The 72,089-nt window shown below is 35.6% G+C and overlaps 3 protein-coding genes and 2 long non-coding RNA genes across 5 annotated transcripts; all 5 read right to left on the bottom strand.

Annotated features, from left to right (window-relative positions):
* Positions 1-28,810: 28,810 nt before the first annotated feature.
* Positions 28,811-34,422, bottom strand: LOC149539780 (uncharacterized). Its single transcript, XR_016355942.1, has 2 exons — positions 34,037-34,422; positions 28,811-29,181 (listed from the first exon to the last, which is right to left on the bottom strand). It is a non-coding gene; the product is annotated as an uncharacterized LOC149539780 (long non-coding RNA).
* A 611-nt stretch (positions 34,423-35,033) lies between these two features.
* On the bottom strand, positions 35,034-41,781 carry LOC149539779 (uncharacterized). Its single transcript, XR_016355941.1, has 2 exons — positions 41,247-41,781; positions 35,034-35,501 (listed from the first exon to the last, which is right to left on the bottom strand). It is a non-coding gene; the product is annotated as an uncharacterized LOC149539779 (long non-coding RNA).
* Positions 41,782-45,835: 4,054 nt separating this feature from the next.
* LOC149539778 (uncharacterized) lies at positions 45,836-47,854 on the bottom strand. The gene is made up of 4 exons (XM_089799344.1): positions 47,724-47,854; positions 47,239-47,638; positions 46,729-47,134; positions 45,836-46,593 (listed from the first exon to the last, which is right to left on the bottom strand). Exons 2-4 carry the CDS (start codon positions 47,530-47,532, stop codon positions 46,397-46,399), a joined length of 897 nt encoding a protein of 298 aa, XP_089655470.1. The 5' UTR covers positions 47,533-47,638; positions 47,724-47,854; the 3' UTR covers positions 45,836-46,396.
* On the bottom strand, positions 47,674-49,675 carry LOC149539777 (uncharacterized). Its single transcript, XM_089802610.1, has 3 exons — positions 49,313-49,675; positions 47,994-49,119; positions 47,674-47,876 (listed from the first exon to the last, which is right to left on the bottom strand). The coding sequence occupies exons 2-3, from the start codon at positions 48,205-48,207 to the stop codon at positions 47,674-47,676; spliced, it is 417 nt and encodes a 138-aa protein (XP_089658736.1). The 5' UTR covers positions 48,208-49,119; positions 49,313-49,675.
* Positions 49,676-67,345: 17,670 nt separating this feature from the next.
* LOC149539776 (stearoyl-[acyl-carrier-protein] 9-desaturase, chloroplastic-like) lies at positions 67,346-69,713 on the bottom strand. The gene is made up of 3 exons (XM_089800973.1): positions 69,302-69,713; positions 68,344-68,845; positions 67,346-68,109 (listed from the first exon to the last, which is right to left on the bottom strand). The coding sequence occupies exons 1-3, from the start codon at positions 69,478-69,480 to the stop codon at positions 67,549-67,551; spliced, it is 1,242 nt and encodes a 413-aa protein (XP_089657099.1). The 5' UTR covers positions 69,481-69,713; the 3' UTR covers positions 67,346-67,548.
* Between the last annotated feature and the right edge of the window lie 2,376 nt (positions 69,714-72,089).

Here is a 72,089-nt window from a genome sequence, read left to right as displayed (position 1 = left end):
TGGGCATGTACAGTCATTACATGCTCATATATATTTGTTCCAATGGTTATAACTATATTTCAAATGGTTATCGCAATGTACAACTATTTTTGCAACCAAATTGCAAAGTTGTTAGCATTTTTACAATTTTGCTTGACAACATTTTGCAATTTTTGACAGTTTTGACAACTAACCTCCTAGACACCTAGAACTTGGCCAAATGACCTTAAGGACCATTAAAACCATCTAAGGAACATAAAAATCCAATTTTCATTTCAAAAAAATAAAAATTTCTCATTTTTGACCCAATGGTAAAATTGGCACTCTTGTTTTATAATGGCACCTAAAGCCCAATTTACCTTACATTTTGGTCTTCTTACAACATTTCCTATTAGCATACCAAACCTAACACTAGGACCACTGTCCATTTTCTTTGGTGTCCTGCACCATGCTCCTTATGCCAAGTAAACTCAAATCCCTTACGTTGGCAAATCCTCCACTCTATGTCCTACTTTGAGTAAATATGCCTTAATTAGCCATGTTGCATCTTCCACAGGCTAGTTTCTCCACTTGACAAGATATTGGTAGAAGATCTTTCTTCTGGTCTTCCTCAATACCTTGGTGTCTAGGATGCATTCCACTTCTGGTTGTGGTTTCTTAGGAAGCTCTATAGGTACTTCCATACATTGGATCTGACCTGTATCACAAACATCAAATCCCTTATAGGGATAAAGATTAGAAATAGTAAAAGTATTAGACAAACCAATGTCAGTAGGTAATTCTAGCTTATAGGCATTTGTGCCACATCTTTGCAAAACTTTGAAAGGTCCTATTTTCCTCATCATCAACTTAGTGTATTTTCCCTTGGGTAACCTTTCTGCCTTGACATGAATCATAACCAGATCTCCTTACTTGAACTGAACATCCCTTCTAGTTTTATCAACCCTCTCTTTGTACTTTTCAAAGGCCTTCTCCAAACTATCTTTGAACTCTTGATGCAACTCTTTCATAATTGCTGCAAAATCCTCTGCTTGGGCACTCCTTCTTTCCAATTTTCTGACATCCCTTGACTCCAATACACCCCTGGGATGTGTCCCATATACAATCTAAAATGGGCTAAGACCAGTGCTCCTATTCACTGAATCATTGCCTGGGTTAGGATTGAATCCCATGTAACACCATAGTCTTTTGTAAGACATCTTAATAGGTTCCCCAGGGACCTATTTATGACCTCTGTTTGCACATCTAATTGTGGCTGGTATGCAGATGAGTATGCCAAATTACTCCCCAACTTTTTCCACAATGTTCTCCAAAAATGTCCTAAGAACTTAGGATCTCTATCAGAAATTATGGACAATGGAAATCCATGTAACCTTACAACTTCCTTAAAGAATATGCCTGCAACATGTGAAGCATCATGAGTCACCTTGCAAGGAATAAAATGGCCAATCTTGGAAAATCTATCCACTACAACAAAAATATTGTCATAACCTTGCCTTGTCTTGGGCAATCCAAGTACAAATTCCATGCTGATGGAATCCCATGGTTTGTTTGGGATAGGTAGTGGTGTATATAGACCTGCATTTGATGTTGTTCCCTTGGCCTTTTGGCATACCATGCACTTTTCAACAAACTTCTTGACCTCTATCTGCATTTTAGGCCAGTAATAGAATCTTTTGACTAGTTCTAAGGTCTTTGTGTAGACCAAAATGTCCTCCTAAACCCCCACAATGCTTCTCCTTTATTATGTTGTCCCTAATGGAACCTTTAGGGACACATAATTGGCTACCTTTGAAGAGTAATCCTTCCTGCAACATAAAATCTGCAAACTCATTATGATACCTGTCATCCATCTTCTTGTATACATGATATGCTTCAGCAAAATCTGCATCTTCCTCATACACGTCCTTCATAGCATTGATCCCCATGCTTTCCAACCTAATTTCTTGGATGGTCAGATTTCTCCAACTAAGGGCATCTGCTACTTTGTTAGCAACTCCTTTCTTATGCTTGATGATTAAATTTTATGTTTGGATGTACTCCACCCACTTGGCATGCCTATGGTTTAGTTTATCCTGCCTATTTAGAAAGCTCAAAGCATGGTTATCCTTATAAAGCAAAAATTCTTTAGGCAACAAATAATGCCTCCATTTTCTTAAGGATTGAACCAATGCATACATATCTAAATCATATGTTGAATATTTTTGCTTTGCCTCATTCAACTTTTCACTAAAGAAGGCTACTAGTTTACCTTCTTGGCTTAGGACTCCTCCTATGGCCCTATTCCTTGCATCACACTCAATGGAGAACATCTCGTTAAAGTCAGGCGAAACAAGGATAGGTGCCTCTACAACCTTCTTCTTCAAATACTCAAAGGACTGATCTACATCTCTAGTCCATGCAAACTTACATTTTCTTCCTCTGTTGATTGTATCAATCATAGGGGCACACACATTACTGAAACCTTTAATGAATTTTCTATAAAATTTTGCTAAACCATGAAATCATTTTACCTCACTTGCATTCCTTGGGGTAGGCCATTTGAGAATGGCTTCCACTTTTTTTGGATCCATCTTGAGGTTGCCCTTGGAGATGACAAAACCTAGGAACACCAATTCCTCCTTCATGAAGTCACATTTGTCCAAGTTGATCCTTAGTTGTTTCTCCTTGAGTTTTTCATTCATGAGTCTCATGAATGTACTTGGGGCATTTGAAAGGCCAAAGGGCATCACCATCCATTCATAGAGTCCTTCATTAGTTTTAAAGGTTTTTTTCCATTCATCTCCTTCCCTTATTCTGATTTGATGGTATCCACTTTTCAAATCAATCTTAGAATAGTATTTTGCTCCTCCTAAGTGATCCATTAAGTCCTCCATCCTAGGCATTGGAAACCTATATCTTATGGTTATCTTGTTTATAGCCCTGGAGTCAATACATAACCTCCATGTACCCTCCTTCTTAAGGGCCATCAATGCAAGGACTGCACAAGGGTTGATACTTCTTCTTATGAACCCCTTTGCAAACAATTCTTCTACCTGTCTTGCTAACTCCTTATTTTGCTCTAGTGTTAACCTATATGCAGGTTTGTTAGGCAATGTAGAACTAGGTATAAACTCAATGCAATGACTTACCTCTCTAAAAGGTGGCAAGGTATCTATGGTACAGTCTAAAATGACTTCTTTGTACTTGTCTAATAACTACCTTACTTCCTTAGATTCCAAATTCCTTTCATCTGATCTACCTTCCTTCCCTTTGTCTCCAAGTTTTGGCTTCACTACTATGGAAAAGCAAGGGGTATTCTTCACCTTGAGGATCTTCAAAAACTCCTTCTCTCCAATCACCATCACACTAGATGCATGTTGTCTCTCCTTCCCATCTTCTGGCAATGGTCTCATAGTGTACTCCTTCCCATTTTTGGAGATGATGTAGACATTGCTCCTTCCATCAAGCTTACAATTGACATCATATTGCCATGGCCTACCTAACAACAAATGACAAGCATCCATCTCTGTAACATCATAGACAATTTTGTTTCTATACTCCCCTATTTGAAATTCAACACTAACTTGTTCATTAACTATGACCTGTTGTTCCTTATTTAGCCATGAAACTTTGTAGGGGTTAGGATGAGGCAACCTCTTCAATCCAAGCTTCTCTACCATTTCTACTAATGCTATGTTATCAATTGGACCGGAATCAATAATAACCTTGCAAACCTTACCTTTTAACTTGCAAAGAGTTATGAATAATGTATTTCTTTGGGGGGATTCTTGCTCTATCACAGTCTTCAGCAGGGTCCTATTAAACATTAAAGACTCTCCTCTCTCTGGATCAGCATTTCCTCTTGCCCCTTGGTCACTTTGTGCATCGTCCTCTTGAACCAAATGAACTCTCCTATCTCCTTCTTGGCTGCTATTGCCCATTTTCTCAAGACATCTTGAAGACCTATGCCCTGTCTAATTGCAAGTAAAACATCTACCTGTGAAGACCCCTAGAGTCCTCCCTCCAAATCGGCCTCTTCCATTAGACCTTCTTCCTCTAAATCCTCCTCTTGAATTTGCTTCTCCGTCTGATTTTTCTTGACTATTGCTAGGCTCACCTTGTGATCTGTTTGATGAACCTTTGCCCCCAAATCTTCCTCCACCTCTATTATTTCCTCCTTTCCCTCTACCATGAGAATCATTTTTCCTCTTGTGTTTCTCCTCAATCTTGAGGGCCATTTGATAACATTGATGGACAATCCTAGGATTGAACAAAATCAGTTCATCCTTGATGGAATACTTGAACCCATTCAACTATCTTGTCAACTTTTGTTTCTCATTCTCAGGAACTTGAGCCCTTAGAGTGAGTTTATGAAACTTCTCTGTATATGCCCCCACATCCAAGTCCTTTTGCCTCAGACTTTGCAACTTTTGATGCATTAGGACGTCATAGTCCTCTGGTATAAATTGCTTCTTGATCTTTGCGTTCATCCTTTTCTTCTTCTATCCTCTCATTTTAAAGAAAATTCCACCAACTAAGGGTAGATCCTTTCATGTTGGACTTAGCAAATTTCACCCTTTGATTCTCAAGCAAATTATCACATTAAAAGTGATTTTCAAGTGCTTCAATCTAGTCTATGCATTCCTCTGGATTTAATTTGCCACTGAACATGGGTAGGTCTGATCTTTGATCCTTTCTTCCTACCCTTTCTAGGGCCTCCAACATGGAAATCTTATCTATAGGCATTGTCTCTCTCTCTCCTACCTTGGTTCTCTTTCTTCAGTTCCTTCTTCTTTTCCTTCAGAATCCTCCACAACTCCTCTAGCCATCTTGCCCTTCAACTTGTCCTATTCTCTTTTCATACTTCTATTCTCCTCCCTTACTGCCCTACTCTCTGCCATTTGTTCCTTGGCCAACTCCACATTAGTGATTCTAAGAGGTATCTCCCTCTCTCCATCTTCATTTTCAGACATCTTGTTATCTCAATAGGTTCTTAGTGGCTTTGATACCACTTGATACAGAGCTTATAGCCTTATTTCACCAAATGCTTCTTAAGTGCCTAGTAGCACCCAACCCACTGCAAGATGCCAACTAGACTACCAGCCTTTACCCAATGCTAACCTCTATCTATCCAAGTGGAATCCACTTTTCTAATTTCTTTCCCCCTCTCTAAGGCTCCTAGAAAACTTGGGTCAATTTTAGGCTTTAGGGACACTAGCCCTCAACTAGGCCAAATAAGGCAAAATGTGAAACCAAGGTTCCAAACTCCAAACTTATGCTAGGATCAACATGACTAGGTTTGTACAATAGACATTCATGCACTTTTAGGGTCTTATCACCCCCAAAAGAGCAATTTCTCAAAATCAGGCCTAGAAATCCTAGTAGGTCTTTTTTCAGTTTTCTATGGCTAACTTTCAAACTTTCCAAATGAGGTATCAAACAAATTACCTTTTCAAATACCCTTTTTCAATTTCTCTCAGGCTCAAAAGGATCAAGTCCTGACTCTATTCTAGCATGTCCAAACTCCACCTTAGCCTGCAGACCTAATAGGCTTAATTAGGCTAGGTTTCCAAAGCAAGTGTTTGAAAATGGGTGCATAGATTCAACTCAACCCCATGGATCTCTTCCTCTCCTTCCTAAAATTCCATTTCACCCTTTACTTTGTTTCATATAAATAGTTTGGAAGTTTTTATGCCACTTCTCATTCACTTTCAGGTTGAACACATGAGGATATTCAGCATAGGGTCTGCTAGAAAAATTAGCAAACCGTCTCCTCTGGGCCTGAAACTCTGCCATATGAAAAAAAACTCCCCTAAATTGCACCCTTTAAGTGGCATCAAATTCCAACCATGGGATTGCAAGTTAGAGGCACATGTTTGCCAAAAACTCAAAATTCAGGCTTAAACAGGTAGCCCTCACCAAAAATGCAATAACTTACACAAATGAAATGATAAAACCTTCAAACCAAATGCAAATGAAAGCTACTTCACATATCTATCCAACCATATCAATTGATGACATGTTTAAATCTGTAAATGTCCATACAACACCAAAACACAGTCAAAATGGCAGAAAATCAAGTTTTTATTGCTGCAAATATTCTCCAATCCATACATCCACCACCCTCCTGGGCATGTACGGTCATTACATGCTCATATATCTTTATTCCAATAGTTATAACCATATTTTAAATGGTTATCCCAACATGCAACTATCTTTGCAACAAATTGCAAAATTGTAAGCATTTTTGCGATTTTGCTTGACAACATTTTGCAATTTTTGACAATTTTGACAACTAACCTCCTAGACACCTAGAACTTGGTCAAATGACCTTAAGGACCATTAAACCATCTAAGGAACATAAAAATCCAATTTGAATTTCAAAAACACAAAAATTGCTCATTTTTGACCCAATGGTAAAATTGGCACTCTTGGTTTATAATGGCACCTAAAGCCCAATTTACCTTACATTTTGGTCTTCTTACAACATTTCCTATTAGCATACCAAACCTAACACTAGGACCACTATCCATTTGCTTTGGTGCTCCGCAGGTTTTAATGGTCCTTAAGGTCATTTGGCCAAGTTCTAGGTGTCTAGGAGGATAGTTGTGAAATTTGTCAAAAATTGCAAAATGTTGTCAAGCAAAATTGCAAAAATGCTGACAACTTTGCAATTTGGTTGCAAAAATAGTTGCACGTTTGGATAACCATTTGAAATATAGTTATAACCATTAGAACAAAGATATATGAGCATGTAATGACCGTACATGCCTAGGAGGGTGGTGGATGCACGGATTGGAGAACATTTGCAACAATAAAAAACTTGATTTTCTACCGATTTGACTGTGTTTTGGTCTTCTTACAACATTTCCTATTAGCATACCAAACCTAACACTAGGACCACTATCCATTTGCTTTGGTTCCCTACACCATACTTGAGAAGTCAAGCGAACTTCTCCCAATACTCATTGACCAACATATCCCCTTGTCTTGAATGTGGCAACTTTGTCAAATTCTACTCATATAAAAATTGTTTTGTACATCTATTCAAGAAAATCCCAACAAATTGTTCCCGATTGACTTGGGTTATTTTCATCTTTAACACCTTGAATACTTTCCCACCACATAGCCACCTCTCTAAACAACTCGTAAGTTTCCCAAGTTGTCTAAAACTTATCAGAGTAGTTATGGGTTTTGAAATGTTTTTTTTCAAAATTTATTAACAACTCCTATGCAACATCCTAGATGTTGAAAGAGTCCATTGGCTAACTGATTTTGTTTTTCCCTTAAATGTAGGGATTCAAAGAACTCTCCTTGTTACTCACTTTAAAGGGCTTGTTCTATTGTATGGGGAACTTCCCTAGTTTGGGACTCTTGTTCCTCTTATATTTTTTTACCACCCTCGAACTCTCTACTCTAGCTTTAAGATTTCGTTTTGGATGGCACTCATCATCTAAAGGATTTGATCTAATTTGACCAAGCAGTGTTGGTGTTATTGAATACTTTGATGGTGTTCATTGAATTGTCCATCTTTTAGATTAAGTTACATGGATGTAATTTAATAGATTTAGTGTTTATATCTAACCTTAGGAACACTTGTATCAATTAGTAAAGAGAGAATACTTAGCTAAAAAATTCCACTACAAGATTTCCTTTATTGCTCAATCTAGAAAATTTACATATTTATTTAATACATGCTAAATTTATTGAGTGCTTGTTTTACAATTCACTTTCATCAATGTCCAGGTCCTCCTACCCATTAAATTCAAAAGGTATAAGGTAGTATCCTAAAATAGGATTGAAATTGTATCATCTTAAATCAGAAGCACTTCAATATAATGATGGTTTAGCACCCATTTAATGTGGTTTCATCATAAATAACATTTAATTTGCATTTTCTTATTTTTCCTTATCTCTCCTTATTTCTCCTAGATGGAATTGGGTAGGATCTAATGGATCCAACTTGATGTTCGTATTCTATGGCACAAATCTTGAGGTAGGACTTATCCCCTTGGTGTCCTTTCTCATCTTCCAATCACAAAAAATTCCTCTTCTACATTGAAATTAGACTTTTCTCTCAAAATCAACACTTGTTCTAGGACCCTAGGGAATCTTGGAGTTTTTTGGGCCCTAAGACATAGATGTATTACATCCCTAACCCAGGATAAGGATGTAGTGTGACCCTGTCCTAGGACTTATTTTGGGTTCTCTTATTGACCCTTATGTCGAGGTTGATCTGAGGCACCATTTTCTTGCATGGTCGGTCTACAGGAGAAAGTTTATTCTATATTTTTTATAAGCACACTCCATTGCCTCATTTTCCATATACATGATTCATCCATATCCATCATTCATACACATATGAGCTCTCCAAACATGCACATTCAAGCATTCAAGTATTCAAGTCATCTCCAAGTGCATTTAAGGAGATCCTTTTTGAAACTCATTAGAGAGGAGATCTATTGCATTCAAGGAGCTTCAAAGGAGTACATTTGGGGGCTTCATTATCTATCTTCCATGTTCATGTCACAACCTCTCAAGATCCAACCTCCTGCATTGGTGATAGTGGAGTTTATCATCAAGAGAGGGTTCTAATACTCGTCTTTCTTCTACACTCACATCTTCCTCATCCAATCAACTTGGTAAAGTGAGCTTATTGCATTTGATTGAGAAATATTACTCTTCTATGATGAATTTTTTCATTTACTTTACATTTCCAACATTGCAATTATTATTTAAATTTCATGGTTAATTCCTAAACTAGGGTTTGACCAAGGCAAACCCCCCATCAAAAAAAAAAACCATTTTTCTTGTAGGTTACAAATCTTAAAAAGCAGAATGAAGAGCATATTTGGATATCCATTTCTCCAAATTTTAGAGATCCATAATCATTTTTGTGATTAGGCATAAAACAACATGGATGCATTTCAAACCATGTCCTTGCAGATTGATCCTATATTGGATTGACACTGTCTCTACAAGTAGACTCTATCCTGAAGCCAAACAATTTTGGGGGTTTGTAGATCTTGTAGTTTGAGGTTTAGAATTAGGTTCACTTGCTATTGGAAGCAATATAGAGGGCAGATATTCATATCCAATATTCCATCCACTTTTCAAGGTTAGTCTTTTTGTTTTCTTTATTCATTTAAGAAAAGTTACTTTCTAAATCCATAGTTCTTGATTCCATATCATAGCTTATTACTATATTAGGGTTTTAAGGATCTTATATTCTTTTTCTAGTGTTATAGTCATTTTATATTTGTTTGCATTAGTGCTCCTTCATCATTTGGATTACATTAATCTACTTAGATCTAATAACCTTAGACTAGTTGGAATCAAAAGGATCAATCTCCTTAATTTCCCTTTGAGGTGTAAGGTCAACGCCCAAAATCAAATGTGGAGTAATTGAGACCTTTTCTAATTGCTTCACATTTCACCTTATACATTGTGAATCTGCTTACGACAACTCTTCATTTTGTGGTGTTAGATTCCCATTGCATTCCATAATGTGTTCTCCTTCATTATACATTTTGGTGAACCCAACATTGTGACCCTTTCTAGCAGTTTGATTCTTTAAAATTGGTTTTTTATGTAGGTTGCATTATTTAATTAAATACATCTCTTGTGATCTCTCTTTACATGTATGTATTTACTTTTCTTTAGATTACATTGTGTGTTTTCCTTTAGATCTAGTTCATACCTCAAGGTTAGATTCCCTTTGTGTGAACTTCCTCTTGCCTTGCTTTATGTATGAGATTTGTTACCTTAAATCCCTACCTATAGAATTCCCATTAGAAGGAGCCATAGACTCATGATTTCCTTTGATCCATAAGCTTCTTCCCTCCTCTTTAGAAAACTTTGATGAAAACTTGGTTTCACATGATTCTAGTCCTTATATGGAGAATAACTTTTCCCATTCATCTTATGATGAAGAAGAGGCTTTAAGAGTTCCTATTTCCCAAATCCATAAGATTGAAAAGAAGAAAAATTAGCTTATTCAAAAGAATCATATTACATATACTATTGTTTCTCTTGAAGCTATTGAGAAAGTGATCCATAATGATGAGAATGGTGTTAATCTTTTACATGCTCTTGCTCACCTTATCCATTCACATGTTAAGCCTTTTACCCAAATTGCATATGAATTAGGTGTGGTTCCACCTTATTGAATCTTCCTTGCCTATTTCCACTCCTATATATACCTATGTTCTACCTATTGTGACTACATCTATTCAACCATCAAATCCTACTTGTGTGAGTCTTCCTATTCCTTCTCTTTATGTCAGTGTTCCACCTACTTCATTGCCTACCTCAAAACATCTATACCATAGTGCTCCTTACACTTATACTAATCTTCCTGCTACTATGGTTCCAAGTGTCCCACCTATACCACCTATTCTTGTAAATAAATAAACTTTTCCTAGTGTATCAAATATTCCAATGCTAACTATTTCTTCCAATGATTCCACCATCATTAGCCATGCTCAAACCATCTCTTCATTACAGAAACAACTTGCCTCCTTAATCCAAATTCAATGTGCCTACATGTGACATGGGTAGCCCTTTGTCCTTAGACATTATCCACGTTGTTGCCCCTCAACAAGCTGATATGCCTCACCTTCGTACTTATAATCGTAAGGGTGATCCTGTGAGTTATCTTAAGACTTTTCAAGTCCTATGTAGTGATTATGCCCATGACCATCAGATTTTAGCTAAGTTGTTTACCCCCACTTTTTGTGACAAGGCCTCACAATGGTATTTCTCCTTGCCATCTGATTCCATTGATTCCTTTTGTAAACTTGCTAATGCTTTTATCCAACTATTTCAAAATAATATTGGTCCTCAAGTGTCCTTAACTAATTTAATGCATTGTAAACAAGTTCCTAAGGAAAAAGTGAGTGATTTTATTGGTAAATTTAAGCATTTGCATGCTCAAACTACTTATCATGTTCCTGCTATTGATATTTAACATATGTTTATTGACAATTTACAAAGTGACATTAGAGATAAGGTTATGCTTACTCAATTTACCTCTTTTTCACAACTTTGTGCAATGCTTCATCATTATCAGTTACAAGTGAATCGATTTGAGAGCTTCACTCCAATGGCTCTTGCACCAGTTGATAAGAGTGATTTCACACCTAAAAATATTAAATTTCAAAAATCTAGCAACTATGTCTAGATAAATAAAGCAACGAATATAGTAGATGAACATGTAGTTCTTGTATCAAAAAGTGTCGCTACTTCCTTTGTTTTTCTGATGAATCATAAGTTTTCTTATGGAAAGGTTAGTAAGTGCTAATGTTATTACACTTCATCCTGTTCAAAATCTCATTTTTTCTACCATATCAAATCCACACTTTGATTCCAAAGCCTTATGTCAATATCATCATCAACTTGGCCAGGATATTGAGAAGTGTTTTACCTTGAAACATAAGATTCAAACATTTTTCATTCCAATGCTTTGTCTGTTGATAATCATGATAATGGTAAAAAGTCTATGGAATCTCCTAACCAAAACTTTCAAATCTACACTAAACCTTTGCCTCAACACACTACCAATATGATTGTTCAACCCTTTTCATCCTCTACTATGCACATTGTATATGATCACGAGATGGAAGAAGATAACCATATTGTCAATATTGTGGAGCGTATACCTCAACCTCTACCTCAAGTCCAACCTAATCCTAAACCTATCCTTAAGCATGGTAGAGAGCTCACTATTACATTTGATGATTTTGAAACTATTAATGATCTTGATGGTCCTCTTTACATTGCTACTAGGGTTGCTAAGTCACCTTCTTATGGTTGCCTTGTTGATCCTACTTCGATGGTTAATCTCACTATCAAAGAACTTCTTTTTACCAAACATTTGTACCATGATTTTTATGATTCCACTAATAATTGGATTCAAACTTGATGTGATTTCTTATATAGACCTCATGGTTTAATTTCTATGCCTATTGAATTTTGTGGTAAAGTGATGGATGCTACCTTTATTGTCGTCCCTACTTCTAACCAATTTCGAGTGAGTCAATTTGAGAGCACCACTCCAATGGCTCCTACACCAATTGAAGAGTGATTTCACACCTAAAAATAATAAATTTCAAAAACCTAGCAACTATGTCAAGATAAATAAAGCAACGAATACAGTAGATGAACATGTAGTTGTTGTATCCAAAAATGTTGCTACTTCCTCTGTTTTCTGATGAATCATAAGTTCACTCCTCTTTCTGAGTCTTTGCAATCTGTTATGGAAAGGTTAGTAAGTACTAATGTTACTACACTTCCTCCTATTCAAAATCTGGTTTTGTCTACCATAGCAAATCCACATTTTGATTCCAAAGTTGTATGTCAATATCATCATCAACTTGGCCATGATACTAAGAAGTGTTTTACTTTGAAACATAAGATTCAAAAATTGATTGATTCTAATGCTTTGTGTGTTGATAATCATGATAGTGGTAAAAAAATCTATGGCACCTCCTAACCAAAACTTTCAAATCTACACTAAACCTTTACCTCAACACACTACCAATACAATTGTTCAACCCTTTCATACTCTATTATGCACATTGTATATGATCACAAGATGGAAGAAGATAACCATATTGTCAATATTGTGGAGTGTATATGTCAACCTCCAACTCAAGTCCAACCTAATCCTAAACCTATCCTTAAGCATGGTAGAGAGCTTACTATTACATTTGATGATTTTGCAACTATTAATGTTCTTGATGGTCCTATTTACATTGCTACTAGAGTTGCTAAGTCACCTTCTTATGGTTGCCCTGTTGATCCTACTTCCATGGTTAATGTCACTATCGAAGAACGTCTTTTTACCAAATATTTGTACCATGATTTTTATGATTCCACTAATACTTGGATTCAAACTTGATGTGGTTTCTTATATAGACCTCATGGTTTAATTTCTATGTATGTTGAATTTTGTGGTAAAGTGATGGATGCTACCTTTATTGACGTCCCTACTTCCAACCAATTCCAAGTGACATTTGGTTTACCTTGCTTGACTTCCATGCAAATCATTGATTCTCCTATCCATAAATGCATCAAATTTCCTCATGATCGTGAGATTAAGATGATCAATTATAGTCTTTAGCATCCTTCTAGGCCTACAAATTGTGCTACGCTTGACTTCATTTGGCCTTTTTTTCCTACTACACTTTGTACTTGTCATGATGTCCTTTTCAATCATGTCAAGCTTATAAACATATAAAGATTGATGAGTTAAGTATACCTAAGGATCTTATGCATGATCTTTTTCCTACATCTCTTTCTTCAAATTCTTCATTTCTAATGAGACACCACCTCCTACATCAAATGCTCTATCTACTGTAGTTTCTCCTCTTGTAACCCAACTTTTTGTGGTTCCTTCTATTCTTCCCTCCCAAGGTATCACTAACCCTCTGTCTATTGATCCTTCTTCTCAACCAATTTCTAGCAAGACAAAACAAAATTGACATGCCCATGATCATCTAAAAAAGCATCAAGCTCAAGCTAAAGCTTGTTTGCATGCTTCTAATTCTTCTTCTCCTTCCTTTGACCAGCTTATGTTTGCAAAGAAAGTCAATAATAATCATGAGATAGATAAACAAGATATTCACATTTTGGATTCTATTTCTATTAATTTTTATGAAGAAGATACGTTAGATGATCATGCTAATAATGATGATGAATATGGCACTATTGATCTTGATAATGATTTTCCTAACATGCTTTCAAAACAACTTTTCATTACATCTAGTCTTGAGCATATTGACTCTCAAGACGATTCTTACTCAGAACTAGCTATGGTTCCCACTGTGTTGGACACTACACCTCTTGTAAGTTTCCCTCCTTCTCTAAGTGATACAAACTAAGATAGGGGAGATAGGCGACACACTTGATTGGTTGCTCTAACATCATAGATTTTGTGTGTTTGTCTCTTGTGATGTGCTTCCTTTGTGTTGTGCTAGATATATATATTTTTAGATTTATTTAAATGACTTGTGTTACTCAGTGGCACAAGGTGATAAAGGAATTGAATGTCATATCATTCTTCTATTTATATATCAACTATTCTATATGTTGTTATATGTTATGTTGTACATGTGTCATTGTTTGTAAATGTATCCTTGTGTTTGTCTTCTTGGATTCATGACATGGTAGCACTGATTTTTTTTGGTCTCCTTGATGATAGTCCAAAAAGACTCTTCTTCCTAACTCTTACATGTCTTTCTTCCATTGTGTTGTAGTTCTACTTCCTTTGTGGAATGATGAAATTTAATTTGCAATAATATTCATATATTATCTCATGATCATACTAACCCTAAACTTAGTAGACCCCTTTTGTGCTCTCTATATGCTATATGTGTATTTCCCTTGACTTGTCTTCTCTTGGGGGTATTTCATAGTGGTAATGTCTCTAAGTGGATGTATGTATACTTTGTTAAAGTCATTGCTCCTGTTAAAGTGTTAGCAATGAGTTTAATGTGGGGGCATATGCTCTGCTTAGTTTTTGCACACATGCACTTACTTGATAGCCTAGACATACACTTGTGAATCCCTTTATGGATTATGCACAATCATAAAGAATGGATTCTCCTTGTAAATCTTTGATCCCTTAACGATGTGGATATCCTTAGGATTGGGTTCCTCTTTCTTCTTCACTTTCCATATGCTAAATATCATACACGGGTAATGCATTCAAATTCAATAAGATGAATCCCATACATGAGTAACACATTCAAATTCAAATATGCTAAAATCATACAAGGGTAACACATCCAAAAATTCAAATATGTTAAATCCCATAGATGGGTAATGTATTAAGATCCAACATGTTAAGTCACATATACAAGTAATGCATTTTTAACTTTATTTTTGCAAGGTTCACAGTGAGATGTACACTTCTCATTAGGCAAGCTAATCATACATTTGTGCTTTTTCTTTCCTCTGTCAATGATTTCTCTCTTATTATGATCTTGAAGTTAGCAAAGACCCAAACCATTGGGGGCTCAATGGATTCTTTGTCTCCTTGATTGTGATAAGATTGTCTCATGCTTTACTTTCCCAAGAGTTTGGGTTCATCCCACATTCTTACTAAAGTGGGGGCTAAATGTGTAGTCTTAAATTGGAAGCACTTTTATTTAATAACAGTTTAGCACCCATTTAATGTGATTGCATGTGATTTAGGACCTATCCCCTTGGTTTCCTCCTATTTCATATTTTAATCAGAAAAATTCCATTTCCACACGGAAACAAGGCTTTTCTCAAAATCTACATTGAATCTCTCAAAAGCAGTGCCTATTTTGGGATCCCGAGGGAATCCCAAAGTTTTCTAGGACTTGATATAGGGATGTATTATGTCCTTGACCTAATATAAGGATGTAGTGCATCCCTATCCTAGGACTAAGATGCAATGCGTCATTCCCTCAGCCCATATGTCAAGGTTGATCTGAGGCATCATTTTCTTGCCCAATTGCCCATTAGGAGAAAGTTTATTCTAAATCTTTTATAAGAACACTCCATTGCCTCATTTTCCATATACATGATCCATCCATATCCATCATTCATACACATATGAACTCTCCATCCGCACACATTCAAGCATTCAAGTCATCTTCAAGTGCATTCAAGGAAATCCATTTTGCAACACATTGGAGAGGAGATCTATTGCATTCAAGGAGCTTCAAAGGAGTGCATTTGGGGGCTTCATTATTTATCTTCCATTTTCATGCCACAACCTTTTGAGATCTAGCCTCCTCCATTGGTCATAATGGAGCTTGTCATCAAGAGAGGGTTCCAATACTCGTCCTTCTTCTACACTCGCATCTTCTTGATCCAATCAACTTGGTAAAGTGAGCTTATTGCATTTTAATGATAAATCCTACACTTATAAGGTGAATTTGTTCATTTACTTTACATTTCCAACATTGCAATTATTATTTCAATTCCATGGTCAATTCCTAAACTAGGGTTTGATCAAGGCAAACCCATCATCAACAAAACAAAACCATTTTTCTTGTAGGTTACAGATTTCAAAAAGCATAACGAAGTACAAATTTGGATATCCATTTTGCCAAACTTCAGAGATCCAAAATAAATTTTGTGATTAGGCACAGAAGAGCGGGGACGCATTTCATCCATGTCCTCATAGATTGACCCTATCTTAGATTAACACTTTCCCTACAAGTCAACTCTATCCTAGAGCCAAACAATTTATGGGTTTATTAGATCTTGTAGTTTTAGGTTTAGATTGAGGTCTACTCATTATTGGGAGCAATATAAAGGGTAAAAATTCAAATCCAATATTCCATCCAATTTTCAAGGCTAATGCTTTTATTTTATTTATTCATTTCAACAAAACTACTTTCTAGATCCATAGTCTTTAATTGCATATCATAACTTCTTACTACATTAAGGTTTTAAGGATCTTGTATTCTTTCTCTAGTTCTATAATCATCAGATCTTTGTTACATTAGTGCCCTTTCATCATATGAATTGCATTAATCTACTTAGATCTACAAACCTTAGAGTTAGAATTAAAAGGATCAATATACTTAACTTCTCTGAGGTATAAGGTCAACCCCCAAAATGGAATGTGGAGTAATTAAAACCTTTTCTAATTGCTTCACATTTCACCTTGTACAACAACAATATTTTTAACCGCAAGGTGCACCACTTTTCAAAGAAGAGTTTCTAGTTTTGATTGATATTTCAATTTTGACTTGAGTTTCCTTTGTTTTCTTAATCATAGGAGACCATTCGCGCCTCTCTTTATGAAGACAATGTATATAGTCAACTGAAGTTTCATCATCTCTTAGGGGAAAATAACATGAATAGGCATGTGTCATCTAGGTCATTCAAAGGAAGATTATACTGTTGTCTAAGAACTTCCACAATGTATGTCAAATCCACATATTATACAGTACCAACAAATAGGTTCCAATTTACTAGGTGCATGGTTACAAGCTCTAAGTGTTGGAATCATTGTTGTCATTACACCAAAAGCTCGATCTGACAATGAACATCACAATAGCCAAAGACAAGGATCCACAGGAAGCAGTTAAGCACAATTCACAAATCCATCAGTCTATGTTGAATAGAACCTTCACCTAGAGGGGATGGAGGCACCAACCTCCCAAAAATCCCCCCCTAGCATGACCTAAGGGATTTGTGTTAGAGTAATAATATATTGCCTTATTAATTAAATCATTTTGATTTAATTATTAAGTCACTTATTATCTCTAGTTTACTTAAGCTAAACTTTAGGTATATAATAATTAATTCTTTTATTAATTATTTCATGCAACCTAGGTTTTACCCAATTAGGGTTTTGATCTCATTTTATAAGGATTGATCTCTTTGTAATTTTATTTTATTCATTTTTTATTATAGCAATTTTTCTTTTTGCTCATCAAGAATGTCTTGTCTATGGATCTGGCAATTCCTGCCTCTATAGCTTTTTGTCTCTCTCTCTTTTTGTGACAGGTGTTTGAATGCAGGTGATTCTTGGGAGCTGTGAGGTTGATATTTCATCAACTTCAACATGGTATTAGAGCTCCAAATCTTCATGCCCCTATTTTGTTTATGAGAAGTTTGGCTTGGCTTTGAGATCTATGTTTTTTCTTTCAAAGGGTTTCATTTTTTCAGAGGATTTTTGTATTGAATTTGGGGGGTCATTGATTTTTGGTGCACTTTTAGCAAAAACAGACATCGCCATTGAGCATAGAGAGCCCAAAAACACCTACTTTCATATACAATTGTCTAATTTGGACACAATTAGAATTTGAGGCTAAAAATTATTGCTCCCAGATTTAACACGTTTACCGATGCAGTGATTTTCTAGATTTATTTGACACGTTCCCTGATGCATTGATTTTTCAAAATTTGTGCACAAACTGATACTTTTCTTTTGAAATTGATTTTTTTGGCACATTTCCTGAGGCAGCAATTTTTTAAATTTTACATGCAAATCAAGCTTTTTCGAAAATAGAGAATTTTTGGCACATTTCCTGATGTGGTGATTTTGTGATTTTTGACATGAAAATTGAGATTTTTTGGGCACACAAATCAAGATAATTTTGGTGTAGAACTGGCACACTTCTCGATGCAATTTATTCTACTATTATGCACACTTTTGAGACATTTTAGCATAAATCCCGAGGCAATAAGTTTTTATTTTCTTATTTTTCTAGCACTTTTCTACCCACATGTGGTTTTTTGGCCATAACTTGCTCATCCAAACTCTGATTTTCAATCCAAAAGAAGCGTCGGAAAGTTGATTTTGAGCCCATCATGATGGTGTAGTTTAATTTGATTTTTGAAGCTATTTAGTGGCCTTTTTTGGGTATCAAAGTCATAAATTATATTTTGCACTTCGAGAGATATTTGGAGACATTTTATTTTCCTGATTTTGCTCTAGGCACATCCTATTCAATTTTTTGTTTTTCTGCATTTTGATGGACATCTTGGTTATTTCAGGTCTGGGGATCGATTTTGTTATTTCAGATAATTTTTCATGGGTTATACTATCTATTGTATCAGCCTTATGTCTCTTTTGATCTTTGTTGACATCTTTTTGTAATATTTTTGCAAACGCATTAAGATAAAGTGCCACTCTATTGTATTTCAAAATCTTGCACATATTTGTGTTTTGTTGTACTTGCACTACATTATAAAGTGCCTTGGGAGGTTTCATGATGGTCATATTTTTCATCTTTCTTTGTCAAGTGAGTGTTCCTTCCATGACATTAGCCTCATGATGTGTCGGTGACACGTGTCAATATAGATGTTTGTACTTCTTTTGTACTCTCAATGTTCCTGGTTCTTCTTTTTGCAGGAGATATTGCATTCAATTTCAATGTTCATGTCTTACCTCTCAGCATTATAAGGGGGTTATGTTGGTTCTATTGCTTTCTTGGTTTGATAGAGTAAGCTATGTATTTAGTATTTGATCCTATGTACTAGGCGATTGCAGTGGCTAGATACCTATGCATTTCAGTGAGATGGATCATTTACCATATAAACATTCTTTCATTTCTATTTTTGAAGGCCATAAAGATACCTTCCATCTTTGATTGATTAGTTCTTTAGACTTAGTCTTCTCTACCTGGTCATGTTCTATATAGTGGAGGTTCTTCAAATAAGCAGTTTGGAAGTGTTTACAACTTCATACTTTAGTGGTGTTCTTCATTATCATTCTTTTGTTCCTATCTTCTGGAACGTTTTATTTCCATCTCTTTTTGGAGTGGGGTTTTTCCCATGTGGTTTTCTCTATTTCTCCTCTTTACAGGGATTTGGTTGTGCTTGGGTACCTCATCAGGCCTTGTTGCCAGGACCCAATTTGCTTTCAACAGTAGTTTCTAAGTTTTTAGCCACTCCCTAAGTTTATCTTAAGGGGGGGTGTTAGAGTAATAAGATATTGCCTTATCAATTAAAATATTTTGATTTAATTATTAAGTCAGTTATTATCTTTAGTTTACTTAAGCTAAAATTTAGTCATATAATAATTAATTCCTTTATTAATTATTATCATGGAACCTAGGTTTTACCCTATTAAGGTTTTGATCTCCTTTTATAAGGATTGATCTCTTTGTAATTTTATTTCATTCACTTTTGATTATAGCAATCTTTCTTTTTTCTCATCAAGAATGTCTTGTCTACAGATCTAGCAATTCCTGCCTCCATAGCTTTTTGCCTCTCTTTTTGTGACAGGTGTTTGCATGTAGGTGATTCTTGGGAGCTGTGGGGTTGATCTTTCATCAACTTCAACAATTTGAATCTGTAACCTAGCAATCTAATACCACTTTGTTGGAATCACTGTTGTCTTCACACCAAAAGCTCGAGTTATCAATGAACATCACAATAGCTAGAGACAATGATTCACAGGAGATGATTAAGCACATGTCACAAATCCATTGGTCTATGTTGAATGATACCTTCACCTATAGGGGACAAAGGCACCAACCTCCCAACACGAAGGTCTACAATTAAACCAGGTAACTCTTACACCATAAGTAACATGTAAAGTTGTACCCAATTTAGTTCTAAATATATACCAATCAATTCATAGGAAACAAAACTTTTCTATTAGCTAACTTTAAAATAGAAAGTATTACTCATGTGATGTCTCTCCAAGGATCTCACACTAAGGCTTTGTTGCCTGTGAATGGTGACAACAATATAATTGCCTTTAGCCATGGTTCGGATGTTGTGTGTCTTTCTCCGACCGTAGATGGTTCACGCTCGGTAGATGGGGGCAAGTCTCCTATGTCCTCTATGGCATATGGTTCCACCTCAAAGGGCCTTAACGTTAGGGTTTTTTTAGTGATCTAGTGTTCAAGCCATTTACGATTGCTTGCCCACTTGCACCTACCTCATTGTCGATGGGGAGATGTATTTCCTTTGTAGATGTCTTCTCACAAGGGGATCACCCCTCTAATCTATCAACTTATGTGTTATCACATTTGATTAGATGGTTTGTCAATTGCATTTTCATTTGTGCAGGCCATTATTGGTGATTTAGGTCATAGTCATCCCTAGTCGAGGGTTGTTGGTTCTAAAATTCTTAAGATATGGTTTTAAAAATAAGTTGGTGGAGACATAGCTTTTCCCTATCTCTAAGTCTATTGCTATCTTGTTGAAGGCTAATACAATAGTTGAAATTGGCCAAGCTACCTTGAATTTGTCTTCTCACAAATAGATCTACAAATTAAGAGGTTTTTGGTCTAGTCTCTTGAAGTTACACCCTTGGATCTCTCAATAGTGGGAGCCTATTATTCCTATAATGTCCACATTTTCCCTTTAGCAAAGGGGTTTTTTGTTGTTGAATTTGATAATAGTATGGACAAAAATGTAACCTTGTTTGATCATTTATTTAGCTGACTTGACCACTTCATGCTAATGGTCAAGCCTTAGCACCCATACTTCAACCCTTCTTTGGAAACTTTAAACAAAACACATCTGGGTTAGACTCCCTTACCTCCCCCTTCATCTTTCTATGGATTCTCTTCTTAAGGAAGTGGGTGATGACCTCGAGGACTTTTTGATGGTGGATGAGGATTCCTCTCATATTTACCACTCAAGATTTGTTAGTATTTTTATGGATTTAGATGTCTCTAAGGGGATTCCTCGAGAGATTAAACTTGTATCTTGTAAAGGAAGTTGGATTCAACCTTTGGATTATGAAGGGATTCCCTTCAGGTATAAGAGGTGTTTTAGAATTGGTCATGTAGCAACCAAGTGTGATCCAAAGAAATCTAAGAGGGCCATCTCTTTTTAGAAGAATGTTTTTGTTCAACATTATACAATTTTTAAGAGCTCCTCCCGGAGGAGTTTCTCTTAGGTGGCTGTGGATGTGGATCTTGTGCCTTCTCCTAATGCCAAAAAGTGAAAGGTCTCTGGTATTGATTTGAGTAAGGTTATTGGTTCTTATTCAATTTGTGTCTTACTCTGATTGTGATAGGGATCCTATAGTTGAGTGTGTAGTTGGAGATGTATCTCTGGCAATTGTTGGTTGCGTCTCTCAAGCAAATGCTTGTTTTGTTGACATTGTTGTTGGCGTTGTCTTTGGGGATGTTGTTGGACTCGTTCCTAGACTGGATGTTGGTTTTATCTTTAGTTTTGCTCTATGTTTCTTTTTAATGGTAGTTGGGTCCTTTGAGTTGGATTCTTTGGCTTGGCAAAGTGCACTTGCAATGGTGGAAGAGAATTGGATTATGGTAAAAGGTAAACATTTTGAGAGATCTTTACCCTCTTTTCATGTGGTCTTTTAATCCCACAAGAAAGGAGATAATGGAAAATCTTCTTCTTTTTTTGTTTGCATGTTCTTCTTCTCATTTTTTGTTAGTCCAAGGTTAAGGGAGCCTGCAGTTAAAATTGTCTTATTAGTCATACACCATCTAATGTTGTGGGCTTTCTTTGAATATCTTTTATGACCTTATAAAAGGTTCTAGGTCCCTTCAAGATTTGTTTTCACTTAAACAAAAACTTTAAAATAGAAAGTAATTGTTTTCCTTTCAATAAATATGAAACACTTGCAATAACTTATCTAATCAACTTCAATGTAAAGGAAATTCAATATCTAAGAGAAATTGCCTTAATGTGACAATAGAATAACCAATAGTGTAAAACTAATTCATCTCAAAAGGAAATTTACTTAAAAATTAAATAACCAACCATATGCATAAGATATCAAAAAGATGTAAAAGGAAGGAGTGATTGTTCTCTTTCTTTTCTAGTATATGTTCTTGATGTCTTCTTGAGAGATTCATTAGAGGTTTTAGCTCCCATCCATTGTATTTTTGGTCTCCAACACAACTTCCTTTCAATAGTGGTTGAATTCACTCAAGAGGTGCGAAAAATAGGACAAGTCTTATCATTTCCATATGAGTCTTTGTTGCTTAGAACCTACAAAAATCTTCGTTATTCACACCCTTTAGACTCCTCGCCTATGAGAATGACCTCCCATGACTAGACATGTACTTTTGGCTCTTGTGACTAATGGTTGCTATATCATTGCATAGCAAGCCCTATAATTTGTGCTAATAGTATCACCACCTTACTTGTATAACTAAGCTCTTCCTCGACCTTAGTGGAACTTACAGTCCAACCTTGCCAAAAGCAATCTAGTGACCTTAGAGTGATGACTCATTGCCAAAGAACTTATGTGTACCATCCTAAATTGGAAGCACTTCAATTTAGTGATTGTTTAGCTCCTCTTTAGTATGTTTATATTGTGCACTTGCACTTTGCACACACTTGGTTCAATTTTCCTCTCTCTTTCCTTAGTGAAATTGGCGTAGGATTGGACACATCCTCCTTCAAATCCCACTCTTTCTTGTGCACAAGTCAAGGTAGGACCTATGTGTCCTACCCTTTTCTCACTTTAACCTTATTTTGGTTCTTAAATCATTATTTCATGCTTACATGTTAACAAATCTTGACCAAACTGCACATTTGAGATCTTTAGGAATCCCTTGTAATTGGTGCCTCAAGTTGAAGTCAAGATCAACTTAAACTCGAGGCATTAATTTCACAATAAATTATCCTTGTTTCAAATTTGGCAACTTCCTACCCAGTTTAGTTGGCTCTTTTGGGGTTTCATCTTTGAATCGCTATAAAACACCCTCATTTGCTTCATTTGGTAATTGGAGGCATGAATGACATTGCACACGGGTAAGAGCACTCTTTGGTCGAGATCCCAATTTGACATAGATAAATTGGAAGATGAATTGCAAAGGGCTTTGTAATTCATCCATTGAAGCAAAAGGAGTTCAACATTCAATCAAGCAAGCAATTCAAACAAGCATTCAAATCATTATGGAGTCGCAAATGGATTATGAAGATGACTAAAGTAATTCAGCTTTTGGGGACTTGGTATAATTTATGTCATTTTCATAGCTATGCTTTGTTCCTTCATATTCATAGATTGGCATGCACTCAAGCACACATTGATTGCATTTACATGTTAGGGTTTCACTCTCTAGGGATAGATCTTGGCATTTTACATTACATTTACACAACTCCTTTCATTCTAGATCACACACTATGTTTCTCTTAATGGCTATCCATGGAGGTGGAAATCACCAAAACAAGGGGTTGGCTAAGGCACACCCCTATATAGCCACCCACACACACTTTTCACATCTGTAGGATTCAAAAGACAATTTTGGGCACATATCTGAGTTCCCTTTTTGGAGCACTTTCACGCTCTATATTTCATTCTAAGTTTTGACATATTGGGTTGAGGTCATCCCCTACCCTGACATTTTCAGTGTCAATTTTATTATAAATCTAGAGTCCAAATTACATATTTACATATTCATGTGCCAATTTTAAGCCCAAGTAGAGGTTGAGGTCGACCTCGACCCTGACCCTCTAGGTCATCTTGTACTTGTTGAAAAATAGAGACCTGCCTAATTCAGATTTGTTAATTTCAAAAGATTCCTAGTGGAAGTTGGGTCATTTTCGGCTTGGATCAGCAGTAAATCAATTATTTGGGATCTTTCCTCCACTTATGTTAAGGTGCATGCATTCAACCCTACCATTATTCTTATCCCTCCCTTTTCTAGATTTGATTTAAACATATCTCATATTACACATCACATCTATCTCACATTTGGTAATCAACAAAAAGGGTTATTTGAACTCACAAAGTTGAGGTCTTGTGCTTTTTTCCTTTCCTTCTTACTAGCACTTGTCATTTCCACTTTGTGAGCAAGGACTCCCCTCTTGCTTGACTCCAAACGTATGGGTGCATCTCATTTCATCTATTACAATATAGTACTCATGGTTCATGGTTCATGACCAACTTTATGGGGTGTCCCTTCCAAACTTCTACTATTATTCACATTTTTTTAGGGTTTATTAGTTGGGTAAGATTCATTACCTACATACATATGTTTCAACATGACATTCTAACAAATGCATAAAACAACATAGTTTTACTAGCCTTGAGAACCATTAGGTATTAAAAGTAATTATTTAATGTTGCATTTTTAACTAATCAACGAACTTGGTTACTAATGGATAATATTAGGCAAATGAAGCAACCAAAGCAAGTTAAGTTGTTGATTAATTAAAGGCTCGATGTTATGGTTAGGAGTTTCATCTTAAATATATCAAATGTATATTGAATCAATCTAATTGCAAAACAATGCATAATGTATGGTTGATATGAAGGATATGAAAGTTAATACACAAAACCATAATTCACTTTAGGATATTCAATGTAGTGGTGATATAAATTTTCATACACAATTTCAAACATTAAGATACATAGGTTAAGTCATAGAGAAGCAGAGTATATGATATACAACGCCATACTGGCTTGTGGAAACATGAATAGTTTGTAAATGATATGATGTAGGGATCTATATCGACATATATGATCTTTCAAGAAGTTGAGCATTCATTATAGCATACAATTCCATCTTATTGTGATTGTTTTGGATGGCATTATTTTGTAGAGCATATTTTCTATTATCGCATGGCTTTAAAGTTAGTTGATTAATTTTAATGCATCCAAAAGCTTATTAAGAATTGAATCAATGGAGTAATGATATACGATGATATCCCTTTATCTTTATATGTGATGAAATGGACAATAGTGGTTGCTAAGTTTATATGATAATGATCAAAAAATACTTCCATGCAATTCAAACCATGCATAACAAATTTATTCCAATTGATAAAAAAGAATAAGCCTTGATTTCAGTTACATAGCACTTATTTAGCATGAAATTGCAATGGAACAATTGCTTTCCTACAAAACAAAGAAGAATGGAACATAAGTCGTGGATCAAACTCCTTTCCATGATAGATACTAAGATGTATGCTCTATTTTAAATTCAGCTCCAATGGTTGCTAAAGAAAATCAATAGTAATTGAAACTACTTGTAAATCATTGGTATCATATAGTAATGAAGACCTTTTTGCACAATCAATGCTATCCTCCATGAGAAGTAACCTTTCTAATCAGAGTTGTGTGATTAATGAAAAAGTGTTTCATCCAATAATGGAGCGGTCCAAGAAGCCAATTTCATACAAGGTAACTCCTTGCCTTATCTCTTCCACCTTCAAGCAATTAAATATGAGTGTTGATTGTGAAGAAAGGAATTAAATTGAGCTATGAATTGATGTTATGAAAGTTCATTTGCTTTCTAAAGAAATTATATACATGTATACCCCACGCACTCGTACACATCATATGCAAATGTTCTCATTAATACTTAGTGTCAATTCTCATTGAGTACTCATGAGAAGGAGTTACCTTCTTGTATGAAATCAGTTGTGTGATTAATCATAAGGAGTTGCCTTATCTCTTCCACCTTTGAGCAATAAAATATGCGTCAATCGTGAAGAAAGGAATTAAATTGAGCTATGAATTGATGTTATGATATTCATTTACTTTCTAAAGATATTATATGCATGTATGCCCCATGCACACGTACACATCATATGCAAATGTTCTCGTGAATACTTAGTGTCAATTCTCACTAAGAACTCATGAGGAGCTACCTTCTTCTTGTATGAAATTGGCTGTGTGATTAATGAAAAGGTGTTTCATCCAAGAATGGAGTGGTACAAGAAGCCAATTTCATACAAGGTAACTCCTTACCTTATCTCTTCCACCTTCGGGCAATAAAATATGTGTGTTGATTGTGAAGAAAGGAATCAATCGAGCTATGAATTGGTGTTATGATATTCATTTGCTTTCTAAAGATATTATATACATGTATGCCCCATGCACACGTACATGTCATATGCAAATGTTCTCACGAATACTTATTGTCAATTCTCATGAATAGTTACTTGTCATTTAGTTTCACTTAGATTCCAATGCACACAACTCCCTCTCGAGACAGGTTAATTAAGCAAAAGAAATTTCGCCCCTTCAAACAAAAGTGAAACCAGGTTCAAATATCGAAATGTAGAACAACAAAGCCTAATAAACTTACACAGAAGTAATACACATGGAATTTGAAACAGTAATAAATGAAAGAGAAAGCAAACATACAAAACACAACATTTCACCTAGGTTAACCCTTTTGGGTAAAAACACCAATCTAGTAACATTCTTCAACCCTCTTTCTTATTATTCACAATAAAATTGAAAAACTCTAAATGCTAACGGATATGCAGCAACAGTTTACACTAACATGGGCACCAAAATTATGGGCCAAAACACCAAATCAAAAGATTTTACTTTGGATTGGGCACTTTGCTTTTGGGATGTCCACTCCCAAAACCTCATATCGAAGAAAAAATTGTAAAACATGGGAAGTATACAACATACATCCAACGATGACACCTGTGACATTTACATTTATAAAGCAGATAAAAAGGGGTCATTTAGAGAAAGCCCTTGAGGGGTTGAGAAAAATCCAATTACATTTATAAAGCAGATAGAAATGGAACATTTAGAGAAAGCCCTTTAGAGGTTGAGAAAAATCCAATTACATTTATAAAGCAGATAGAAAAGGATCATTTAGAGAAGACCCTTGAGGGGTTGAGAAAAATTCAATCAACATTGGATGTACTCGAAACTGTACAGTACAAATGAGTTACAACAGATGTTACTGAATGCATAGAAAAATGTCACATAGGTGGCACAAAGAGAGAAAGAAACAAGGTGGTGATAAAAGGTATGAAAGTGCCAGTTATTAATGCAAATGAAATAAGTGTTGTAGTACAAATACTTCTGGAGGATGAAGCAAATTTGAGAGTTGAAATAGGTTCTAAGTAGACCCCATATATAATATAGTAGAAGTGAAAAAAGTCTCATATTGGAAGAGGCAAGAGAAATAGGGAGGTTACTGAAGAGATGTCTAGGGGAACTCATGATCCATAATATTAGCTGTGCTGATTTGTATGTAAGTGTACCAGTACAACAGAAGGGGGTACATGTTGAGGAGGAGGGCCTCGTCAGAGTGGAAGAAGAGATTATTTAATGGAGAGAATGCAGCAATAACGTGTCCAGGAAATTGAAGATGTCAAGGATATGGTACAATTTAGTGCACAAGCATAAGAGTCTAAGGTGTACCCTAGAATAGTACAATGAATAGAAATTACAGATATTGAACCTCCACGTGTCTGCAAATGAGGAAGTAGGTGAAGAGGAAGAGATGAATGTATAGATTTATTTGCAGAAGAATGTACATGTGGAAGCTACTTTGTTTAAGACCAAAATAAAAAGAGTGCTACAAGATCAGTTTTGGATTTCAACAGCGAATGTTGTCATGCAAGGTGTAGAAGAGAAGGGCCTGGAAGTGGTGAGTGGAGAAATTTGGCGGAGGTGGATGGACAGTGGTGGATCAAATCCTGCTAGAGAAGAGGAGTGGATATGTATTTAGTGGAGGAAGACATCAATTTACAATATCTGATTAAATTTCAAAAAAAAGATGAAAGAGGAGAAATAATTATAGGTCAGGCTATAGTGAAAAAGTTCACAAAAAAAGATAAAAGTTCGAAGAAAAAATGAACTTGGCAAAAAAACTTATTCAAGTAAATGTTGGAAAAGGCAAAAGAAATGTTCTAATGTACTCGACACAATAATAGAGCATGCTGACAAATATGCTCATTCCAAAAGGATGGTCATTGTCCATTGAACTACTCAGCACCATGTTCATAAAAATTCTTATACTTGTATTTCTAATGCAAGGGCGTCCAGGTCACAAACAATCTTACTACCACCCAAAAACAAATAATAAATAATAATCTTTAATTTAGAATTAATAATATTTAATATAATGCATTCATCTAAAGTTTAATTACTTTTTATAACTTTTAATTTGCATCCGACATGATCTTCTCTATTTATTATTGTTCTAAAACTAGCCTTAGGAGCTCATGGCCTTGATAGCGGAAAGGGAGTTACCAAAGCCATTATAACACATTTTCATGATGAGGGTAAAAATCAACGTTACCGGAGGACGCATTACCAGAACTAAAACCCAGTCCATGTCCTGGGGACGCAGGGCTGTGCCCATTTCACCAAAATTCACTGGAAATGTCCAGCGGACACCAAAGACTGATGCCAGGGTCGTCTGGATGTCTGACCATTCCATATCCTCTGACTGTCCTGAGAACAGCCCAATGTCCCCAGCATCAATCCTCACTTTAAGGAAAAAGTCTTAGTTCAACAAAAAAATTATTTTTAAATATTTATGTGGACCCCTGCCTCCCAACATCCAATAAGCGAGATTACCACTTTGTCTCCAGCATTCAATCATCGAAAGAATCATAGAAAGTAATTTTGAGCATTTTTTAGCTCTACAATACCAGTCTATGTCCCATGGAAAGACAACAGTTTGGATTCTCAATGGTCACGAACACTATAGGTATTCCAAATTCCCATTTTACTGTGTATTTTACAACTTCAGTACTAGACTTTAGTTTAATAGCTTTTGGGAAGGTTTAAACTCTGATTGAAGACAATGTTATTGCAGACTCTGTATGATTCCTTCTGTAGAGGGTTATGATTCATTTACATATAATCCTTTTGCTAATAAATAAACAAGTATTCAAAGTAACAGATCAAGTGGAAGTGTGCAAGAAAGTGACTTCAATGAATAAGTTAATCAGCTTGTCGATTTCTTTTCCCTAATATTGGGAAAAGAGTGCAAATATGGCTCGAGCAAACAAACTGCAGTACAAATTTGACATTGGATCTCCCAAGAAAAATTAGTATCATCGACCAACAATAACCTGCTGCAAAGGAGCAACCAAAACTAGTCAGCTTGATAATCTTTTCAGCTGTCATAGTTAAGAAACATCTACCAAACTCTGCATCCAGTTGCAAAGTTGAATTTCAGGAAACAAATGATGTTAGATTTGCACTTAAAGTGATTAACTGTTTTTCATATCAGCAGAAATCCGCAGGTCTAATTTGTTTTGAAGATCTTATGAATCATATACTATGCATGCTTTATCATGTGAATATTTAGAAATTCCCTGTATATATTAAATTTTCCCTATATATTTTTATAGCTGTCCCCTTTGCTGTCCCTTGATTGTACCTAAAATTGGCTTGAAAAATCGAGGGCGTGGAACTGCATCTCCCTGTCATAGAAACTCATGGTGACATAGCTAAAAATAGCCAATGGAGTGGGAGTCAAGGACAGGAAAAGTCATCTAAAAGATTCTATTCCATTTATATTCTAGTTGCTGCATGAATAGAGGATGTTTTTGGAGGAAACGTGGCAATTTCTTTTTGGAGATTAATTCAGAAGCGGCAGTTTAATGTCCCCAATTAGGTATATGTAAGAATTCCTTCAATTTCTTATACTTGCATTATCTGATCTCTGCAATTAAACTAGGTTATGGGGATCACAATATCGTAATGGAGAGATTCTGTAATGTTGACTACATTGTTATCATGAAAGAGTTGGATTTCCCCTCAATGTTTTATTTAATCACAAAGTGTTAAAGAGTTCAATCAATTCATGAAAATTGTATAAACTTCAATTACGCAGAGTGATCAATGCATAGTGGACTCTTGAAGATAAACGTGACAGACAAGTATATTGATCAAGTTGCTGTTTTCTGATTCAAGGATTATTTCTTCTCTCTGTCTATGCAATCTGATCTTATATCCCTTTGAACTTCCGGAACTGATTGGATAATTATTCTGTAAGTTTCCTTACACAATTAAATGATATCAATGCACCACTATTCGATTTAAGTATTAAGCATTTAATGGCACCTCTGGGGATGAGGAAAGTACGAACCTCAGTTGTTTGTAGAGGACTTTCCTAGTCACAATCCAATATAATATATGGAATATTAGCTGGTATTTCAATTTAGTGTATAATGGATATCTTCTTTCTTTTAAGGCGTGGTCACAATCTGCTGCCTGTGCAAAAGGAAAGGCTCATCCTGTATTATATCCTTTTGCCTGCCAAGTTAATGGTGATGTGATCACTGTTCCTTAGTGTCGGTCATTGTCTCAGCATTGATCTGTCTTGGAACCATCAACTCTTTCCTCAACTTCTATTCGCTGAGTATTACTGAGTCCAACCAGATAATGCCACCAATGATAGTTGTAGTTATTGCTAAGTATATCTACATTTTTGCTGAATGGTGTGTGAATGAGAATCACCAAAATGCACACGACTAGTTCCCATTATGAGTTTTAGATATGCTGGCATTATCATTCATATGCACCCGTCACCATTTTGTCTTTGATAATATTAATATCAATAATTATGATTCCCAAAATATCTGTAGAAGTATCATTTTCTGGAGGTCTCTTCTTATTTTCATAATGATGGAATTAGAGTTTTAGTCACTAAATGAGTCTGATCTTAATTTCTTGGGCTCTTGTTTGTATTCATCTCCTAATTGGTGATCATCCCTGGAAGCTTGAATCTCTCTCTTCTCAATCATAGACAGTGCACTATATTTCTCCCATGGGATGCTAAGTTAACATGACGCCTTTGGTTTTGATCAACTTTTCTAACACTAGATATATTTAAAATGTTGTCTTTTTTAATTCCCTCCTGCACCTTCATTCTGAGAGATTGCTTCATTTTTATACCTTGAACATAGATACTATGTCTCTTAAAGACACTTCCATTGACTTCTCATAACCAGCATTATATCTAATCACTATCCTTTAATGGATGTAGTAATTAATTATAAATGAATCAGTTTGGGATATAAGTCATCAAGGTAAAAATTATATTTATCATTTATGTTTCATTTACTTTGTTATTCATTGCATTTATATTATTTTTATTTTTATTTATTATTATTAATATCACTATTACTTATTATATCTTTGATCGTTCATTCATTTAATCTATTATTTATTTATTATATTAATCATACATATTTTATTTAATATTAATACATTATATAAATGATGTATTATATTATATTGTAATAATATATCACATTCCTTTATTAATATATAATACTATATTATTCTATATCAATAAATATATTGAATTCATTGTTTATTATTTCAAAAATATATTTAATTTAATAATTACTTATATTATAACTTATTATAATTATTAATTTATTTTAATTATTTATTATTAAGTCCTATCTGAACAAGGGGACATTACACTTGCCCTTCCCAAAATTGCTTGCCCTCAAACAATGCGAATCTGAATGTACATGATGTCCTATTATGCAACTTTGAATTCTAATTGAAAGATCCTGAAATGGGTATTTCAACTTGATGTTAGAGTTTTTAATATTTTAAGAATATTTTCCAAAAGATAAAACTTATCTTGATTTTTTGTAGTACTTCGCCCTTGATAAGTGTTGCTTGACTCTAAGATATAGAATCTCAAGGATACCCTCTTCCAATAATGGTGACATTCTCCAAGATTGCCCTCTCCCAAGAATAGTGGTGCTTACTAAGAACACCCATTGCCAAAAATGACAATGCTCACTAAGAACACCCTCTACCAAGCATGGCAACACTCACCAAGAATGCCCTCTGCTAAGAATGGCGACACTCACCAAGAGCGCCCTTTGCCTAGAATGGGGACACTCACAAAGAGCGCCCTCTACCAAGAATGAGGATGTTCATAAGAACACCCTCTATGGCCGACATTCCCTAAGAATGCCCTATGTGGCCGACATTCAAGAATGCCCTTTGTGACCAACATTCACAAAAATGTCCTCTTGTGGCCGACAATCAAGAATGTCCTCTATGGCTGACATTAATTGTAACAAACAATTTTTCATAACAAAATAGGACGATTGATAAAGAGTTTCTCCCAACAAATAATTGAATTCCTTTTCATGGGATATTAACTGCTTTCAACGGTTAATTGAAATAATTTAAATAACGATTAACAGAAATAACTATAATAACGATTAACTGAAATAACTGTAACATTGATCATTAGAAATAACTATAATAACAATTAACTGAAATAATTGTAACATTGATCATCAGAAGTAACTATAATAACGATTAATTGAAATAACTGTATCAATGATCAACTGTAATAACTGGATCAACGATTAACTATCTTTTCCTACATACAAGTAAAGTAAATGCTTAATATGAAAGGAAGAACACACAAGTAATATTCATTGAGTCTTTGGTTGGTTGTGCAAGCCTCAGCTTTCAGTGAGAGGAGAAGCATTGACTTAGGGTTGTATCCCCACACAATCTATTGAACTAGAAAGGCCCTCCCTACCCCGGAATCGAGCTTGGAATACTTTTAGTCCAACGACCTAAGCATTCTGGTGTTTAGAATGTTCGCACAATTATGGACGGACATGTATGAATAACTGGCTCCACTAACATCAAGAGATCATAGATGGCACACATGCCTTTAAACGACCTTGGCCAAGGTTTTCTGATGGGTTCAATGACCCAATCACCACCACTCGACTTGAAAACAAGGGAACAACAATATGGACAAGCATGCACTAATAAATAATTTATTTAGATTTATTGTATCGTATCTAACTTTATTTACATGTCAATGCAGATTCCATCTCACCTCTTCACCTTTTCCAAGGCTATACAACCACTGAGTCCTAGGTGCTTGGATTCTCAGAGCAATCGGCTCTGTCCGTTGATTCTCAATTGATTCATGAATAATATGTGTTTCCAACTTATCACAATCTATGATTTGAAAGAATATGTTCTTTAAGACTTGCAAAAATATCATTTGATTCTAATTTCCAGTGGCGTATTTAAATCATGATTTCATAACATCATAAATAACTCTTTCTCAAAGAGGTTCCAACCGATGATAAGAAGAATATAACTACAGTTTTACTGTTTTGGTAATCGGAAATCAGTAACAATTGATAAAGAAATATACAGCAATGCTTGGAACACAATTGATTACATAACCTGATACAATCTGGAAAAAAATAGGAGTCTAGCTAGATGCTATGATTCAACCCTTCCACGAATGATCTTCAAGCGCAAAATCCTGTGCAAAATATATCACGTTTTCAGCAAAGAAGACTATTACAATGCAGAAAATGATTGGCAATGCTATGGATGCAGAGATTTTGAATGGTATTTGCAAAGTATCAGGTGGTAGATGGAAGTCGGAAATGAGAGAGGAAGTCGTGAATGAGATTTTGTATGCCCTCCGTCTCTCTCGACCTCATGATATATTAGAATTTAAAGGACTCTTTGGCTTCCAAGAAGCTGTAACGTAAGAGGGCGAGTCTTGGCTCTTGGACACCAATTATATATGCCAAGTGTCATTCGGTTTTCTAGCAAAAAGAATGAAATAAAGATGGAAAAAGATTTAAAGGTTATAAATCAAAAATAATTATGGGTTATATCTATCTACATAAACGTAGATATGATTATGAGGTGACATCATACTATTATAAAAGAATTAATAATATTATGGTGTCACTTTATTCTTATATCTATGTGTACATACATAGTAGGTGTTTATAATAATTATGTGATGGAAAGATCAATCAAAATCCTTTGAGGTATGTATTATATTTTAATTAAATTATTTTATGTTGTAAAATATTTATTTAATAGCTCATGCAGGTCCTTCAATTGTATCTTGAAGTTCAAGTCGCTAGGTCCTTGCCAAGCAATTTAAGATCATACCTGTCAATCTGATGATTGGACTAAGATAGTATCCCATTTCGTTGATCCCGTTTAGCAGTGCTTCCCCCCTTCATCTTCTCCTGCGATCACCCGTGCAATATTCCCATGGTAATAACAAATTCCATAATAATTTTCATGTTAACATTTGAAAGGATTTTTTATTAACCATAATTCTAAAATCAAGCAACTGCTAAACATCACATGACAAATAATGGATAACGACCATCTTTATTAAACAGTTAATACAATGGATATAAATAACTACTTGCTTCACATGATTATGAAAGAAAAATCCGTTCGGTCTAACGGCTATGAATAAATTTAAAATTAGGTCAAAATTTGGGATGTAACATTAATGAAGAATGCCCTTTGTAGCAAGCATTCAAGAATGCCCTTTGCAGTGTTGAAACTAGAGCCCAAAAAACTATGAAATAACCAGCAATAATAAGAGATAAAACTGAAATAAAGAACACTAGAAATATCCTGGGAAAACCCTTCAAGAATGAAGGGAAAAACCCAGCTACACAACACAAAATATATTTATTGATAATGAAATGTTCAAGTGTACAATGCTTATCACATGATGCGAATATATAACAATAGAAAAGACTCTTCATATTCTAACCAAAGATCTCTTGAGTTTCTCATAACTCCTATAATTAAATATGACTTTCAATATTCATGCCTCAATCCATGAGAATGACACATGTCATTTACATTTAATATTACAAATTAAAACTTAAGTGTCTTTTTCAGCTGGACATAACAATAACAATAATAACGTTCATATTTCCAGAGATAAAGATCTCTATCGCAGCTACCATCTTCAACACTCCCTCTTAGCCAGAGAGAGATCTTTAGCTAAACAATCACACAAGACTGCAACCAAAATGTGAATGATGAAATTTTATCCCATATATCCTATTAGATTCATGAAAAACTATAACAATCAATCACATTCATGGAATTAGTCACATTCATGGAATCTCTCAACATGAAACCCTATAACAATTAATCACATTCATGAAATCACTCAACATGAAAAGATTTGCAAGACTCACAGCTAAGCCTTTGTTCACGGACTCTCTCAACGTGAACTGTCATGGAATCTCTCAACATGACATCCAACTCCCATCACGGAATCTCTCAACGTGATGACATCATGGACTCTCTCAACATGATGTTCACTATCGCATAGTGAAAGAGTTATCATAGCTGATCTTACAATCTCATTTATTCACACAAGAATAGAAATAGGCATAATAAACTAAGACTTGATTCCATTTAAGTCTCAAATACCACAAATAGCATATATGAGAATGAAGGGGATTCCATAAACACTTCCTCTTAACAAAATAGTTTTGATCATCATATTCAGTTAGATAGTGTAACCTCCCTCTAAGATTGAACATCTCCCTCTGAATCTAACATCTCCCAAAGCAACCTATTGCCTTTCTTGTTGTAGCTGCAACAATGAAATATAAACGATCAATCAATCAAATATGCCAAACAATAACATACTCTATTTCTAGCAATAACCATAAATACTTATCTCTTTGTGGTCTACTCTCAATAAACACACATAAACAAAGAGATTCAAAATAATGCCTGTAAATCCCATAGCATCAATATAATTATAAGAATATGATATCAACATAATACTTATCTAATACTATTTCCCAACAAAGTCCCACTTTGTAGTTGAAGAATGCAATCACATCTGAAATCCTTTTCCAACCAATAACTCTTTAAGGAAAACATAAGCTCCCTCTCAATGTTATATCTGTAGCAGAGCTGGTCCAATAGAATCAATCCATGCATAACTAGAAGCTTTCTTGCTGGCCTAGACTACTCTAATAAAGTGTAACTGAATGAGCTTTCTTCGGCGCATCCCTTTGACAACTCAGTTTCCAACTTGGTGATGTCGACAATCAAGGCAGCCTTGTCCCTATTCCATTAGGAGGAGAGTGAGCATTAACCAAAGAACCCCCCTTGTTATTCTCCTTTCTATCTGTTGACAAAGAAACAGCAGGTGTCAGTCACCTCTTCTGCTATGGGCTCAACATGTTCAAACCTTAAATCTCTAGCACAGGAAATCTTGGACAAAATCCGTTGCCAACAGCATGAATAAATGTTGCAGTGGTGTGGTGAGCAACGACCTTGGTCAACATGGTCTTGCCGGTGCCCGGGGGTTGTAGAGCAGCATGCCACGGGGAGGATCAATTCTGATCTGCTTATAAAGATCATGGTGTGTCAATGGTAACTCTACTGCCTCGCAAATCTCTTGTTTTTGTATGTCACATCCACCGATATCAGAATAAGCCACGTCAAGCTTCTCGGACTATGAGAGGCGAAATTTTAAGAGTCTGCTTTGGGCAGTAGGATGTCAACGAGGGCATTGAATTGTCTGTGAAGGGCAACAGACATGGAGGCCTTAAGAACCTCTCTGTTAATAGTTGGACCCTATAGTGGAACCCACAATGCCGTTATTCTGGTCTACCATCTCCATAAACTGCCCAATCACCAGCGGAACGAGCTGTATCTGCTTGACTTCCTCTTGCGCTATTAGCAATTCCCTCTTCAAATTCTTCTGTTCTTCTTTCACATACTATCGAAAATGTGACCAAGCAAATGAAACAGAAGCCCGTATCTTTCCAGAAATGAAAATCCTTCCACTTGATGCACAAAATGATATGCAGCAATAAAGTTTGTCACACCTGACATCACAAAAGACAAGCATATTAAAATGAATTTGATAGCTAACATTTGAAGTTAGGTCGACCCTCTTGAATTCACACCCTCCATGCAATCTTTCTTAAAAGATTTAGATTTCAGTGACCAGCCGTAAGGTGAGAAAATTCAAACGAATGACATATGAACCAATTGAAGAGAAGACCTCTCTAACAATCACAATAATGAATCGGAGCCACTGAAAAAATTGACATACATGAAAGAGTTTTCGATAGAAGATGCATGGACTTGAAAACCCATACAAAGACTTCATGATGCGTTACCAAGAAGGTATTGTTTGCCCAATGCTCATGACAAACCATGTCACAATGAAAACGTCAATTAAAAAACAAATGAGAATATATTTAAGTCGCATAAGAAAAATGTTCACTTAAATAGAAAGCTATTACTGTAAATACACAGGCTTGCTATATACATCAGATATGAATTAAGATTTCACAACAAGAAACACAATCACCAAAAATATATAGAAAACAATTTTTCTCTATATCACACGATTGACCATAGTTATTTGCATGAAACACACCCGATAAAACAAAGAACTGTATCACATAAAGAGGATGAACGATAGAAGGAGACCAAAGACAACATATGGCAGGTGAGACATAAGAAGAATATGCCATCATACTAATGGTGCCAGGTCACCATAATGATTCCCACAGGTCACCATAATGATTCCCACAATATCACTCTATGAAACACCCTGCCGCTACACCATAGAGCCACGAAAAAATGAAAAAATCCATGCAAAGATGCCACAAAAAAATTCCCACAAAACAAAATGGCTTTAATAAATTGGAAATGTCATAAGGATAAAGAAACTTAGCCAGCTATAATAAGAGAGAAAATGACAATGACCAAAAATGGCATAAGATGAAAAACTTTCGAACAAGAATCAGAAATTATAATATGAATCACTCCTCCCTATCAATGGAACAAGTGCCAAAACACAGAAAAATAAGATTAGACACAGGCTTCACAACAGCCTTGAGTCTAGCACAATACTTTGATTTAAAAGATCACCGATAATATCATATCTGCAGCGATTCAAAGATGCAACTAGGATAAAAGAAATAAGATTGATGATGAATCATAGCATAAACACTCAAAGCAAATTACTGAAGTCATGATATCTCTGCAATCTTATACACGGAACTATCTTGAGGGTCAAAGAGAATGATGAAGACCCATTTCATATGCAAACTTTACTTTAAAAAAAAAATTGCTACTATCTAACCTGCTCTGATACCATGTTGAAACTAGAGCCCAGAGCACTATGAAATAACCACCAATAATAAAGAGATAAAACTGAAATAAAGAACACCAAAAATATCATCGAAAAACCCTTCAAGAATGAAGGGAAAAACCCAGCTACACAACACAAAATATCTTTATTGATAATGAAATGTTCAGGTGTACAACGCTTATCGCATGATGTGAATATATAACAATAGAAGAGACTCTTCATATTCTAACCAAAGATCTCTTGAGTTTCTCATAACTCCTATAATTAAATATGACTCTTTGAATATTCATGCCTCAATCCATGAGAATGACACATGTCATTTACATTTAATATTACAAATTAAAACTTTAGTGTCTTTTTCAGCTGAACATAACAATAACGATAATAACATTCATATTTCCAAAGATAAAGATCTCTATCGCAGCTACCATCTTCAACATCCAGCCAACACTCATGAAGAACACCCTTTGTGGCCAACATTCAAGAATGCCCTTTGATCTCTATGAGTTCTCATAAGAGAAACCTGACATTCTCAATGAATGCCCTCTACCAAGATCTTACTTGGTCTCTATGAGAACTATAAAGATCTCACTCATATGTATAATTTACAATTTGTCTTGCTTCCTTTCATGCTTTACATTTCATTTCATTTCAAGGTTAATTCCTCAATCTAGGGCTTGACCAAGGCAATTCCTCCAACAAACAAAATCAATTCTTCTCATATGCAAGAGCGGGATTCGGAATTGTGACTTCGGATCTGAAAACTAATTGTCGAGAGCTTCAAGAGAACCTTGGTCAGTTTTGTTACAGTGCCTTAGGAACATGTCGAACTTCCCATAAACCTTCCAAAAGGTTTTCTTTTGGTCAACCTATTGCGAGAGATCTGGTAAAATCAAGGTTTTTTGGGTTTTCTATCCTGACTGCAGAACCAAAGTTGAAATCTAAATCGTTGTTTCAGATCCGCAATTTTCAGAGCAAAAAAGCATATTCTCTTGCATATTTAAAGGTAAGTTTTTTACCCTTTCTTTTAGCTCTTAGTAAACACCTATTTCCATATTTTAATTGGGTTGATTCAAAGATCTATTTTACTCTTGTCATTAAATCAATTGGTTCAATTTACATTTGCATTGCACATCTTAAAGTTAATTAACATTGCATGAAAGAGGACTTGCTTGCTTGCTTGCTTGATATAATTTGGGTTTAATATTGGCATCCCTTTATCCTACTCGGGTTTTGCTAATCTAACTTGAGTTATATTGGGAGTTATGTTTGGAAGCCCCCCTTTCTCTTGGATTGAATGGCTGTGAGAAAGTGGTTAGTAACTGAATTTATCTCGTCTAGTTTACATTGTTAAATTCATTGATGTCATTTTCCCCCTAAACAGCCATGTAGCCAAATTTTAAGCCAATTCTCCAGGCCAACACAAACAAAATTCAACCTTCATAAGCTCCAAAACTAAGTCAAACTGCCACACAAAACCATGACAAAGTAGACAAAACAACATGAGGCTAAGCTCATGATCAAAGCAGAGTGTGTACAGGGGATTAAACAATAACTTCCCCCACATGGATGTAAGACTGAAGTTCCATATAAACTTGCAGCTCACAAACTGTGACAGCCAGGTAGGACACGAGCCTGCAATGAACAATTATCACTAGCTAACAGCAAGCTTCAAAAATAGCACACCCACGAACTTCCAAGATTCAAAAGAAAAAAATTCTCCCACCATTCAACAAGCAAGTGCAAAATAACATGCCAGCCAGAGAACTTCACAGTGCTAACCAAAACAGTGTCAACAGCAACTGTGAAAAAACTTTGAGCATAATGAGCAAGGTAACCGGCCTTTTGGACAAAATATTAACAGTAAAAAGCAATTGGGTTTGCAAAAATGGACAAAAACGACCAATAACTTGCAAACTCCACTGCCAACAAAGAGATCCTCCCACCAAATTAAAAGCACAAACTTCATACTCAATCTATGGCCAATGGTAGATAGTGTTCGCTAAAGGTAAAGAGCAGACCCAACAGCATGCAGGCCAATAACTTCAAAAATGGTAGGCAGAAAACAACACAATCCCAACCCACTATACACAACACTGTCCAATCAATGTACAGGCAAAAACCGAGAGATGGCCAATAGATAATAAGGCTCGATCAAAACAATGAGAGCTCCTTCCAATAATGAAAGGCACAGTAAAAAAACCTACAGATCTAGAACAAACTGCCAATCACTGCCAAAAAAAAGAAAAGTCCCAAGGCCAAAAAAACAGTTTTTTAGACAATATAATCTACCAGGTACGGGAAGTTTGAGATCCCCATGCAAAAGACGCATATAAGGGGTTGTAGATTAAAATGGAATCCCCAATCACAACAGACCTTGCAAGCTCTGTAGAATGTGTAATAACAACTCAATGACCAAGCCAGCCATAACAAGGAAGCCCGATCCAAACAATACATAGCAACTGGAGGAAAGAACCAGATCAGCAAAATGTATAGCAGATCTGCACAAAAAACACCTTCTGCAAACAAAAAATCGATAGAATTCAGAATGGCACCAAATGAAATGTTGTCATTGCATAAACAAAACTTTCAGGACCTCAAGCTCAACTGATGAAAATCTCAAATGCAGGAGTAGTTGTGAGATGGCTCTGATACCATGTTGGAGGGATCAACCTTCCAGGAACACACACAGCTATAAACATTCATGAAGAGAAAAACAAATTATTAGATTGATAACTGATATTAAGATGAGATGTTCAAAAATGACAATTACTCTGCTTATGCAATCAAGGGCAAGGATGCAGGCCCCAATGAGGTGCAAGAGTAGGTAGGGCGTAGGTAACATCCAACTACCCTACACAAAAGGTAATGTAGGTAAACAATAAAATATTTACCTTAACTCTAGCAATTAGCTTAACTTAAGCTTGTGGGTAAATATTAATTAACCAACAGCAATCACATTGGCCATTATTTTTCTCTCCTCAACAAAAAATTGATGGCTACCTTCACTTCCCAAACATTGCAAGGCAATGGTTTTTGTTAGTATTTTAGGTTTTAAATGATAATTCATACATTGTTGTGTTGGCTACTAACATGCTCTTTCATATGTTGCAAACTTTCTACCAGACATTTGGAAGGCTATTTGTTCTAAAATTTAAATTTTCTTGTGTCTCATAAAGACCATGGAAATGTTCTGTTTGAAGTTATTTTCACCTCTTTGAGTACCGGATGGCTGATGATGCTACATAGCAGCAACGAAACCTCAACTTATATGGTTGATGTGCAAATTCTTCTTTATCCCTTGTCCTTGGAATCTTCAGCATAAGCAATCCATAAATAATCTTAACAGGTAACATCCAAATATTGCCAATCTGAATTAGTTTATAGACATAGAGAACCACTACTCAAAGAAAAAAACACATGTATTCAGGCATACTAGAATCATTATACCCATTAACAGGTATTTTCATGAAAAACAAATATTAATTGTACCTAAATCAAGTGCAGTTGCACAAGTTATGGCTACTGGGCAATAATTTAAATTAAATGAACTGATCCCGGCAAGTAAAATTGTTTGTAGAGATAATACCATAATTGCATAGGAAATTTAGGAAAAAGAAGATTTATAACTGGACAAAAACTTTAAGATGCACAAAAGAGAATCTACAGAATAAAGAGCCACTTTTTCAAATATAACTTTTAGTACAAATCACAATGAAAGAAATAAAACCCACCATGGTAGCACCAAATCCAGGGCTATAAAAATTACTAAAAATTTGAAATACCTGCAAACAAGAAAAGCTCTGAATTTCTTGACTCATTTCACAGTTACCAAGCAACTTCTTAGAGAACAATTATGGTTAGAAAAGCACCTGCCAACTACATCTCCCACGAAATCTCCAATGCTGAAGGGCATTGTTCATGTTGAATATGCCCTGAATCATGGAATTCCATGTAAGCATCTCATATAGACAGTTTGTCAAATACTTGGCATGTATCTTCTAAGCCACCACAAAAATAGCTACAACCCCACCTTGTATGATGTTTTATTTGTGCCTTTGACATTACTGATTAGAAAATGGAACATCCTGTATTTTTTCCAGCATGTTTCATGCAGAATGGAAAACAATGAATAACGTCGTCATGCAGACAAACTAAAAACGGTAGCCACCTTTCTTTCCAGGATGGTTCTTGAGTACAAATAAAATTCTACATTTTTTCATGTTAACCCACATATTTCAAAGTCTCAGAAGCCAGATTAAAAATGTCTTGTCTGTATGTAAATAAATGCAAGAACTGCAAAGTAAAAGGCAGAACTTGAGCTCCGCCCATTCCCAAACAAAATTGAAAAACAAGAAAATCAATTAAAAAAAAGTTGGCAGGTTGTTTTTACAAAATTGAATATTATTTAAATGGAATTAAATGTACTGAAGATTATCAGGTTGCAAAAAATGAAGATTCATGTAAAGGGGAGGTCAGTATAAGTCAAAAATGTATTTGCTGAATAAACTAAGAACTATACTTTCAATAGTAAGTAATTTCAGATCAACACACTGCATACTGTTGCATCCTTTCCTTGTGAACCTTTTAAAATAACTTTAACAACTATTTCATATTAAGTGAGATGTTGGATGGTTAAGTGATTTTCATTTATTTGAGTTGAGAAATTATGATCATCCTGATTTAAAATTGATTAAGTGGAATATTGGATAAAGTTACATTGGACTTCATTATGGATGGTCAATGTAAATTATAATTCTATAAATGGTTTATTGTTATGATTTTTGCAAAGACGATGGTAATAATCCTTCTTTATCAATGGATGCAAGAGAAGATCCATCCAAAGTATAATCAAAATGAGGGGATGTGGATATGTGGTGAAGGTTGAAAATGTCATCCGATTAGGAACCGTAACTGATTAACCGGTCATCAGGTCTAAGAAGGGTGTAGCCTTAGATATGTCTAGACAATTGTCTTTTCTCTTTTGTTGTTACCAAAGAATTTTGGCCTTATAATTAATTTAATGCATTGGAGCCTTCTTATCAATTTAAAGGAACAAACTTGGTAATCTCTTCATTCATTTTCTTTTAGGACTATGCGTTAAAATATATATAAATGTATATGTGTATGCCAATGATCATTAAAATGTATGAATGCTAACTATAGAACCATGCATAGATCCATGCATATAGTCGTGTTCTAAGCAAATAGTGTGGATGTATCTAAGACGATTGAGTAATTAAACATGTAGAGTGAAAGTTAGCACTAAGTTACAAGCACATATAGATCACGTTACACAAATACACAAAATAAATGCATAAGCATGCTATATATAGTTCTCTGTATGTATTTTATTCCAATATTGCTTCCTAGCGCATTAGTGACTTGAAGCTATATATTCCAATATATATATATATATATATATATATATATATATATATATATATATATATATATATATATATATATATATATATAGTAGTACATCATCTTGTGGGTACCATCCCCACTGGGGTTTTCCCTCTGATCAAGGGTTTCCCTAGTTAACATATTTGGTGTTATTGATGAGTATCTGTTTGTGGTTTCAATTTATATTACTCATATGATTAAAATTGTTTAAGGTTGTTCATTGTGATATTAGTTGGATAACTGATTCAACCCCCCTCCCCCATATATATAGCAATATTGGAATAAAATACACACACACAGCTATATATAGCACGCTTATGCATTTATTTTGTGTATTTGTTCAACTTGATCTATGTGTTAGATATATATATATATATATATATATATATATCTTTTCCTAGCCCATGAGCAACTTGGTGCTATCATGATAACTGTTTTTCATTAATTGTAAGGAATATTGAACCTTTGGGTGTTGATTGCTGAGATGGCAAGAGTAACTCCTCTTAACACTATGAACAAGGAGTTACTCGATGCTTTTCTAATGCCCCTTTTCTTGCTAGATCAATACATTGAGAGAATTCTTTTGGCTTTAGCATGAGGAGTGCTAGATAGTGGACTACTTTTAGTACCTTATGTTATAGCTATTTTTAGCCTGTTATTTTTTTATCCTAGTTAACGATCGTTTAGGCTTTATTTTTTATTTGCCTTAATGAGTTCTATTTTTACTCATCATCTTTATTTAGACAATCTTGCTTTTTGCTCAACACTTTCTATAGCATTTGTAAACTATATATATTCTTGGTATTTGTAATACAATTTATTCAGCTTTTACAGTTTCATGGCATCACAGCATGGAACTTTCTGGGCACTTTTACTTGTAGTTAACAATTTGAGGGTTTCATTTTCTTACTATTTTTTTGCAATCTGTTCCAAACCCAAGCTAGGGTTACTGCATTTTTTGGATTTTTCACTATTTTTGGATTCTTGTTTTTCTCCCATTTGACAATTGTGTGTTGACTTCTGACCATTTCCCACATTTTTCAGCTCTATCTTGCTGTGGTCTTTTCCAGTCTGCAGCCCGCCATTTTACATATATTGTTTGTGTCTCTCATTCAACTGCTGCCAGCAATTCAGATGAAACGTGTTTTTCTTTGGTGTTTAAAAACTTGCAAATTTGTTACTGGAAAATTCCATGATTTTGAGCTCCATTTACCTCACGAGTTAGTCACTCATCTGAAAAACAAATAAATTGCATTCAGCACAATTTTCCAGTCTCTACACGTGATTTTCTTTTTTAAAAACTGAAGGCTCTGATTTTTATTTTATTTTAAATGGGCTCGAAATCCCGAGTCAAAATTTCAGATTTAACAAATATGGGTTTTTTGTGTTTTTGAAAATAGAGTTTTTACACCCTTTGACCTAGTTAGGGTTGTTCGAATTTTTGAAAAAATTCTGATTGATTTTTATTTCTTTTTTGAGCTCACTATAATATACCCTACTTTTGCTTCAACTTTTCCAGTGTGTTCAGTTTAGGTAATTGGGCAACATTTGCCTCGATTTTCATGTCTTCAGAGAGTTGACCAACATCCTAGATTTCAGTGATGGCATCTTTGATCAACATTATGTTGGAGGGAAATCAACAATTCAATGGGCACAATTACAACACCTACAAGCAGCATATGTTGACAATAATTGTATGTCGTTGTCTTGATAAGATAGTTTTGGGCAAAGAAACACATCCTATGCAAACTATGTCAGATCAAAACAAATTTGACGAGTGTAATTGAGAAGTTGTCGTGCTGATAAAACTTTCAGTTACAAATGATCAACTTCCTCAAGTGCCTTTTAGGAAAATAGTTAAAGAGATCCCAGATATCTTGAAGGATCTTCATCAGATGTCTGACAAGTCGCGCTTCCTTTTAAAACATATGCTGTTTTCTGTCATGATGGATAAGAAGATGTCTCTTCAAGCACATCTTATAAAGATAAAGGAGACTCGCAACCAGCTCAAAGCTATTGGCCACAAGATGGAGGAAGAAGATATGGTAGTGATCACACTAAAATGCCTACCGCAATCCTACGAACGTTGCATTGAGCTGCTCAAGATCACTTCTACTCAAAGTAACAAGAATCGGAATCGGATCGGAATCAGCAAGGAAGAATCGAATCGTGAATCGGCAATGAATCGGCGAATTTGAAAAAACCCTTTAAATTTAAAAATTTTAACAATTTAAAACTTATTTCATGCACCCTTTATTGAATATAACTTAAACACACTATAACATCATCAAATAGAAGTTAAAACTTAACATACATAAATATGGAACATAAAATCCATCACATATGTAACTATGTTATCTAAAATGTAAATTGTAGGCTAGCTGAAGTAAATAGAAATCAAATGATCACAATGATTTAAATCATAGAATGTATGTAAGATGATCCATAAGACATCAAATCATAAATGTATGTAAGAATCTAAGATGAAGATCCATGAAAGTTTGAAACATATGTCTATCAATGATTCAGTATCAATATCTGTAAACAAAATATAAAAACAAGGCTCAGCTCAAGCCTCAGACTCATAGTCATCATCATCATCCTCAACATCATCCTGAAGCTCGGCTGCAGCCTCAGCCTCAGCCTCTGAGTATCCAGTCTGCCTAGTAGCAAGCCGTCTAATGTAGGTCCTAGAGGACTGCCGAGCCATATCTCCCGCATGTAAGATGGGCTCATGAACGTCACTAGGGCCTATGCCTGTGCGTGCACGTGTGCGTCTACCAATGCCTAAAGAACGTGCTCTAGCTGCCTCAGCCTCTATATCCACCTGGTCAACCCACATACGGTCTTCCTCAGTGAAGACTGGATCCACAACCTCTGTGAGCCACTCTGATTCTGGATCAATCTCCTCCAGAATGATCGGAGAGGAGTCAGTGCCCAAAATCTGTCTGATCCTAAGACGGAGGTTGTAATGAACAAAGACTATCATTCAACTTCTGCACTGTCAACCTGTTTCTCCTCTTCGAATGGATGTGCTCGAACATGGACCAATTGCGCTCACATCCAGAAGCGCTGCTTGGCTGACTCAGAATACGAATGGCAATTTTTTGAAGTTTTGGGGTTGTGGCCCCAAACATTTGCCACCATCTATCTGCAATAAGGGAAAAATTGAAAATAGAAACAATTAGTCTCATTTACAAATTACAAGTTAACTCTAAAATTACATAATCAACTTTAAGATTAGAATCTAGATTCATGAGCATTGAATATATTATTTAATTTTTACCTGGCTGTAGTGTTGTCTGAGCATTTATGGCCATCCTGCCAGAGAAAAGTGGCCCCTCTTTATTGTTGAACTGGTCTAGCTCAACAATCGCAGCAGTGCTATCTTCATCGCTACTCAACCTCTGAATCATTGTGTATAAGCCAGTGAGAACCTCCGCATCCGCCTTGAACTCAGGACGGAAACGATATGCTGGATTCAGAAAGTAAGTTGCTACATGGATGGGTCGATGGAGCTGATTCTGCCATCTCCTATCGATGATGTCCCAAATAGGGCCATACCTCTCCTGCACTCCTGCATATTGGGCTCTGATGGCCTCCTTGGCCCTATCCATGCCCTCATAAATGTAGCCCATAGAGGGCTTCTCCCCATCAGCAGTTCGTAGCAAAGCTACAAGGGGCTCGGTGACCTACATATAAAGTAAAACAAAAAACTTGAGTCAAAACTTAAATATAAAATAATATAACTTAAAGTAAAAGTAAAATACTAAATATTAAATTGCAATAAATTTACCTGCAGGATTTCTCTAGCGGGTTTCCAAAAACCATCCTCATCAAATATGCAATCCGCCACATCTATCCCTACAATGGTCGTAGCATAGGAAGAGGAAATCCACTCCCGCCCAACAAACATGCTCCTCAATTCATCCCTTGATGTCAACAAGGACTGCAAGGTGATGAAATTCGAGGCAAACCTCGTGATACTTGGGCGAGCTAACTCTTTGCCTTCTGTGTACTTCCTCATTGTGCTAAGGACAAATGAATGATTATAAATGAATTTGCATATTTTTTTGCCCTTTCCACACATGACTTGACAAACTCAAGTTTGCCAATTTCCTCCAACATGAGGTCAATGCAATGTGCCGCACAAGGGGACCAAAATATGGTGGGGTGCCTCTCCATCAAAAGTTTACCTACAACAATTTTAAGTCAATTAAAAATTCAAATTTCAAATTTCAAATAAATTTATTTTCAAAACTTGAAAAGTTAAAAGTTTACCTGCAGCAACATAACTTGCTACATTATCCGTCACCACCTGGATCACATTTTGTTCTCCCACCTCTGCTATGACTTCCTCAATAGCCTCACATAAGTATGTGGCATTTTTTACATGTGCGAAAGCATCAATGGATTTGATGAACATGGTATATCCTACAAGTAACAAAACAACGAATTAGAATATTAAAATTAAATGGATCATCAACAAATTAGCATTCAACAAATCAAAATTTACAATTATGTATGTAGGAAAGTAGAATGATCAATTACCTCCACAGGATACAAGAAAATTGAGGAGTGTTCTATTCCTCCTATCTGTCCAACCATCAGTCATGATGGTGCAACCCTTTGCAATCCACTCCTTTCGGTTCTCCTCGAGCTCAGCCCTCATGTCCTCTACCATCTCATCCAAGAGGTATCCGCTCAACTCAGCCTTAGTTGGGGCTTTAAACCTCGGACCACAAATAGCAACCGCGTCTATCATGTTCTGCCAATAAGGAGCCCTGTCACAAATAAAAATTTAGATGTCAAAGACTCAAATTATAAAACAAGTAAATATAATTAAAGTTTTACTTTTAATTTTAATTTTAACTTTAAAGAAAACAACGAAAAAAGAATCAATTACCTGGCTGCAATAAATGGAATGTTGCAAAAGTACCAAAATTTGCTTATCTCCTTTCTGGCAGCATCATGAATTTCCTTGTTCAAACCCATGCCCTCAAGCGTGGGTTGGGAACTAGGAGTAGTGCGGGGCACAAAGTAACTATCCATTCTGTTTTTCCGCACTCTAGGCTGCAATAGGTTGGTGTGGGACTCTGTCTCAGTATGTGACCGACTAGCACTAGCACGAGCAGAAGAACTAGGATAAAAGGAGGCCTAGAAGAACCCTCTCCAACACAACCTACAGATGCAGAAGCTGATGCAGATGCAGATGTGGATGTGACTGCAGATGCGGATGCGGGAACATGGGAGCCAATACCCCTTAACCCTTCAAGTTGCATTTTCCTATTGGCTTTGTCTTTTTCAATTTTTTCTAATGCCATTAAGCAAGTGGGTTTTGCCTCAGGAGTTTGGTGAGTGCAAATTGTAACATCGTGTCCAGGTATAGCAGCAATGTGGTATTTCAATCTATAAATACCCCCAAAAGTTATTTTTTCTTTACAAAAAATACATTTTGTTTGATATTTGGTTCTTCCAGGAAACTCTTCGTTATATTTCCAACATTCATCTTTTCTACCCATTGCGAATTTGCAAAAAATGAAAGCAATAGAAGTTATTTTTTCTTTACAAAAAATACATTTTGTTTGATATTTGGTTCTTCCAGGAAACTCTTCGTTATATTTCCAACATTCATCTTTTCTACCCATTGCGAATTTGCAAAAAATGAAAGCAAAGGCTGCTGCAATAAAAATTTATATGTAAAATATCAAAGTTTGAAGCTAATAAAAGCTACAAAACAACAAACCCTAGTTTGCAACTTAGTAAAAATAAAGAACATTCAAGATCTAAACTAAAAATCTTGAAAACTATAAGAATTTAACAAAAAATGCATAATACACTAACATGCAAAAAAAAAAAAGAGCACTTACCTCTTGCAAATGAGTTGAGGAGTGTTGAGATTGGCTCCCTAATGCTCCCAATGCAATTGATGGCCTCCCCAAATGGATTGCTGATCTCTTTTGTGCTCTTTCTTCTTGCCGGTTAGAAACCTATGGCTTTTCTTTTCTCTTCTTCTCTCTCACTTTTCCTCTCTTCTACTCATGTTAAACAAATAGAAGGCCCTTTAGGGTTATAACAAAGAGAATAGGTCAAAAACAAAGTAAAAAAAACAAGCAATTTTTTTTAATTTTACAGCTCTATACTTTATTGGCCACGGGCGATTCATGCCGATTTTTTCAGGCGATTCATGCGATTTTTTGGATGAATCGCCTGAATCGGCGATTCATGCGATTCACCTGAAGAAATCGGCAATGACAATTTCCGACTCCAAAAAAATCGCCATTGCTGAATCTAATTGCTGAATCGCCGATTCAAGCGATTTTATGGCGATTCTCGTTACTCTGCTTCTACTAGCAATGATCTAAAGTTTAATAATCTATGTAACAAGCTCATAAAATAGGATAGATGGAAGCAACAGTTCGAAAGCGATCCTAGTCCATTCTCCACTGAACAAGTGGCCTTCTCAAGCAATGCCCTGGACTAGAACAAAATAAAGATCAGTCATCCCAATAGAAAGCAACAAGTAAACCTCTAGCATCTTCAAAGAAAAAGAGTGTTCAATGCAATTATTGTCACAAGTTTAGTCACATGAAGATAGATTGCAAGAAATGGTTGGTTGTTGGACAATCTTCATAGGGAGGGTCTCACCGGAAAGCACAAACTGCGATGCATTCTGATTAGGAGTTTGCCTCCTATGCATTCATGACCACATGCCCATCAGATCATGAGACATCATCTACCTAGTACATTGACTTTGCTACCTCTCGGCATTTCACACATCGTCGAGATGGTTCATTGAATTCAGGCCTTTCTTTGATTCAATGATCTTTGGAGGCAAGGAGTATATAGTTGGTGGGAAAGACAACATTAGATTTTCCTTGTTGGTGGGGGGGGGGGTGGATTTGATCTTTCTCAATGTGTACTTTTTTCCAAGCATGAAGTTCAATCTACTGTTAGTCAGTCAGATTGTGCTTCATTCTCCACAGTCGGATGTTGTCTTCAATTTGCATTATTGACGCAGAGTCTCACACTACACTTGCAATTGGTCTTGAGGATCATGATCTATATAGACTCATTGATACAAGTGACCCTTAGGAATAGACCATGGCAGCCAAAGCACTTCCATCAGCAATCTTTGACATCAGCGGTATGGGCATCTGAATATTCGCACTCTCTCTCAGCTGGTTCGAGATAAACTGGTTGTTTGAGTACCTAAGATTTAGATACAAAATCATGGAATTTACGAAGCTTGTCAGACTGGGAATTTTCAGAAGATGAGGCTTGGCAAGCATCCAAGGTCTTGCAACTGGTTCATGCAGATATTTGTTGCACCATGAACAATCCATTAGTCACACGATGTAGGCATTTTCTACTATCTGTTGATGATTTCAAAAAACAAAGGTGGGTGTATTCTCTTCAGCATAAATCAAATGTGTTCAGCATATTTCAAAAGTTCAAGGCCTTAGTGGAAAAAGAGTCAAGTTGTCAGATTATCACTTTTCGATCTGACAATGGTGGAGAATTTTGTTCATCTGAGTTCTCCAATTCCTTTGCATCACATGGGATTAACCATCAGCTTACTACACCTTACACTCCACAACAGAATGGTGTTGTCGAGTGCAAGAATCGTAGAATCATTGATATGGCTTGATTGATGTTGGAGCATCGAAATGTTCCAAAGAAGTTTTGGGCTGAGGCAATCTTTACAGCAATTTATCTTCTGAATTAGTCTCCCACACAGGACATTAAGAAGATGACTCCAGAGGAGGCTTGATCTGGACAAAAGCCCAAAATTGATGATCTACAGCATTTTGGCTATATGTCTCCAAGATTCTGAAATGAGGTTCACAGGGTGCACTGATACATATAAGGCTTATTGGTTGATTGATGTTGATACCGAACATCTCATATTCAATTGAATTGTGGTGCTTAACAAGGTCCATTTCAGCCTTCTTCACCATTTTCAAGCTCTCTTGATCAGCCTACACAAGCTATAGATTTGGATGTCTGTCTTCCATTCAGTTCACTTGATAAAAGGATGCAAATAACATTGTACCACCCACTCCTACAAGACATTTAGGCTCTACATCCAGACATTCCAAGTGATCTTGTTCCTCTTGTCATGGATATTAGTTCTTCTACTCTTTGGCGTAAGTGGTGGGCCAAGACCATCAGTGATCTTCATTATGATGAGCTTGTTGAGGGTAGATCTGCAAGAAATAACAGCAAGCAGCGTAGCATGATTGGTTTTGCTCTTATAGCCAATATTCACAGCATCTTTGAGCCCCAGACATATTCAAAGACTAAAGGTATATCAGAATGGGAACATGCTATGGCAGTTGAACATTAGAATCTCATGAAAAACAACACTTAGCTGTTGTCAGATCTTCCACCAAGGAAGAAGCTCATTGGCTACAAATGGGTGTATAAGGTTGATAGCACACTTGATAAGTTCAAGGCATGATTAGTAGTTAAAGGATTTTCACAGAAAGAGGGCATTGACCATGAGGACACCTTTGCTTCCATAACCAAAATGAGCACCATTTGACTTGTCCTCACTCTTTCAGCTTATAGTTTGAATGAAGAGTCCAGCAAATGGATGTCAACGGTGCTTTCCTTAATATTGACTTGCAAAAAGAGGTCGACATGACTCAGCCTCTAGGTTTCCAAGTTAGAGGGAAAGAACATCAGGGTTGTAGTTTGGTAAAATCTCTCTATGGCCTCAAACATACTCCTAGGACATGGTACATCAAGATTCATAAGTATTTGATTGATCACAAGTTTCAGTGGAGTCTTGATTATAATTTGCATGTCAAGAATGCTAGCAGTCATCCTTCTTCTCTTTTGTGTTGATGAATTGATTATTGCTGGCAATACAACACATTTGGTCGAGCGGGTCAAACAGAATTGTGCCAGACTTTTGATATGACAAATTTGTGACTTCTCCACTATTGTCTTGGTGTACAGGTTTGGCAAAATGAAACCTAAATCTTCATTTCTCAGTCAAAGTATGCCAAAACTTTGTTGGATAAATTCAGATGGACAATTGCAAACCAGCATCTAAACCTGTGGAGAATGGGCTGAGACTTTCAGCTAAATCAAATACACCAGTGGTGGATAAATCCGCATTCAGACAATCTCATCTATCTCACTGCCACTAGACCTGACATCAGCTATGTTGTCAACATCATCTCTCGCTTCATGATATCGCCAAAAGCTGAACACTGGGTTATAGTGAAGAAAGTGCTGAGATATGTGAAGGGCACTCCTGATTTTGGCATTTTGTATGGCAGATATCAAGATCCTCAACTCATTGGTTATACAAACTTAGATTGAGCAGGTTGTGTTGATGACAGAAAGTCTATTTCTAGGTATCTTTTCAATTTGGGCACAAGTGCAATCACATGGACCAGCAAATAGCAGCAGGCAGTTTGGCTTTAATGGATGCTTGTAGACAAGCACATGCCTCAAGCAAGATATTTTGTAATAATCAAGGAGTTCTAAAGTTAGCTAAAAATCTAGTCTTCCATTTGTGGACAACGCATGTTGAGCTTCATTGTAATTTCATCTGCAAGCTTGTCGAAGATGGATCGCTGAAGTTGCAGTATGTCCCCACTATTCTCATCAAGTTTTGTGGTCCGCAAAAGTTTGTCAAGTTTAGGGGGTGACATCATGTAGTTGATAGAATGAGCAATAAGGAAGGGTATTAGACTATTTAAGTATCCTAGATTCTAGCTATTTTTAGCACGTTAATTTTCAATCCTTGTTAATTGTCATTTAGGTTTCTTTTTTATTTTCCTTAATTCTATTTTTAGATGCTGTCTTTATTTAGACTGTTTTGTTTTTTGGTAAACATTGTTTACAGCATTTGTAAACTCTATATATTCTTGGTATTTTGTAATACAATTTTTTCAGTTTTTAGAGTTTCACTAGATACTTCCTTTGGTGTGAGATCGGTGTTGATAGTACTCCATTTTTAGTTTGGAGTTCTACACATTTTTCATTCATTCATCAAAGAAGAAAAGGTGTATCTCTCTGCATTCACTGCAGCCAGCTTGGAAATCAATAACTTTGATGGCAGGCATGGATCTTGTTCCTTTTCGCTTCTTGTGTTTATGACACTGTTGCATTTGGAATTTTTTCAATAGTCTACCAATCTTCTGCATTTGGAATTACTACGATTTAAGCATTCTCACATACATTGAACTATTTTGTGAAATGCATCATGTACATCTTGTTGTCTCTATCATTTTTGATAAATCAAATGAATCATTACTCGTTTATCTTTTGCATCAGTATGTAGCATGAATCACATATACAATCTTTGCTTCGAGCAAATAAAAATAATATAATAGTTGTGCATTTCGTTTATTGGAAGAAATGATAAACATTAATCAATCCCATTTTAAGAAAGCTTATGTCTTGTTTTTTGAGCGTGGATAATTACTTCAACAACATTCTGACCGAGATAAGGGTGACTTCCGTGTAACATACTACATACGGTCTCAACACCGAACCTACCTGCTATTACCACTCATTCCCCTGCAGATCAATGGGTTGCGGGTTGAGGGGGATAACCCCATTTGGCTAGAACCAGGAAAGTGACTCCATAACCAATATATGTGGACATAAAACAGCATACATAGAAGGAGATCCTTAGTTCCAAGGAGAAATATGGTATGACAATTGCACATTTCTTGTGACCTTGCATGCATGTCAATCTGGTTTATATGCTGATCTGAACGCTACCTGGTCTTAATCTGAAATCAGTTTAGTCTGATCAAAGTTTTCTTGAGTAGTCCACATTTAACTTCTATCCTTAAGACTTACCTAGAATGGGTGGAACTCTAAGGTTTGTATGCTTAGGACAGCAAACTAGCAACCCAAAATCATATAAGTGAGAGTCGTCAAAATGGTCAACCTATAGGGTAGGTACATGAAATTATGGCCAAGAATATGGGTTACATGTTTGGTTAAGGTCAATGAGTCCAAGAGGTTGTGGAAACCTGAATAATAAGTCTTAATGGCTCTTAACGAGCCTGGCGGTGACAATGACAGCACAAAGAAGAGTGTTTGTATCTTTGAAACCTTGGCCAAGGTGGTACTATACTATGTGTAATAATCATTAGTCACTAGAAATAGTAGGGCAATGTCTAGTTAGGAAGGTCACCCTGATATTTGAAGATGTCTATAGGTTGGCCACTTAAGACAGTTGTGGGTTCTTCACCAAGATTCAGATGACAATGGAAAATTGAGCACTGCGTTTGCATGCCTTTGGGAAGTGTCTGGCCACTTTTGCGTGGAAGTTGTGCAGGTGACTACAGGTTCTATGATTTATACTTTGGTAGTTATTTCAGTTGCATTTTATTTCAATTAAAGAATTGAGAATTGTTAGTTTATTTTCATGTGTAAGTATTATGTTACATTCTTTCCTTCAATACTAAATTAACTGAATAAGTTATTTAATCAGATTTCCATGCGAAATCGGTTTAAAATCCTTTTTCAGTTAACGAACTTCTTATTTCATTTTCATAGGAAAAGGATAGCAATTATTTCTGTTATATCTGTTTTAAGCTCATTTTCTTTACTCGTATGTTAATTTTATCTCCTCCTTTTAGGGTAGTTATAGTTGGTGTGTTACACATATCATGTCTTTCTGCAATCTGATTCTGTTTTGTTTAGTAATGGTACACCGTAAATCCTCTAAGAGCAATATTTGTATGTAACAGAGCTCACCATTTAAAGCCTCCTCATGGCCTAAAAAGTTCAGAAATAGAAATATCATTAAACCCCTAACAAGGAGAAAGAGCATCCACACTTCTCAAGGATCAGCACTCTAAGCAACGCCTATGCTTGCAGTGAAACTTGCAACTATGAAAAGAGTAAATGAATTGCTAAGATACATAAGGTTTTGGCCTCCTGTAAGAAAAAAAGTCATAACCAACACTTTTGTTGTCTAATCTTGTAATTATACTTGTTGATCGGTAAATTAGGCAGAAAACACACGAAATAAAAAAGGCAACCACAAAAGCCATATTTCATGCAAATTGACCGAATCTATGCTATAGAGAAATCAATTAGAAAGGTTAAACATGGAAATATGAAATCAAACCAAACACATTCCATTGATAGGCCTCCATTGTTCTTGTTGCTTCTCTCTAATATTGCTCTCAGAAATTCAATGTGTAGTGTAATGTTCCCTTCCTGGAATAGTTTTAAGAAATAAATAATAATAATAATAAAATTAAAATATAAAAAATAATAATATAGTTAAAATATCGAAGCAAATATATATATAATAATAAACTCAAATGAAAATGTAATACATCATACTGCTGGCAAGTATCATGTGATGGCAAACTATGCTGTAATTTGACTACGAGTACAATACTAATTTACAGAATATTAAATCTGAAATCTATTAAGGGTGTATGTGTGTGTGTATCATATAAGAATGAAACCAGAATATTATATCAGATATGTTATAATTCATATATGAGTGCTGGGCATTGAGTCGTATTTTCATGACTCCTATATCCAAAGCTGTTACAATTGCAACGTTCACTAATAAGTATTGCATCTTCAAAATTGTATCCTTCCCATGGCATATAGGCCACTAAAATGTTTCTTCCCAAAGGGTTTAATTCAATGCAAAGCAAAGAACACATGCCGCGAATCCTTTTGAAGAAGAGGAGATTCGAAAGGAAACAGGGCCAAAGTTCCCCTGAGTGATTTGAAAGGGAACAGGGTTGTAAGCCCTTACTATCCGTGGGCCTCTGTGTGTGTGTGGGTGTGTGTTGATTCGAAAGGGAAAAGGGTAAGCCCTTACTATCCATGGGCCTGTGTGTGTGTGTGTGCGTGCCTGTGTGTGAGAACTTGTGTGTGTGTGTGTTACTATCCGTGGGCCTTTGTGTGTGTGTGTGTGCGCCTATGCGTGTGTGTGACTATCCATGGGCCTCTGTGTATGCACGCGCGCCTATGTGTGTGCGTCTGTGTGTGTGTGTGTGTGTGTGTGTGTGTGTGTTACTATCCATGGAACTGTGTGTGTGTGTTACTATCCATGGGCCTGTGTGTGTGTGTGTGTGTGTGTGAGTGTGTGTTACCTTGTAAGCAATCAGGACAATGGAGGGAGTGAGGGAATATGTTGCCTTCTATGTGTTGATTTGAAAGGGAACAAGGTAAGCCCTTACTATCCATGGCCCTATGTGTGTGCCTGTGTGTGTGTGTGTGTGTGTACCTGTGTGTGTGTGTGCGTGCGTGTGTGTGCATGTGCGTGTGTGTGTGTCTGTATCTATGTCTGTGTGTGTCTATGTCTATGTGTGTTTGTGTGTGTGTCTGTGTGTGTCTGTGTCTATGTCTATGTGTGTCTTTGTCTGTGTCTCTATCTTACCTTGTAAGCAATCAAGACAATGGAGGGAGTGAGGGAATATGTTGCCTTGATTGCACTTTATATAGGTGTGTGTGTCTTACCTTGTAAGCAATCAAGACAATGGAGGGAGTGAGGGAATTGAAGTTTACCATTTCCCCCAAGCTAACCCACCCCAAGAGATGGAATTGTCATAGTGGGACATTGCACACTCTTGGGCTTAGTTGGGCTAAGCAATTTACAGGTGCCCTCTCGAGGCTTTCCTACAAAACTAAAGTGTGGTTATGGGTATACGACACATTTATCATTCTATGCAATATATCTATGTATTTATTTATCCATGAAGCTATATATATATATATATATATATATATATATATATATATATATATATATGGACTAGTTTAGAAACAAATTCATATAATCACTACTTGGGGACATTACATATAAACACAAGTGAAAGCTACAAATGATAATGATTGCAATTCAAGAATATTTAAATATTCATGTTTGATGATTGAAATGAGGAAATGATAGGCCATTTATAGGCCAATTGGGATCTGATTTGACAGATGAGATTTATTAAAAACTCAAGACATTCAATCGCCATAATCACATGAGAGGAATTAAGTGAGGACAAATGGAAAAATTATAATATTACATGGAGGAGGAAATGAAAATGAGGAAGAATTGAATTGAGGAGGAAATTAGTAAAAGTGGGAGTTAGAAGTGAAAAAGAAATAGAAATAGAAGTGGGGAGAGTTAAGTGGGAAGAAAATTAGCATAAAAATGAGTTAAAGTGGAGAGAATTAATTAATAAATTTACTGATTTGTCTACATGTTAACAATTAGGTGGGTTGCGGTCTAGCTTGATAGGTGAGAGCTTCTTGTTGCGAGACATGAGGTCCAATATCCCCCCAGCCCAGATGGTACCCAAAGACGTGTCATGCCAATGTCACCAATCACACTTAAAAAGTTTACCCAGTACCCTGCAATTTATAGTGGGTGCTATGTCTGATTCCTAGTGTCTAAAAAGATAAAAATAAGGCAATTAGGTATTAGATAAAATGAAATTATTTAATTATGAAGCAAGATGAAAAGGAATAAATAAATAATGTCACTGACTTATCCTAAAGAACAAATTAGGATAGGGGACCCAAATGATCAAATAATTAGTTTGACCCTAAGGAGAAACTATGACAAATTAATGCCAACGTGATATGTTAAATAATTGACAGAATTGTTGAATCAAAAGACAAGAAAGTGAATTAGGTCAAATCAACAAGAAATGGTCAAATTAGAGGATATATTTAATTATTAATTAAATAATTAAAATTATTCAATTAAGGGGAGAAAGACACATCAGATTATTATTGAAAACCAATTGACCGAAATAGAGGAAATGCAAGTAAAAAGCATCGCTGCAGGCAGTAACCAGTTTTTAGGATCTACAATACTCATTAAGCTCGGTAAAATTAGATAAAATTCACAAAAAAAAAAAATAATAACAAATATCTATCCAATTTTTTAGTGTCTACAATACTCATTAAGCTTGGTAAAATTAGATAAAATTCACAAAAAAAAAATAATAATTACAAATATATACTCAATTTATAAGTGTTGGTGTAATTAAATATTCACTAATTACACAAGTTTACTTGGGATAATGCATTTGCATATTAGTTGTCAAGTAGACACAAGAGTTTGCATTTCATTTTAGCACATGGTGTTGGAGAAATCTAGTTGAGGTAGAATTAGTTGTCATCACATACCTCTTTGCGTGTGTGATCTACCTACTTTTCCTATCACATTATCATCCTCTCATTGTTGCACTACTTTGTTGTACAATGGAGGATGATCCACCTTTAGTGGACATGCCGTTACACCTTGTCTAGTTGATAGGCTATCACTTGCATTACTCATAGTTATGCATTGCCTATGTATTTAGGTACATCTACTTTGTATTCATTGATTGTTTATACATTATCATTCAATAAATATTGAATCAATCATTTGATCGTATCATTTTGTATCTCTTAGTGTGTTATCTATTGAGCTTCTAGATCTTGGCATTTCATTCTTTTCCTTGGGCAAACTCTTACATAGTATCAGAGTCATAGGAGTGTGATTCCATAGACAGTAGAGAGCTATTTGCTTCAATTTTGGAGGGTCACAATTCAGATCGAGGATATCAGCAATTATTGGGAGTGTCAAGAGCAAGATTTGATCTTGCCATTGTATCCGGGTGGCTGTTTTTGTGAATTTTGACTATAAATTTGCTTATATTAAGGAAAAGTCAAAATTGAGACAAAAAAATTTACATATTGAATTTAGGCAGCCTAATCTGCAAATTTGGTAATCCAATTTATTTATTCTTTTTGGCAATGATCGTCCCTGCTAAAAATTTGGCCTTTTTTCTTGTCAATCTAAGACTTGCAAGTGTAGAGAACATAAACATCAGATCTATATATTTCGGGATCATGCAGTCAAACCTTGACCCCTTACAAATGGTAAAAGCATTGACATCCACAATCTGAACAAACTAGTGTTGCAAGGCGACTAGTTGGCACTCAGCATTTTATTACAAATATTGGTGTCAAACACCCAAAAAGGTCAAGCATTCCAATGCCACACCACCAACTTCCTTTAGTATGACATTAGTGGGCTCATATATTTAAAGGGCATTGCAACCAACCCATGGTGCATATGGGATCTCTCCGACTCCATGCAGGTAAACCAGCAGTAATCCCACGAAGGCACGCAAGAGACAACAGATGAGAATGGTGCACACAAGATCCACAAATTTGATCAAACATTACTCCTAAGCTCAAATTGTTGCATCAACACTGAAGTCCAAATAGAAGGTTAATCCATCCTTGTGACATCCGACTTGCATCCAACATCCAAGCTTCAAGATCCACGAACGTTGTGAGTCAGCAGATCTGATCCGAGAAGCAGGCTTTCACAACTTGCTTCTCCCACAATGCAACATTCTCAGATCCTTTCTTGTACAGTCGACTATTCCAGTCATTGATAAGTAGGAGATAATTTCCAGTCATACCTCCTCGACCAATCCAATGTCTACACTAAACCATGTGAAATTAGCGAAGCCATCGCAAACTGTTAAGCGGTACTACCACCTCATTACTTGTGACACTACAAAAACATCAAATCTAACATTGTCATGCAAACAAGTCAGTGTGTTTTACATTCGATCTAGTATTTCTTAAAATAAAAAATTGCCTAATCACCGGTTTTTACAAGGTTAAGTTTGACACCCTTGTGGATGTCACTAGGAATATTTTTCTTTTGCTTTGACAACCATATGGATATCAATTTTAAGCTAGTGTTTGCGTCATCAATTAAATATGTTAAATTTGATGGTTGTTTGCCCATCAAAATTGAGCTTTTTTGTTTTGCCATAATGGTCATTTGACAAATTTAGGCACAAAGTTATGCTGACAATCAAAGTTTCAAGATTCAAACCCCATACCATATGCAGTTTTGATTTGGCAACCCAACTTTGAGAGGTCATTATCACTTGGTCATCCCAGGCTCCAAATTAAGTGCAATGTTTTTTTGGCTAGAATCTCCTAGATATTAATTGTTGTAATTAGTTTATGGTTTTGGTGGACAAATTTTACAAAATTTGCAGATTTCCGTGCATGTACCTCTCCAATCCTTGAATTTGCAATTTTAGAGGCTTCATTTAGGCTCATATGGACACATTTTCAAGTGCAAATTTTTTTGAAAGTACATATTTTTTTGTCTACTTTCTAAATCTAGTATCAATTTGGAGAAATTCTAAGTGGACCTAGTCCTTTCAACATTTGGTCTATTTTGGCCTATTTTGACACTTGTGATTGATTAGATCCTTGAGTGATCTGGTGTCTTATATTGTTGAGTCTACTATAGCTTCAGATTTGTTGTTAATCATCAAAATCAAAAGTCCACTTATGGCCCATTTAGACAAATGACAATTGTACACGCACTAAATATAAAATGCCAAAATCATCTATTTTGGGGGGATTCTTGGATTGAGTGATTTTAATTTTTTTTTTTTTTTTTTTTTTTTTTGGGGTGGGGGGTGTTGTGCATTTGTGTATCCTTCTCTATTGCTTTCTTTCAGTTTTGCAACATGGATTCTCTTGCATTTCCACAATTAACTTCACATAACTATGTAACATGGAAAGATAATGTATGGAGCAAGTTTATGATAACAAACTTGAATCATTATGCGAATGGAACAATTCAACAACCTTCTAATCTTAATGCCAATGATAAGTAACAAATGATTGGAGAATTAACAATTCTAGGGCTTTAGAAATCAATAAGAACATGGGTACCCAAGATCTCATGTTTCACATTTTACCCTTGGAGTATGGCCAAGGAAGCTTGGGATAACTTGAAGGTTTGTGTGGTAAAGTGGATGAAGATATGGGATTCGCAATTCAAGCAAATCTTCTCAATTTGGATCCTAAGATTTCATCAACAAAGCTAACGAGTTTAGAGCACAACTTAAGGATTGTGATGTTTCCATCAAGGATTCACAATTGATTCATCGAATGATGGACTATCTTCCTTTAGAATAAGCAGCTTTTGTTTCAAGTTACAATAATCACAAGTTGACCATGGGAAGTGCCTTCACTACACCTTCATTTTTGAGTCATTTGGAGAAATGTTGATTTTGGAACAATCAACAGTAATAAGTATGGGGATTCACAAGCCTTCAAATTCTAAGGCATTGGTGGCTAATCAAGGGAATCAAGGAAAAAAGAAGCAAAAGTAGCGCAAGGCCAAAAAACAATATGATACACAACAAGAGAAAGATCAATCCACCTCCTCACTCCAAGGAAACAACAAGAGGGATCATAAAAGGAGTTTCTCACTTGTGCATACTACAAGAAGAATGGACGTGAAGAACATCTTTGCTACAAGAAGGAAATAGATGAACTTAAGCATCTCCGTAAGAAGAAAAAAAAAAGTCTACCTTCAAGAATGACAACTTCATCCTCTTTTTCACATTCAAATTTTGAACCTAAAAACAATCACAAAAAGGATAAGGGCAAAGGTCAAGCCTTAGTTGCTACTTCAAGTCATGATTTAGGGAGATGACTTCTAGATTCAAGGGCTTCTCATCATATGGCATCTTCCCAATCTGTATTCTTCATTTGAGCCTTGTCATTCACCACCTATTTTGATCGGCAATCATACTTACATTAATGTGGTTAGGAAAGTAACTATTGATAAGGGGGAGAAATACTTCAAGGATGTGGTGTGTGCACCTCACCTAACTCATAATCTTCTTTCCATTTATCAACTCACTAATGGGTCCACAAGGAGGACTATGGGATTCACTTTTGATTCAGTTTTTATCAAAGACTTGGACAGTAGATAGATAATTGCTACAAGGGTGATTGATCATGCATCTCAATTATAATAGCTTGCAGACTTTTGTCATGATGATGATAGTGATTCTTCATCAGATTTGAGCACACTTTCAAGGTTAATTCAGACCTTGAGGAGAACTTTGGCTACTTGAACTTGGGTTTTCTTACATGTGATCAAGTTCTTAAGCCACCCATTTCCTCTCCTCCTATTGAGATTACATCTATTGTTGTTCTCGATGATGCTTGCATTCACACAACCATGGGTTCAGGTGATTCAGTGCAGCAGGATATTCCTTGTCTTGCAGACTCAGTTCCATTGATAACTACTTGACAGACATTGCAAGTTTGTTTGTGGAGTCCTACATTTCAAATTTGGGTGACAATATTAATGACATCTATCTTTTCTTTGATGAAGATGATCCTTATATTGTTGTTGCAAGGGAGCATGTTGACTCTCATCTTCATTCTCTACTTGATCATTCTTTCGAAGTTGATATGATGGTGGACCCTTTGATACAACAGTTGGAGGAGGTCACTTTATCTTCGGAGAAGACATTTAAGTCTTTGATACGTGTTCTACATTCATCCTCATTGATCCTAACTTTTCGTTTACAGCAAAGTGGCCTAGTACACATGATTTGGAAGAGGCACCTTTCAGTATTAACATGGGACCACTTGAGCAAGTTTTAGAGATTCTATACATTTTGGAATTCTCTTCCTATAGATTGAGGAGGCTTCATTGATGCACTTTTGGTTTTGTTTCTTCCTAAAGGGAGGAATGTTCTACACTCATGGAGCAGTTTTTACATCGAGCCTGGAGCATCTACCACAGGTGTGCATTAAGGGGGTTTACTTTGTCTCTCTTTCACTTCTTCTCTCCTATACGGTATTCTTGATTGTATATGCATGACGTATGTCATAAGGGGGGGTCTTGATTATTCCATCCATGCATGCATCTTGCTTGTTTTTTCATCTCTCTTTTTGGGTGAGGGTTTTTCCCATGAGGTTTTGTCTATTCCTCTGCTTTATGAGAGAGAGCATTGCCAAAGCTTTTGCATATTGTACATGGGTACCTAAGATAGCCTAGTAGCCGGAACCCATTATGCATTGTCATCTAGCCTTGTGAGTTTAAGTGCATTCCTCTAAGTTCCACTTAAGGGGTGTGATGGTGTAATTAAATATTCACTAATTACATTTGACTTCAGTTTACTTGGGTCAATAATGCATTTCAATATTAGCTGTCATGTAGACACATAGAAGTTTGCATTTCATTTCAGCACATGGTATTGGAGAAATCCACTTGAGGTGGAGTTACTTGTCATCTCATAACTCTTTGTGTATGTGAGATCCACCTATTTCTCCTATCATATTATCATCCTCTCATTGTTGCACATACTTTGTTGTGCAATGGAGGATGGTGCATCTTTAGTAGACAAGTAATTACACCTTGTCTAGTTGATAGGTTATCTCTTGCATTACTCCTAGTTATCATGCACTGTCTATATATTCAGGCACATCTACTTTGTATTCATTGATTTTGTATACATTAGCATTTGATCAATATCGAATCAATCATTCAATCATATAATTTTGTTTCTCTTATTGTGTTATCTATTGAGCTTCTAGATCTTGACATTTTCATTATTTGCCTTCGGAAAATACTTACAATAAGGATGGCAGTTCTCCAAAAGGTTCCTCATAACGTGTGCATTCCTATAGTAGCCCAAAATCAAAGAATTTGGCATCAAAATTTTGTTATAGAAGCAAATAATTACCAAAAATTAAAAAGTCAAAAAACAAAGTATTAGAATCTAAAGCAACATTTGATTACTCACACATACCAAATCTAGAAGCAATGTTAAATAGTATATAGTTCATTACAGCCCAATCAGCCAGATGATTTTGAAAACTTAATAAAATCTGAAGACTTTGAATTAGAGCAATATTCTACATCACAATGTCCCAAGCCTTATTGTTTGTAACCGCGTCTTTGTGAAAAGGTAACAAATGTCCATCAAAACACCAGGCTTGCCAGCAATTTCCGGCTAAGATGTAACTTTGCTCAATTAATCTTTATAAGAGCCACAACTGCAAGCAGAGCAGGTAAAAGTCTTTAAAGCTCATTTGATAAAAGGAGATGTAAGTAATGAAAAATACACCGAAGTTCAAAGATTAAATTATCATGTAATATGAACAAATTCCAATTCATTGTACTAGAAACAGTCCTTAAGGTATAAAACTTGATATAAAATGCACCCAAGGAGCTTAATTCAAATTCAACTATACAAGTTCCAATTCATTGCACTGAAAACAGACCCAGAAGGACAAAACTGGATGTAAACTGTACCCGAGGAACTTGATTCAAATTCACCTATCTGTCATCTCTAAATCACTGAAAGAACACATTTTTCCTGAAAAAAACAATATTTCAGTAAGCACCTCAAAATTTGCAGAACTATGCCTTTCAGATGGAGATTTTTTAATCCACAATACTGTCAGATAACTGTACATCATATCTGGATCTGGCATATTTATTCAGACATAAGTCAAACTGTAGAAATGTTTCTGACCAATGATGAAAGTTGCCTCATTAAGCAAAAATTCATTTCTGGATCTGGCATATTTATTCAGGCATAAGTCAAAATGTAGAAATGTTTCCAACCAATGATGAAAGTTGCCTTATTAAAGCAAAAATTCAAAGGAAACAAAACGGAAAAAAATTTAAGATCAAGTCATTGGAATAACTATAGTCTATAGATGGTAGCAAAAATCAAAACTTGCCTTATCATCATAATCCCACATGAATCTCGAAAGAGGAGCTTCAATTTTCTCTGATTGGATCTTAATTGAGCTTCAAATAACTTCCGTTTCAGTGCTTAAAAAGCAAAAGAATCATATGCATTGCAATTTTATCAACAATAAGGGTTGTCAACCGAGTGCAGAATCAAATCTTACAGCAGTGTTTACTTTATTAAGGATAGTAGCCGATATTTAGATTAAACCATCTCTGTCGGTTGTATCTCGTTTACAATCAATCATTTGATATCCAGTTTTGCATAAGTTTGAAAAAACTTGCTAAGAATTTGCCGCCATTGCATTGTCTTTGCCTTACATTATTTTTGTTATACAGATTGCATTTCTCCTTGTACATACCTTATATAGAACATTTAAAAGTTATATTTATCGTACATCAAACAAGACCCTCACAAATGTCTATCATGCATGTGAAACAAATGTTCTTGCGAATTAATAACTGCTATCACAAATATATTCTTTGGTATAAAGCATACAAGTGGAACAAGTACTCTGATGCATTTGTGGCACATGGGGCACAAGGTCTGTATTGTTGGAAAAGTGTTTCCCATATACCCCATATGCAAGTGCCATTTATTATTTATAAAAAGAAATATGTTTCAAGGGTAAGGAAAGACTATCCTTTCAAGCCAGTGTATTATGTCTTCTAAGATGTTCTCCCCATTTAATCCATTTGATTCAAAAAGAGTCATTTCCAAGAGTAGGTGGTCTTCTAGTTCTACCCTTCTATATTCTCTCTTTCAATATGCACTTATGCTTCTCTTGTTGTATCTTGCTCAAAGAGCTTCCTCTGAAATTTCCAGATGAGTCTATTGTAATCCAAATCGTGTTCGCTCCTCGTGATTGCCTGATATCGTCCAAACCTATATGTTAGCCATGGTGGCATTCATCCACCACATGAGTTTTTGATTGCATCTTCTGTCTGGATCACATATTTGTATAATTTTCAAAGCCAAGTGAAAAAACCAATAGTTTTAAGATAACTACATAAACCAGTGAGACTATAATTTAACAAAAAGACATAAATTATGTAAATAATATAAGAGCATAGATAAATGCTAACAACTTCCAAGTGCCATAATTTTACTTCTGATGACTAAAATAATATAAACATATAGGTAGTGCTACAGTTTGCTAAAGAAACCACAATTCAAATAATAAATTATGTAAACACTGTAAAATCTGTAACATAATTGGTTCTTCTTGCATTAGGATAAGAAGACCAAAATATATATAGCCTACATATTCAATTTCCTTCCCAGAAGATAACAAATTATTGCTAGAACCCAGCAGAACGCTTGAGGAATTAATCTTTCATTAGAATTGTAATGCCATAGACAATGATGCATGTATTGTTCAAAACACTGTAAATCAAACATTGGAAATTACAGTCTACCCAAGTATGACCTGAGAAAAAAATGCTGACAAAGATTTATTTACAACCTGACGATTTTCATACTGTATCTCAACCTGACAATTGAAGTGAATCATATAATAAACATTATGAGGTGATGAAGTTCTCCTTTGCCGATAAGCTACATGAATGCAATGGCTCATTACATAGAATGAAAGAAATAGTTTAAACTGCACATGGATAGAGTATAATCTTGACAGTCCCTGCTGCATGTTTCAAACGCCATTGCCTTCTCTTCAGCAGCTGAGCAGATCATTTGTACAAGGGTGTGTAAAGCTTCTTATTCTAAAAGGCATCTGTCCTTTTTGGAGCATAATATTTCCCCAAGGCAAAATGAATGGTAATAGGAGCAACAAGCACCACCCTCCAGCTGTACCTAAACAGTAGTTATATGCATAGCATGAACCTTCCAAGCATTCAAAAATAGCTACCACCCTACCTTGGATGACTTTAGCAAGCCTTGCCAGGATGATACCTAAATATGAATAGTAAATACAATTCAACATGTTTCATGCTATAAATTTTAAGCTTCATAGGTCACAGGTTCAAGCCCCTCAGTGATTTTATTACCTGCATATTTTCCTATGTAATTTGGTTTTTCTTTGTCTAAAGAATATTTGAACACCTACTTCACTGCTCAACCTTCTTGTTTACACTGACGGTGATCTAGAGCTGAATGATTTTTAACTGAGAATATAAAAACACAAATACCCAATACTTTTCAAAACATAATGGCCTGGTGATATATAAATTCGTTTTAGACATGCATTATTGTGGCAAGTGACAAACAAGTGGTAGTTGTCTAGATTTTCATTATGACGGCATCGTTAAAATTTCACTTTCACCTTTTCTTTAGATTTATTTTGGCCAAAAAAAAACACTAGAGCACCAAGGATATTGTAGCTTGCCCTATCAAAAATTATGGAAACTTGAATTTGATTATAAAATAGAATGTAATTTGTAAACATTGGATAAGATCTTTGATCCATTATTTTTGCAGATATCAAAGCAGGGACTAAGGTTAATAATTTTCAAACGATCACTTAACAGACTCTACGAACTAATACCGAACTATGGTATATTTTATCATATAAGTGATGACCCATCTAAGTTCTGAACATTTCATAGCATCACTTCTCTGTTGAATATCCAGCTGAAGCCACATTTCTGGCCCTGTTTTACTCTTTGTTGAGCTCTTTCTTCAAGCCTTCTGATACGAGGAGGCAATTTGCATACATAATCTTGAGCCTTCCTCCCCTCGGCTGAAAGGCCTTCTAGTTTCTCGACATTCCATCTCTTAACCAAGAATTCCATGATATCGGCATAGTCTCTTGCTGTGTATACCCCTAGCCTCTGTGCAACAGCTGAAAAGTGTTCAAACAAATTATCATCCTGACCATCATACATCAAATGGGCGGGCATAGAAATCTTCTTCCGCATCATGTCTTCAAAAGCTGTGACTGTACCATCAGGATCAATCTCAAACAACTTTTCAACTATTTTAGTATATGCAGTCTCATGGCGCTTCTCATCTGCAGCAATACTTCCACATATTTGAGCTAGTTTGAGATCACCATGATCTTTGGCAGATCTTGCAGTATTACCATGCGATATGAACGTTGCCCTCTCCTGGAAAGATGTGTACAAAAAGCCAAGAAAAGGACTATTTTCTGTTCGAGGATCCTACACGAACAAGAACCTGGGTCAAAATATATTACGTTGATATATCTGTATTTACTATTAAACTAACTAAGGCCTCAAATAGGGAAAATGGAATTAAAAATGGTACTCATCTAAACTGAATTAATACAGCTTTTCATTCTAATTGCCACCAACATCAAATTCAACAATTAAAATAGCGTTTTCTATATCTTGACAAAGATCAGTGAAAATATTATATGTATGATGAATGCTTACCATTCCTGATCCAATGAGGTACTGTATGGTCTTTTCAATCTGTCTCATGTCCACACGGCCACACAAGTAAAGATACTTATTGAGAAGATCACCGTGTCTGTTCTCTTCGGCCGTCCACATACGAGTCCACACAGCCCAGGATGTGGGACTGGCACCGCTCTCATCCCGCACCCCATCTAAAGTGTTAAGCATAGTCTGATAAGTCGGCAATGCTTCCTCGGTAATCATATCTCCTACTAGACAAACTAAGTAATCATCCGGTAATTCACGAGACCGCTCTCGTAACTCTTTCACGTCATCGATAAAGGCCTCAGAAGCAGGATCGGGCAAAAAGTCTTGTGGCTGCCAAGAATTCTCGACGGGTTTTAAAAGGGTTAATATATTATCTTCTGCCCAACCCTCGAGTGATTTAAAGATTTCAATCTTCTCAGGCGGCATGGAATGAAGCACTTGTTCATGAACCTCACGTATGTGAAAATGATTTTTACTCTTGTCAACTTCCCTGAGAATGAAATACATTGCATTAGAAACTCGCGATCAATCTATATCACATTGAACTTGAAACAATATCATTCCCACCCACAAGAATAAGGATGCAAGTTGCACAATCAGAAATATCAAGATTCCAATTACGCGGCGCGAATACAATGTAAAAGCCAATCATAAAAGTGTGCAATGGGAAATTTTCCTGGAACTCAAAAATAATGCAATGTACTTATCAATGGGAGAAAAGAAGTGAAATTCCAATTCCAGTAAGAAGCCGTAAGACATTTATCAAATACCTCTGATAAGAAACCATCTTTCAAAAACCGCTGAAAAACCTCAAAGGGAATCATAAAACTACAGAGCAGCGCATCTTCCTTTTAAACATGGTAAAAACACAATCCATCGATAATGCCTTTCAAATGGACAGCAATTGAATTGACATGAGGATTAAAGATTTTCTCTGCAAACTTACTTGGCCTTGGGAGAAAGAGTCGCAGTCATCGAGACCTTGTTGGATCTAGTAGCCAAATCTCGCAGCTGCAAAGATCCTCCAAGTTTAGCACTACTAAAACCCGAAGAATTCACAGAAAATGATCCAGTTCCGCCATAACTGGGGGCTGCCAAGCATTTCACTAAACAAACAGAAGCCATTGCACAGAAGAGAACCAAACAACAACAAAAACCAGTGCGGACAGCTTTACAAGAAGAATCTACAGAAGCATAGCCTTCCACACGGCCCACTGCATGTTTCCTCTCTACCAGTTTTCTTGCCCTCTCACCCTCCGTTTTCTCACCACATGTCAATGCAATGGAGTGGAGATGTTAGATTTTTCGGTTTTCCATTTTTCTCTGCTTCGATATGTTCAATGCACATCGATGTTTTTAACATTTTATGCCGGCGAGTTCTTTTTTTAATGAATCTCGCCGATGTTTGTTGGAATATTTTTCGAACATTTATGATTCTTTTCAAAGTATTTACGAACATTTATGATTCTTTTCAAAGTATTTATTACTTGCCAAGGTAGGAAAATTTTTCAGTTTTTTCAAATATTTAGTCAAACTATTTATTTCTTATATTTTAATGTCACATGAATGTTCTTTATATTTTAATTTTTTTAATTACGCATTTTAATTACTAGGAGAAGTTAGTTGTAGTATCTAATTTTGTTTTGAGAAGAGTGTACTTAAAGATATCTCAATAATTGTTCATTCAAATTTGTTTGTACTTTTGGACAAATATTTTATTATTGTTGGAGAAGTGTTCCAATAGTAGATATGTGTCAAACTTATTGTTAAGTCTTTAGTTATATTTTTAGGCACAAGGAATGTATGGTTATTGGGACATGTTTGGCTACTAGTGTTATTCTCGTAGATCAGAAGTCAAATTATATTAAATTTTGAATAATATGGCATGTCATGTTATGCAAATTAAATTCAAAACTCAAGCATACTAACTAAAATTGATTGAAACTTGAAAAAAAAAAAAAATTACAAATAAGTAATCAAAACATTTTTTATAATTATCACAGCAAAAAAGGTTCAGCTCATAGTGTGTCGGTAAGTGATAATGTTGTTACTGTGACCACCAAGAATCAAACCCTCGTTAGGTCATTATGATCATGGGCTTAATGGGAAGCTCACCCATTTATGACCTCACTAAGTAGTATTTAGAGATATACTTTGAACAAAGACATGTTTAGGAAGGCATTTCTTCCTTCTTTGGACAATTAACACATTATTGTCCAAATTCTCAAGTTGATGGAAAAGAAGGGGGAAAGCCTCTTCACTGTCTTCACTTAATCCACAATATGTAAAAATGGAGAATGTATAATCAAAGAAGACAAATGCAACAAATAAATTGAATGCAAAATATGAATAAGGAGTCTACCATCACATACCTTGGGGAAAACCTCTACATTACCTTCATCTAATCCACATTATGTAAAAATGGAGAATGTATAATCAAAGAAGACAGATATAGCAAAGAAATTGAATGCAAAGTAGGAATAAGGGTTCTACCATTACACACCTTGATACCTTCAGGATTAGGAGTAACCAAAACTAGGGCTAATTATGATTTTTCAAAATGAGACAAAAAATTGACAAATCGTTATCAACCATTGAACAATCCACCAAATGAACAAGAGTTGCCAAGGGGAAGTCCAAAATAAAGTGTAATATACTATTTGAGAAGGACATTCTACTACCAAGTATCTAAACATGTCATCCTAGGGCAAGAGAGGAGAAATTGGGATTAAGGTGTTAAATGAAAAATCATTATTTGTATCAAAAGAAAATGCCCTCATAATCAAGCTATTGATTCCTACCTTCCATTAAAAGGATTGTATCCTTAAGAAGAGCATTTGAAATATCAATGTCAATGGAAATATGGACGTAGATAATGTGGCCATTACTTTGAACAAGTTGAATCTGTCCTTAACAATTGATCAATTGTTTTCCCATTATTTTTTTAAGTTAAGAGATGTCCCAAAAAATAAAAGTGGGATTACATAATTTAATTTGGACTAGCATGATATCAAGGGGTTCAATATAAGTAAAATATCATAACTTTGCACCCTAGAGTAATTTCCCATTTTGTAATGTCCCTACCTAGCCTAAGACACAAATTTCACATCATCCAATTGTGCTCACTCATCTCATTTTGTCACCACCCATTTAGAATATTGGCCACATGGACATGACAACAGAAGATGTGTGCATATTGTAGAGACATGTGTATGGAACATACTTGTCTATGTATCTACAGACATATAGATTATTGTTGTAGCCTTGCAGACTACCACCTTATAGTTGTAACACCTAAATCATCCATTCATTGATGCCTAGATTAAGGTTTCTCCATTATATCTTTGTTTTCTACTTTATTTGCCTCTATATACATTTTTGAACTTCATTTTCCTCTATATACATTTATTACTGATTCACCGCTTCATTTTTAAGTTTTATCATCAGATTCTTGAGCTCTCTATTGCATTTGAATAACTTGTTACATGTTGGATCCACCATCATTTTCGATTCACTTCTATCTCATTGAGGGAGTCTCCTTGCTTCATTACATTTGTGTTCTTGATAGCATATCACTTTCTTTCTCGTTTTCTAGCATATCTATTGTTTATCTATCCTTTTAATATGATTATATATCATTGATTTATCGTGCCTAAATTGGTTGTCATAGAGGTGGAAATTCACCAAAGCAAAGATCTTACTAAGTCATGTCTCTAAACAACTATCCAATGTAT

The sequence above is a fragment of the Cupressus sempervirens genome, chromosome 9 (genome assembly GCF_028749045.1).
Source record: "Cupressus sempervirens isolate cs-2001-9-10 chromosome 9, ASM2874904v1, whole genome shotgun sequence".
In the NCBI taxonomy this organism is placed as follows: domain Eukaryota; kingdom Viridiplantae; phylum Streptophyta; class Pinopsida; order Cupressales; family Cupressaceae; genus Cupressus; species Cupressus sempervirens.
Note: the sequence above shows the minus strand (reverse complement) of the source record. Positions and strands in the feature narration are given on the sequence as shown.

Excerpts from the sequence above, each read along its gene's own strand:
- LOC149539778 (XM_089799344.1), bottom strand. The coding sequence starts at position 47,532 with ATGTGTGGAAAGGGCAAAAAAATATGCAAATTCATTTATAATCATTCA. Across the intron at positions 47,135-47,238 it reads CCGCTAGAGAAATCCTGCAG|GTCACCGAGCCCCTTGTAGC; the intron begins GTAAATTTATTG and ends CTTTATATGTAG. Across the intron at positions 46,594-46,728 it reads TCAGACAACACTACAGCCAG|ATAGATGGTGGCAAATGTTT; the intron begins GTAAAAATTAAA and ends CCCTTATTGCAG.
- LOC149539776 (XM_089800973.1), bottom strand. The coding sequence starts at position 69,480 with ATGGCTTCTGTTTGTTTAGTGAAATGCTTGGCAGCCCCCAGTTATGGC. Across the intron at positions 68,846-69,301 it reads ACTCTTTCTCCCAAGGCCAA|GGAAGTTGACAAGAGTAAAA; the intron begins GTAAGTTTGCAG and ends TTTCATTCTCAG. Across the intron at positions 68,110-68,343 it reads ACCTCATTGGATCAGGAATG|GATCCTCGAACAGAAAATAG; the intron begins GTAAGCATTCAT and ends TTGTTCGTGTAG.
- LOC149539777 (XM_089802610.1), bottom strand. The coding sequence starts at position 48,207 with ATGATAGACGCGGTTGCTATTTGTGGTCCGAGGTTTAAAGCCCCAACT. Across the intron at positions 47,877-47,993 it reads TTTTCTTGTATCCTGTGGAG|GATATACCATGTTCATCAAA; the intron begins GTAATTGATCAT and ends TGTTACTTGTAG.